Source organism: Physella acuta, unplaced genomic scaffold (assembly GCF_028476545.2).
Source record: "Physella acuta isolate Inbredline_101_S28 unplaced genomic scaffold, ASM2847654v3 ptg000454l, whole genome shotgun sequence".
In the NCBI taxonomy this organism is placed as follows: Eukaryota; Metazoa; Mollusca; class Gastropoda; family Physidae; genus Physella; species Physella acuta.
In genome coordinates this window covers 591,203-652,150 of record NW_026731973.1, presented here as the reverse complement: position 1 = coordinate 652,150, position 60,948 = coordinate 591,203, and the positions used below count along the sequence as shown (strand labels likewise).

Genomic DNA, 60,948 nt, shown 5'->3' with positions numbered 1-60,948 from the left:
AAGTTATAGGCTTTTGAAAAATTCAAAGTAGAAAAAGTACCACTTCCGGTTATCGGAAATCGCTCAAAAGTTGATACGGATCTACGATTTTGATAAAATACTTATATATGAAATTTCATCAACCTAGCTGTAACGGTACTCAAGTTATCGTGTTTACACATACACACACACACACACAGACACACACAGACATACGGACAAGATTGCAAAATTATGTTTTTCCGTATCAGTGAGATGTAAAACGTCGAGATTTGTAAAAATCTCGATTTTTTTGCACGATTACAACACTTTCTCTATACTTCGTAAACTAGTAATATCTAGATTTATAGGCCTAGGCCTATTTGAATTGAATTTTTTGTTTTAATATGTTTTTATATTATAATTTAATGGACTTTCCTTCTGGGTAACGTGGTCTTGCCTCAGTTTGTATCTTACTAGATCTAGAATAGATCTAAAGGCTGTAACTATAAACACCACCAATGCTCGCTATCTCTCCTTTGTTACAGCTCCAATATTTTCAATACTTTTAAAAATTTTTAATTTCTTTGAATTTATTAACACTGTACTATGAAACATCTAGATCTATTCTAGATCTGCACACAAATCATGATAGAATTAAAGGAAAACAATTTATTTAAATGTTTCTTGCTTGAAAGACTATCACTGAAAGTCAGTGATAGTGAAAGAGTAGTGATAGCTTTCAACATGATTTACTATAGCCCATTCACATTGGGCTGCCACAGAAAGCTCCCTACTTAACATTGTATTAAAGCTATATACATAAGTAAATAATAAATAAAAAGGCTAGGGTTAGTATTGATTCAATATTTTTCCCACGTTTTCTTTAACTTGCTTTCTCTGTTTTTCTTTCCAATCAAATCTTGCGATCGAAATTTCTGGCACTTCCCAGTTAGCTAGCGCGCTGAAATTTTCAGGGAAGCTTTCTTTTGGATGACCATAGAATATTCAATTGTTATTATTACTAAATTGATCAATGGAAACATTTTATTGAGCATTTTAGACCGCTATATAATCTATATATATAATTCTCCTCTGCGAGCCATTAGAAAAAAAACGAGCGACGCGTAGCTCGCCTCTCTCTTGCCGCGCGCAGTGAAGCGAACGATCCCACGTCGCGACAGGCTTAGGGGCAGATAATTTAGTTTGAACCGACTTTAAACATACAGGAGGTAACTATTACCACTGGTGGCCAGTTTGGGGGAGACGATATGGTCGAGTGGTTGGGCACACGATTGCTATCCCACTCGACACGGGTTCAAATCTATGTGTTCTAGTCAGTAACGTATTCACACAACGTGTTTTTTACGAGTTGTCTTTTTACGAGTTGTCTTTTTACGAGTTGTCTTCGTTTACCCAAAAAAAAGTGAAAAGATAAAATCGATAGCAAGATTTTAATGCAAACAAACAGACAAAGACTAAAAAGTAGAAAATAATAATCATTAAAAAAGTTTTTAAAAACCCACGTTTTCTGATTGAACTAAAAAGTAGAAAATAAATGCTATACATCACAATAATGCAAGCGATCACTCTACTATAAGCGATCAAAAACGTGGGGCGCCGTAATTTTCTTACAGTTTCTAATACTGCTGACTCTCTACAAGCTCCCTAATAAAAGTCAATAGTATTATCTAATCAATAGTAATATAACTTTTACTTCGGCGCCCCACGTTTTTGATCGCTTATAGTAGAGTGATCGCTTGCATTATTGTGATGTATAGCATTTATTTTCTACTTTTTAGTTCAATCAGAAAACGTGGGTTTTTAAAAACTTTTTTAATGATTATTATTATGTTGATCTAATCTATTTACTATTCAAAGTGTCTATTTCAAGACAATTGTTGAACTTGAAATAGCCGTATTAAGGCTATTCACCATCATGACTGTTTTATTTTATAATGTTAAAAAACCCCCCAAATGTTCATGAAGCAGTGTGGTCGAATGAGCATGATAGTGTGGGTTTGAACACATCAAATGCTTTTTTTTTTATTGATGGCATGTGATGTAGACCACCTGCTGTCCAAATTGTATTTTTTTGCAACTGTTAACGAAAGGGTTTTATATTTTCAATTTTTTTTCTGTTTATGACATGATTGCTGACATATTTGCAGATAGAAAGTACTGGTAGATTAGTATAGATTTAGTTAGAGTGTATAATTGATCACTGAGACTAAGACCTACGTAATATGCAGCAGATACATTCAAAATTGCACTGCTCTCTTTAAATTCCCCAGTCACAATAAATGCTTTTGGTATCGTAAAATATTAGGCCCATTCCCAGTCGTATAGAGCAAAAATGACAGCTCACTGTGAATAGCCTTAGGTACTATTCCTAGTCTGGTTGAAATAATCCAAATAGTGCTATTCCTAACCAGCTGGGAATAGCCTTGGCCTTTACTATTTAGTCTCTAACTTTAAAAAAATTGCTACATGCAATAGTTGAATGTAAATAATTGAATTACAGAATCTTTTTTTTTCGCAAGCATGTTCCAAGCAAACAATGACATTGGAAAAGTCACTAAATGTAGACTATATTTTGTGGCAGCAACATTTTTTAAATAACTTATATGCCTAGAAGAATCATCTATGGTCGATAAATGGGGAACTAATGAGAAGATATGTTTGATTTTTTTTCTCAATTGTTTTTGCACCTAAAAAGCCTTGTTATAAAGCACAAAAAAGACATGACCGGTGCCCATGCAAATATATTTTTAGGAATTACTGGATAATTTTTTTTACATACACAAATAATGTATTAAATGGAAATACTTATAGCCATGAACAATTGAGAAAATGCATTGTAATAGATTGAGTTAATTGTGAGGTCAAGGGAACTCACTCTCTGTATTAGTATTATATTTATATTGTTATCTTGAGTGATGTCCCTTACATGTTGTTATCTATAAATAGTTCTCTCTCGCCACTTCCTCTCTCTCTTTGCATGATGGCGTCAGTACATAATAAAGACTGTTAACAACCAACGCGGCTTCTCGTCAGTCATTACAATCTACCTCATTTGGCGACGAAGGATAAACATCTACTAGAAAGAGCACCTACTTACGCAAAAAAGAGGTTTGCTAGAGCTTATTAGCTAATTATTTCTAGAATTATGGCGCTGTATGGCCAAATAAAAGAATTTGATGCGAATGATGAAATCATTCAAGATTACCTAGAGAGGTTAAGCTTTTACCTAGAAGCTAACGACGTGACGATAGAAGCCAAAAAGAGAGCTGTTTTGTTAACAGTCATAGGGCCTCAACAATTTAGGCTACTAAAAGACTTATGCGCACCAGCTAGTCTAAATACCAAGAGCTTTAACGAGCTGAGCAAATTGCTAACAGACCACCATGCGCCTACCCCATCAAAGTTTCTATGTCGAGCTAGATTTGACAGTAGGACTCGTCAACCAAACGAGTCAATATCAGAATATGTTGCTGCTTTACGTCATTTAAGTGAATTTTGTGAATTCGGAGACACGCTGTCTGACAGACTATGTGAAAAGTTTGTGACAGGTGTAAACAGACCTGATATTCAAAGAAAGTTGCTGCTCGAGTCAGATCTAAAATTAGAAAAAGCAATACAACTAGCAACTTCGTTCCAGCAGTCATCTGATGCGGCGAGATCTTTAGCACCTTCAGAGATCCATGCAGTAAACAGCAGGTTAGTCAACAAACACCAACCCCATCAGAGCATTTCAACTTATGCTAAACAGCCTGCTCGTTCAAATCCTAGATCTAAATCTAGTAATAATTATCAAAAATGTCATCGATGCAAAGGTCCCCATGCATCTCATCGGTGCAAGTTCAAGTCTGCAACTTGTTATAAGTGCAGTAAGCAAGGTCACATTGCCAAGGCCTGCTTTGCAAAGTCTTCGTCTGTTGCTAAATCTAGCCAGTCAAGACAGTACCGCAACCAAAGGCAGCACTATGTTAACTCTCACCAAGACTACCTAACCCAACCAATGAACCACTCTACCTGTGAAAATGCTCAAACTGATTCGCAGCCGGATTTCAACCTGTTCTCTGTGAAATCAATAAGTCATGCTCCCATCAATGTACCAGTTTATATCAACGGTAAGAGCATCAGCTTCCAACTTGACACTGGAGCATCTCTAACAGTCATAACAAAGAAAGATTTTGACGCTGCCACAGGAGGATCAGTGCCTCTACAGCCATGTCACAAGTGTCTAACAACATACACTGGTGACAATGTTCCGGTAATAGGAGAGTGTATGGTTCATGTAAATTATAATGGTCAAAGTTTTAAACTTCCTCTTCTTGTGGTTGAAGGAAATGGACCGCCATTACTAGGTAGGAACTGGTTAAGTGATCTTAAGTTAAATTGGGAGAGTATTTGTTCATTGAAGAATGTAAAAGAATCTAGTCTTACTTCACTAGATAAAGTTATATCTGAAAATAAATGTGTTTTTGGTAACTCAGGTTTACTAAATGATAGAACAGTGAAGTTAAGCATTAAAGATACAAATCCAAGATACTGCAAAGCTAGAGTTCCACCTTATGCAATGAGGAACAAAATTGAAAATGAGCTAAGTAGATTGGAATCTAATGGCATTATAAAGAAGGTAGACTATTCCGATTGGGCAACGCCCATTGTGCCAGTGTTAAAGAAGGATGGTTCTATAAGAATTTGTGGAGATTATAAAACTACACTGAATAAGCAAATAGAGCTAAATAGGTACCCTATACCTAACATTGAGGAAATTTCTTTGAATTTGGCAGGAGGAGACAAATTCACTGAATTAGACTTTAGTCATGCTTACACTCAACTAGAACTGCATCCAGATTCAAAAGTCTATACGACAATAAATACACATAAAGGTCTCTACCAATATGAAAGACTATGTTTTGGCATATCATCCAGCCCTGGAATTTTCCAAGCTGTCATGGACAGTATTTTTAAGGACATTCCAAATGTTTGTGTGTACTTTGACAATGTGTACATAACTGGTAAGAATGACACTGAACATCTTAAAACACTTGATAAAGTCTTGAAAATTGTTGGTGAAAAAGGTTTAAAGATAAACAAAGATAAATGTCAATTCATGTTGACAGAAATTAGTTTTCTTGGTTATATATTGAGCAAGCAAGGTATCAGACCTCAACCTGAGAAAACAAAAGCCATTAAAGAAGCACCCAAACCTGAAAATACCCAACAACTAAGAGCTTTTTTGGGCTTGATAAATTACTATGCAAAGTTCATAGGAAATCTGTCTGGTAAACTATCACCACTGTACAAGCTGCTACAGAAAAATGCAACTTGGCACTGGGGTAAACAACAAGAAGCTGCTTTTAATACAGCAAAAGAGGCTTTGTCTGCTGACACCTTACTAACTCACTATGACCCAGGGAAAAGACTTATATTAACATGTGATGCTTCACCAGATGGTGTAGGAGCAGTCTTGTCCCACATGGATGAGAAGGGTGACAGACCCATTGCTTTTGCCAGTAGATCTTTGAACCAGGCTGAGAAAAATTATTCTCAGTTAGATAGGGAAGGCTTAGGCATCATTTTTGGTGTTAAGAAATTTCATAAGTTTCTGTTTGGTAGGAAGTTCACCATCTTTACAGATCATAAACCATTGCTAGGTTTATTTGGAGAAAACAAAACCCTACCTGAGCATGCCTCACCAAGAATTCAAAGATGGGCTATCACACTAACTGCATACAATTATGAATTGAAATACAAACCTGGATCTGAGAATAGTGCAGATAGTCTGAGTAGATTACCTTTAAAAAACCAGAGCCTGAGCTATGTACCAGATGTATTTGTTCTCTTCACTATCATGGATAACTCCAATATAAATGTGAATGATATTAAAGGAGAAACACAAAAAGATGAGTGCTTAATAAAAGTATATGAGCACTGTATGAATGGTTGGCCTGAAGAGTCTGTGAATGATGACTTAAGGCCATATTAAATAAGAAATAAAAACCTTTGTGAAGATAATATAAAAGATGGAGAAGATGCAGTCCATTATCAGTCAGAGTTGCCTAAACAAAGTATTTGTAACTTAATAAATGATTATGGTGATATGGCAATTTCAAATGCTTTTAAAGAGAATACATTAGTAAGAAGGAATGTGATCATCAAACAACTTTGCTAACATCATTGGCACTTACAGAAAATAAAAGGGTAACATCAAAAGAAAAAAAAGATTTTTGCCATTTAATACACCCACTTCAAATACTGGATCACAGTTGCAAAGTGATATTGTCCAGGATATTACTTTAAACAGTATTTTTGGTTACCAGGAAAGCACTATCAGATTACCTGAGAAAATTGATCAATCAAAGAAATCTATGTCAGTCAAGGATCTGAATAACAGCATAATACTTTCAGATGCCAATTCAAAAATAGTTCCATTAGATCATGACAAACATTCATTGAAAGAGAATTTGGTGTTAATGAGAATGTGTATCTAAGAAACTATGGGAGAAGGGAAAAATGGATACCAGGTCAAATTGTTCAATGTACAGGACCTGTGCCTTATAAAGTTAAAAATAACTTGTGCAGATAATAAGTGTGAATCTGTCAATCCCACCAAGTCTGATCAGTTGACACCAACTCAGTTTGTTCCACAACCAAGTTCTGTTGATATGAGTGAACCAAGTTGTCTGGAGTCAGAAAATGTAAATTCTGGAGTTAATGATTTAAATCCTAGACCTCCTGAGATAGAGAATCCAGATGGTCAGAATCTTGAGTCACCAAATCAGAAGCCACTGAGAAGGTCAAGCAGGACAATCAAAGTCCCAAATAAGTTAGACCTATGATTCTAAAGGTCAAAAGGACTTTGACATTATTGTTTTGTATTTTGATTATGTTGTGGCATATTGTGCATTGTTTGTAAGGATGTAATCTACCATAATGTTCATGTTACAATATAATTGGTGATTTTAGGATACTATCAATTGTTCTATTGAGAGATGTGTTATTGTGTTCTAAGGGTAAAGGGATGTAATAGATTGAGTTAATTGTGAGGTCAAGGGAACTCACTCTCTGTATTAGTATTATATTTATATTGTTATCTTGAGTGATGTCCCTTACATGTTGTTATCTATAAATAGTTCTCTCTCGCCACTTCCTCTCTCTCTTTGCATGATGGCGTCAGTACATAATAAAGACTGTTAACAACCAACGCGGCTTCTCGTCAGTCATTACAATCTACCTCATGCATCATTCTTATATCCTCTCACATCTTGTGGTTATACTATGCTTCTATTCGTAGGCTTACATATTTTTAGAATTTTTAAAATTGAAGTGTATATTTTAGAATTTTCAAGAGAAGTTTGTTTAATTTTATATATTATCATTATTATTACAAATTATTTCGAGCACTGCATGGTAGAATCGCTTTTGTGAAGAAATATCAAGTATGGGTTTTTGCACTTGAAACCTGTTTTGAGTTGTTTTTTTCTTAGTGCTAATGGTGTTAATATTTTATTTCTTTATTGCATTATATCTTAATTAAGTTTATTGTTAAGGGTTGGGCTAAGGGTTAATTGCTAGGGTAAAATGTAAGGGCTAGAAACAGTCTAAGAAAATAATTTTTTTTTTCAATACAAATATTAAGAATTTTAGCTGAATTAATATAAATAAGTATATTTTGACATATAAAATGTGTCATTGTTTTTCATCTGCCAATTAAGTCTTATGTTTAAAGAAATATGCAATATCTTCTCTCATTCTTTCATAGAAATAAACACAGTTCTTATTTCCTGTCAACCAAGTGACAATATATATAACCTTGACTGGATGTGATAGGATCTAAGCTTATTTGGTAATTCCTCAATCGTTAGCCAAAATAAGCAGTACTGGATTACAAATTTGTGTTTTTCAAGAATATTCAAAGAATATTAATATGCAGCCCTAATCTAATAATAGCCTTGTCATTACTGGCAATCTATTTTTAGATCCCATAAGACTGAGTGAAAAGATTAACAGACCTTCTGTCATTAATTTTGCCTTTTTACAAGCTTTTATTTAACTCACTTCCTCTGTCGTCAGTCCAGACGGAAACGCATGAGTGAAAATTCGGACAGTTCTACTTGACCGACACGATTCACAGTTGGCACGTGGGTCAAGACATGAAGACAATGCAATCTGAAACTAAATTTGACTTAATTGGATGCCTAATTGATTTTTTATGAATTAATTAAAATTTGGACCGAATTAGTAGGCATGTCTAGCCAACCACACCACACGCGTCATCAATAGCTGCGCCATCACGACCACGTAATGGCTGCGTTCAAAAACCATTGCGCGCCTACTGAACGTGATATTCAGTAGGCGCGCAATGGTTTTTAGTCATGTAACTCTATTGTAGATAAAACATGTAAAGTACTGAAAAAAAAATTCATAAAAAACGTTTTAATAACAAGCTTTTATGTAATGATGCACTAAAAAGTAGAAAATAAATTATAGACTACTATTTAAATAACTATAAAGAAAAGCGTGGGTGTCTTCCATAACATTAGTAAAGGTATCCAATAGATACTAAAGTGACCCACGCTTTTCTTTATAGTTATTTAAATAGTAGTCTATAATTTATTTTCTACTTTTTAGTGCATCATTACATAAAAGCTTGTTATTAAAACGTTTTTTATGAATTTTTTTACAAGCTTTTATTTAACTCACTTCCTCTGTCTGTCGTAAGTCTGTCTAGACGGAAACGCAGGAGTGAAAATTCGGACAGTTCTACTTGACCGACACGATTCACAGTTGGCACATGGGTCAAGACATGAAGACAATGCAATCTGAAACTAAATTTGACTTAATTGGATGCCTAATTGATTTTTTATGAATTAATTAAAATTTGGACCGAATTAGTAGGCATGTCTAGCCAACCACACCACACGCGTCATCAATAGCTGCGCCATCACGACCACGTAATGGCTGCGTTCAAAAACCATTGCGCGCCTACTGAACGTGATATTCAGAAGGCGCGCAATGGTTTTTAGTCATGTAACTCTATTGTAGATAAAACATGTAAAGTACTGAAAAAAAAATTCATAAAAAGCGTTTTAATAACAAGCTTTTATGTAATGATGCACTAAAAAGTAGAAAATAAATTATAGACTACTATTTAAATAACTATAAAGAAAAGCGTGGGTGTCTTCCTTAACATTAGTAAAGGTATCCAATAGATACTAAAGTGACCCACGCTTTTCTTTATAGTTATTTAAATAGTAGTCTATAATTTATTTTCTACTTTTTAGTGCATCATTACATAAAAGCTTGTTATTAAAACGTTTTTTATGAATTTTTTTTTTAATAATTATACTTTATTCTGGCTTTATAATCACCACTTTTCACTTTAACATTTATAACAATTTTTAATCTTCAGTTGATTTATCGAAAGCAGTCAAGAATGGAAGAGGGAACAGAATATTTAGCTGGAGGAGTCCACTTTCAAAACCTAAGTCCAATTTTTTTTAAAAAATTGAGTCATCCCCCTTGGCTCTTCTATTATGAATCTACCCACAGTTTTTTTTTTTTTTTTTTTTTTTTTTTTTGACAATCAAAACCTACTTAGTTCGCTAATTTCCTTAGTTAAAAATAGGCCTACGATCCACTTGCAAAACCTGCTAAGTTTCCTCAACTTTCACTTTCAATCCCTACTAAGTAACTAGCCAATGGCAGCAGTTTTTAATTGAAGGATAGAGCCAATCACAATTTAGATTGCTTATAGGCGACTTCCTTCCTTGTACATCATTCATTCTTTCAAAATGGCTGAACACGATGCGAGTTTCGTTGTAATTGGTGAAAATGCCAATAGATCCCCCATCAAAGCTTCAAACAGAAAACAGATTCAAATTCAGAGGTAAGCCATCTTATATTTTTTCAATGTTATTAATAATCTACTCTATTTCCTCTGTTTAACTTAATCTAGATCTAATCACTAATTAGTAAATTACTCTAGAATTAGGTACTTGGATTACATCTCGTTTTACCCCGCGCGGCGAGTTTTTCGTCCCCGTTACCCAGACGCCGAGAATTTGCGGCGACGCGAGTGCTATAGTTTCGTAATTTTTATCGCTCGGTGTTATCGCCCGATCAATTTTCGTGCGATTATCGATTTTTCGTAAAAAAATGGACATTTTGCGTTTTTGTTGTTTTTTTAATTTTGTTCATGGATTATTCAAGATGGAGTATTTCAGTGAAAATAAGGTAAGTTTAATTTACTCCCTACTGTTTATTTTTATAAAAAGGGGAAAATTTATTGCATAATTTGAATTCTACACCACTTTTCTCTATTGTTTCAAAAAATCAAGTTGTTTGAACATAGCGCACAAAAGTTATATGCTGCGCAGTTTTGTTACCTCTATAGAAAATACGTTTGTTTACAATACGAAAGCGAAAGTGGCAAGGGAGGTAATAGAAATAAATAGCGGCGAGCGATGTTTTGCCGCCGGTGATAGTGGCGAACCATGTTTTTCCGCCGGCGATAGTGGCGAACGATGTTTTGCCGCCGGCAATAGTGGCGAACGATGTTTTGCCGCCGGCGATAGTGGCGAACGATGTTTTGCCGCCGGCGATAGTGGCGAGCGATGTTTTGCCGCCGGCGATAGTGGCAAACGCTGCTTTGATATTGAAGGTAGTGGAGTAGAGGGGGGGGGGAGGGGAAGGTCTGGTGCGGTATTAGCAATAAACATTCAATATTTAGTGTCTTCAGAAAAGCCATTTTATTTATTTTGATGTGAAAGCAAATAATGTACTGTTTACTTTTCCAGATAGAACCTACACTTCAAAAAACCAGCACATCTCTACGATATGATGAGCAGTTATATGGCCTAATGAGGGAACACTGTAAAGAGGAATTAAAACTATTTCAATAAATGTGTTCATCTTTTATTTAGATAAATTAAGTAATATTTTTTTAAATAACTTAAATAAATTTTGAAGCAGTACATTGAAAGTTTAGTGATATGAACTAGTTCTATATCTTTTTAAAACCAACCAGTCCAATGTTGAACTTCTTCTGAAATGTAAAGTACTAATGAATAGACAGAACACATCTTTTTTAATTAAACTATATTTATAAGTAGACTTACAAGTTAATTACATTTATACAAATAAAAGACCTTACATTTCTAATAGATCTAATTTGCCATCATTTTTTTTACATATATTAGTTCAGTTTTTCAATGATGTCAGGTGCGTCGATGACTCAGCGTTTTACCTTTTTACCATATTTTACCTATTTGTCAACTATTTAGATAGAACCATCTAACACACTTATTTCAGAGCTTCACTCTGGTTAGTTTTTAGCTTTAGATTCAAATAGTTTGGACATAAGCTGATATTGTATGAACAAATTTAGTATTTAAAAATAGGGGGTGTACCCTGTTCCACCCCTTATTTTTTGTTAAACAGATAGATTTAAACACATATTTTGATTACTTCTGTTTAAGAATAGAGTTATCTTGAGCTAGACAAATTTTGAGACTTAAGTGCTTAATAACTCAAATTTGCCATTATGTTGCATGTCACATCAACAAGACTTCGGTTTTGCGAAATTGTATAATTTATCAGCTTTGTAGCAGTTAAAACAAAAATCTTTTCAGTTATGAATATTAATTTGATTGTAATAACTGACACATCCATAGCTCATCATTCTCAGCAAGTTTGAGCTTAATTTTCTGAATAGTTAAAATTTTAACAGAGATTGTATGAATGCACTGTATATGAAAAATTAGGGGGGGTACCCTGTTCTACTTCTGTTTTTTGTTTTACTCTGCCCATAAATTTCTAATTTTATTGTTTATTATGCTTCCATATATAATAAATAAAGATATTGCAAAGTTATAACAAATTTGACCATATGGTTTACAAGCTAGGACAATTTTAGTAAACGCTTAAAAAAACTCTATCACAGAAATTGAAAAAATCCTATGTTAAAAAAATCACATTTTTTAATACGAAAAAAAATCATAACTATTTAACCGTTTGAGCTACATCAAAAAGGAAAACTGTTCTGTTATTGTAATTTTCTGCTCCTTTTAACTGTAGTAGTTGTTTCCTTAAAAAAACAATTTTAAAAATTTATCCTAGTACCTACTCTAGAATTCTAGAAGATTAGTAATAAAGGTAATCTATCGTTTTGGGTACGTAAAATCGCCCGCGGCTTCTAATGTTCGAAAAAGTTACCTCATTGTCAAGGCTTTAATAGAGGTATATTTTGATATATTTGTGTCAAATATTATAGATAAATGAATAATAAACCTAAATCAATAGCTAAATAATACTAAATATATCAATATAGGCAAGAAATTAACTTTAAACAGCAGTATTTACGAGCAGGATTTCCTATGTATTACTATATAAACTGCAGCCATTTGTAAAATAGAGTTGCCTTCCCCTGAATCTTGCGCTATACGTTAACAAAGAAAGAACTTAAACAAGATGGCTGCTATAGTAAATGAGCATTGTTGCATCTGTTGGAAACATCGCTAGTCTTCATTTATTATTGAAAAGTTTTTAATTCAATTGTTTGAAAGCAGGTACATAAATGAAACAAGGAAACATTTTTGTATTTTTCAAAACATAAATCCTCCTCAAAATGTGAAATAATTATTAAAATTTAAGGAGTCACCCTTCTTTCACATTACTAGTCGCGGGAGATTTTACGTACCCAAAACGATAGATTACCGTAATAAATACTAATCTAAGAGTAAGATTAGGCATTTCGATGTCTGCCAATTTGTTTAATCTGGCCACATCCGAACTTTTTCATGCCAACTTTTGTAATTTCGGCCATTTTCCCCCCAAGTGCTTAGTTATCACGAGAGAATCGGTAAATTGATGTGATGTATTCGATAAGTCGGTAATCTATCGTTTTAGGACGTAAAATCGCCCGCGACTAGTAATTTGAAAAACAGGTGACTCCCTTACATTTTAGTCAATCTCCTTACCAAGACTGGAAGTCAGAACCTGACCCTGAAATGTCATGCTCTTTTTGTTTTCGCATTTTAAGTGTTTTTTTTGGAAGGGGGGGGGGTTCCTATATACAAAAAAGGAAAAAACTGCTAATCTCGCAATATCTCATCATTATTTTAATGTGAAATGCTAAGGAAATGGATACTATGGCATAAATGCCAGAATAGTTTGCGAGATATGTAGTTATAATTAATACAAGCATGTCTTGTGGAGCACTCTCAAGAGAAACTGAACTGCAACAAAAAACGACCGACCACCAGGCAACAGCGCTCGACAGATCCTAGATAAATATATATTTGAGATATTTACCATGATTAATTACAATAGAAATACCATGCCTCTGCTATTTTTAGTAACATGACGTCATTGTTACGGTAGTTGTCAGATAAAAACAACTAATTTTTGTTTTTTGCGGAATGCACCGTTAAGTCTAATATTTTAATTATAATTTATAATTCAGTTGTAGCATGTGCAGAAATTGTGGGCATTATTATTGTATTAAAAATTAAAGTATTAGTAATTTTATAGGCCTAAGTATATTGATTTTTTTTCTTCACTTACAAGCCAAGTAGGCCGACTGCACTGTTAGTTTCATTGAACATAATTCGTGATCGGTCGTTAACCTTGTAAATATTAATACTTCGTGGCCTACCCGACTGTATAATTTATATGAAATTATATGTATTTTTTAATTAGGCCTTAGTATTGTATTTTAAACAATGCTCATTCCGAGCCTTTTTGTGCTAGATCTAATTAGGCCTACTGGCAATTTTTTTAAATTTTAGACTTGATCAACCTCGTTAATGCTGTTGTGTTGTAAAATGTACGCAGTAACTCAATTACTACGTAGAATGATATCAATAAATGAAGTAGTATTTATTTCCTTATAGTTTTAGCAATCTTTTGATACAAAATGTCTAATATTTTATTTTCCAATACATCATGGTGTGTGCCAGAGTAAACAGAACGGTGCTGTAGGTGACCTAGAATCTCCAAGTTCGAATCCGACGTAAATCAGTTGTGCTTTATTTTATTGTTTCACATAGGAAATGCCACAGGCGGTTTTATTTTCTTTCTTTTTTAAAAATATTTTTTTTATCGAAATAATATTTTATAAAATAATTATTCAAGATTTTCCAAACATCATCGCTCGCGAGATCGACTGCTTACATTTTCTTGTCTGCGGGAGAAACGTGTTGACACGGTCGAGGGTTCACCGTGAGTTCAGCAGGCCCACTATAGCATACGTCACAGCATTAATGATTGCTGTTAGAGATCGTCGGTGGGCAATCCCACCCCTCCCCTCATAAACCAAGCAAATTGTAAAACAACTAAGGGTCATTTTAAGTTCACGCAAGCTTACAGGACTGTAGATATACTACGAATAGCTGGTAAAACAAAAGAAAAAAGAAAACTTCGCCTAACCTAATGCTACTACAGAAGAGAATATTAATTATAGAGTATTTTATTTTAAAGTTTAAAAAAAAAGTTGATTTATCATCTTACCTAATACTGTATTGTCTTTACAGTAAGCCTAGATCTAGATTTCTGTCAGATCTATTTTTAGTTTTGGATATTAATTTTATTATCATCTTCATGGGTATTGATCGTCAATTCATCATGGAAGGCCTAATGTCTTGAATTGTACATAGAATTTATAATAAATATGTCTGATATTTCCTTAATAAACATAATAATTATAAAGTTTTATTTCTAACAAGATGTTTTGGTTTTTTTTTTTGGTAACTAAAATACCCAATGGTGTGGTAATTGCTATGACGTCATGCTACGAATGGAAAACACAAACCAACGTAACTTTTTGACCTCTTTTGATGGCAAAAAAGAGTTTCGCATTTTAAGAAGTTAATTGGTCATTTTGTTTTTGTTTGTTTTCTCGGCCCCTAATTAAGCTAGACCATTAAATTTGGTCTTAAATTAACCAGTAAGTGATATGGTTTGAAATGATATATGATACGTGACAAAAAATTTAAATTGAAGAATTGAATAAGAAAATCTATTACATTTTAATAATTATTTCACATTTTGATGAGGATTTATGTTTTGAAAAATACAAAAATGTTTCCTTGTTTCATTTATGTACCTGTTTTTAAACAATTGTATTAAAACTTTTCAGTAATAAATGAACACCAGCGATGTTTCCAACAGATGCAACCATGCTCATTTACTATAGCAGCCATCTTGTTAAAGTTTTATTTTTATAGCGCAAGATTCACTTTATTTTACAAATGGCTGCTGTTTATATAGCAAATATTGCTTGCAGACACTGCTGTTTAAAGTTAATTTCTGGCCTATATTGATATATTTAGCCATTGATTTAGGTTTATTATTCAATTATCTATAATATTTGACACAAATATATATCACAATATACTTCTATTACAGCCTTGACAATGAGGTAACGTTTTTGTACATTAATAGCCGCGGGCGATTTTACGTACCCAAAACGATAGATTACAGGGCTGTTTTTATATTCTATGCTTCTATGGAAAACTAATTAATTACGTTTTAACATATCGATCCCAATTTTATCGAGCTATCTTAGCGAGCAAGTCTCTTTTAACACAGTACCCGACCTCTTTCATTGAGTATTAATTTTAGCAAGAAAGTAAAGTTTAAAGAGTTAGACATTAGTTTTAAAGAGCAGCCTAACCATTTTCAAGAACAAAAATAACACTTGAGTTCTTTCAATTGGAACATGCTTAAAAAAGCATTGGTAAATCTTGGGGGGGTCCCGCGGACACAATTTTGTACCAGGGCGATAGGGGACCGCGAGGTTACCTATTATTGATAGAACAAAATTTCGGCATTTAAAAATGATAATATGTTCAGGAAACTAGTAAATAAGTAATGCCAAACTATTTTGATGGATGGAATTATTGGTTTTATGGTCTTTTTAGCTCTTTGTAACCAGTTATGGCTTCTTGCGTGAAGTGATTTGGATCTACGCAATTTTAATGACGGCCGAGTTGAAATTTCATGACGGCCCATACTCCATACAGGGCTGCCTACTTGTACGGTTTTGCCCGTAACTTTACGATTTTGACACCCAGGTTACGGAATTACGATTATGCTGCAAAATTACGGTTTTGATTTCAGTAGAGATAAAAATCGACTTTAATGTAAAAAAAGAAAATTTCTGGTGGTAACTTTACTTTATGTTCCCGTCTGAGTTTTATATTTTAATTTAGCTAGTTATATTTCAGTATTTCAGCGTGTTATCCGGTTCTAAGGTTCTAGCTTCCGTAACAACCCCCCTCCCCCTTCCCGCTCTTGTCATGGCTGGCGGCAATCGTGTTTATATTGTGAACTATTGACCCTGCGAGTGTTGTGTGTTACCTCATGAGCCGGTGTTGTCCGGAGAGAAAAAAATGGGCGTGGCCTAAATCATTGAAAGTCTGGTCGCGCATTCTGGCGAGACATATTTGCTGAGGCGGTATTACGGCTAAATGCCTAAATAGCGAGATATCGAGGCATTTCGTTTGAGATGTGCGAAAAGACAAGATTTTACTAAACAACGAGATCTACGCTCGCCTAGATCAATTACGGATTATATTTTTAAAATTGTTCTTTTCTTCTAGATATTACATTGATAAAATGTAGATTAAAAAAAAATATTCAAGAAATATGCTAATTCTAAACATCGTCACCAGTCGGCCGCTTAAGTTTTCTTGTTCGCGGGAGAAAAAATCCTGACACACACACAGTCGCGGGGGTCACTGAGTTCACATTGGTTTAGATATCCGTAGTGTTGGCCTATATTGGCCCTATATCATACGTCATACTACTCATTGCAAGAACAATTCCTATTTGAAATTTTCCATTGTCGCCTTACATTCTGAATTTATCGGCGTTTTTTTAAAAAAAAACTAATTATTAGTCCATAAAATAAAAAGTAGCACGAGTCGCCGACTGTCATCATTACGCTGATGAGCTTTACGATCGTATAATATGGGTCTTATTTACATATAGTATTTAAAAAATGTGTAAAAATACAGAAAGTTACGGAAAACCTATGCTCTTGTTACGGGGAAAATTTTTTTGGGGTAGGCAGCCCTGCTATAGCAGCCATCTTGTTTAAGTTCTTTTTTTGTAAACTTATTGCGCGAGATTCAGGTATTGATATATTTAGCCATTGATTTTGGTTTATTATTCACGTATCTTAACTATCTATAATATTTGACACAAATATTTCACAATATACTTCTATTAAAGCCTTGACCATGAGGTAACTTTTTTGTACATTACTAGCCGCGGCCGATTTTACGTACCTAAAACGATAGATTACCTTTATTTTTTAATATTATTTTATGAATGATTAGAAATGTTAGGCGTATGCTTACGGTAGGACTACCTACTCATAGTAACTAAGGTTGGGGTTTGGGTTAAAAACAGGGTTAGCACTGACATCAGCAAGCAATGTATGTATTTAGAAAACTACCAGTAGGCCGCTCGATTCAATGCTTCAATTCATTTTCGTGGCATCTAAATCTAATGGCTCATGCACTTACAAAAATGGCAACCAGTTTCGCATTCACTAAACGGTAGAGGGATAAAACTATTGATTACGAGGCTATCGTTAATTTTAGAAAACGGAACTATCCGTTTCTATTTTAGTCTGTTATTTAAGAATTGTCAGGTGTACTTTTGACCTAATTTTTTTGTTTTTCTTGCAAGTGAAAACAGCTCTATGTATTCTTGTCTTTTAAATCAAATAACTCTGAAATATTGCTTCAATCATAAACCAGCTTACGTGAATCATAAACTTTAAAGTATTAATTTAACACACATTACAATTAACTGGTAGAATCTAGTAATTTATGGGGTTTATGAGATGTGTTCGTGGGTAATGATCACCCCTAAAGAATGCCATTTTATTATAATCTTTTTTGTTGAAAATGAGGCGCGAGAAAATGTGTGCTGCTGAATAATCCAATCATTTGAGTAGATTTATGTCTGTTTTTTATCATCGAAAAATAGAATGTTTACGCTTTCTTTATTATTGATATTTTTTTTTATTTTTTAAACTAAAATTATTAATTATTAGTTAGGTTGCATATTTTGTAACTTGGTATACTTACCCTTTATTAATTTTCAAAAGCATAGCATTCTGATTGTGTATAAATTATAAATAATAAATATAGTCATAAAACACAGAAATATAAAGTTCCAATTGCCATGTGCCACACCCGGGTCACACCCCCTCAAAAAACTCATTTACAACAAATTTACAACAGTAATTAAAATTAATTTTCAAATTTTTATTACTTATTTGGGTAAGATTAAGCACATTTTTACTACTAATTAAAAAAAAAACATCAGTAAATTCTGTTTTAATGAAGGTCACAGGTCAAGTATTTTATCCTTCAGTCAAGTTCAGTGGAGGGTGCCACAGGCTGACCTGACTGGAATTTTTTTCAGTAATAATGTCTTAGTACAGAAAGTTAAAATATTGTTAAATTGGCTTAGTTTACTAGTGTGCTAGCTACTATTGATACTTTTTTTATTTAAAAAAATCATTTTGAAATTTTCATCAAAATGCCTACTACCAGTAACCTAACACCCTCTTTTTAAAGAAGATTCTATTATCGGATACTGGTTTTAAATTTTCCCTTCATTCAATTAGATCTGATTTTATTAATAAACTATTATCTAGTAATCTAGTAATATCTAGATTTATAGGCCTAGGCTTATTTCAATTGAATTTTTTGTTTTAATATGTTTTTATATTATAATTAAATGGACTTTCCATTGTGTCACGTGGTCATGCCTAAGTTTGTAACTTGCTAGATCAAGAATAGATCTAGCGGCTGTAACTATAAACAACGCTGATGCTTGCTGTCTCTCCTTTGTTACAGCTCCAATATTTTAAATACTTTTACAAAATTTTAATTTCTATGAATTTATTAATACTGTACATCTAGATCTGCACACAAATCATGCTAAAATTAAAGGAGAACAATTTATTTATGAATGGTTTTTAAATGTTTATTGCTTGAAAGACTAGTGATAGCTTTCAACATGATTTCCTATTTTACCCATTCATATTGGGCTGCCACAGAAAGCTCCTTCCTCAACATTGTATTAAAGATATATACATAAGTAAATAATAAATTAAAAGGCTAGGGTTAGTATTGATTCAATATTTTTATGTTGATCTAGTCTATTTACTATTCAAAGTCTATTTTCAGTCAACTGTTGAACTGGGAATAGCCGTATTAAGGCTATTCACAGTCGTGACAGTTTTTTTTATACATCTGTAAAAAACGCCCAAATTTTCATGAAGCTGTGTGGTCGAGTGGACATGGAAAAATTGCACTGCTCTCGTAATCTATACTTCATTCCCCAGTCACAATAAATGCTTTTGTTGTCGCCAAATATTAGGCCTCTTCCCAGTTGTGTTTGGTAAAAATGACAGCTGACTGTGAATAGTCATGGATGCTATTCCTAGTCTGCTGAAAATAACCGAAATAGTGCTTTTCCCAACAGGTGGGAATAGCCTTGGCCATTATTATTTAGTCTCTTACTTGAAAAACAATTGCTACATTCAATGTTCCAAGAAGACAATGACATTGGAAAAATCACTAAATGTAGACTATACTTTGTGGCAGCAACATTTTTTTAATAACTTACTTTATCTATGGTCGATAAACGGGGAACTAATGAGAAGATATGTAATTTTTTTTGCTCAATTGTTTGTGCATCTAAAAAGCCTTGTTATAAAGCACAAAAAGACAAACAGATCGCATGACCGTTTGCCATGCAAGTATATTTTTAGGAATTACTATTATTTTTTTAGATACTTGAATAATGTATTATATGAAAATACTTATTTTATAGCCACGAACAATAAATGCATCATTTATATATCCTCTCACCTCTTGTGGTTATATTTTGCTTCTATTTGTAGGTTACATATTTTTAGAGTTTTTTAATGGAGGCGAGCGAGTTGACGAGATTCCTTCCATAATGTTGTTGACATGGAATAAAAACGTGCTTTTTAGATTTAGACCGTAAAAAAAAATAAAAAATAAAAACTTAAGCCTAAAATTTAGAAATTTTATATTTTTAGAATAAATGCTATAAAGGTTGCAAATCCAGAGAACTTGAAAATAATTTGTTGAGTTTAAGGCTACATTTCTATTTATTTTCATCAAGCCTAAGTTATAACCGGATGTTTCACTTTCATAAGACAAATATTGATTGGCTGTACAGTAACTTAGTGATCGATAACTATTTGTTTACAAAACTTTGCAGATCAAGTTTTTAAATAACAATGCAAATTAAAAACCCCATAACCTAGTTTTCTATTTTTAGCTTACAATGTGTACAATAAAATCTATGGGGGCCATTGTTTATGTCGCCCTTACACGTAAAAACCAAATTGTTTTTGCTTTTTTTTAAATTTTTATTTAGTTACCGAAAATATTATAAACATCAAATACATCCAATCTTTAGTAAAGTCCGAAAAAAACCAGACAGGCAGTATTTTATAACCATATTAATTGTAACTACGCTGTGCATGATTTTTAAATTAATTTATACACCTCTCAAATACCTTTGAGACTTTTCTCGCTGGTGTCCATTGAAGTGTATGTTTTAGAATTTTCAAGAGAGGTTTATTTAATTTAATATATTATTATTTTACTAATTATTTCGAGTACTGCATGGTAGAATCACTAGTGTGAAGAAATATCAAGTATATTTTTAGGAATTACTATTTTTTTTAGATACTTGAATAATGTATTATATGGTATACTTAAATACTTATTTTATAGCCACGAACAATAGAGAAAATGCATCATGCATATATCCTCTCACCTCTTGTGGTTATATTTTGCTTCTTTGTAGGTTACATATTTTTAGAGTTTTTTAATTGAAGTGTATTTTATAGCCACGAACTATAGAGAAAATGCATCATGCATATATCCTCTCACCTCTTGTGGTTATATTTTGCTTCTATTTGTAGGTTACATATTTTTAGAGTTTTTTAATTGAAGTGTATGTTTTAGAATTTTCAAGAGAGGTTTATTTAATTTAATATATTATTATTTTACTAATTATTTCGAGTACTGCATGGTAGAATCACTAGTGTGAAGAAATATCAAGTATATTTTTAGGAATTACTATTATTTTTTTTAGATACTTGAATTATGTATTATATGGTATACTTAAATACTTATTTTATAGCCACGAACAATAGAGAAAATGCATCATGCATATATCCTCTCACCTCTTGTGGTTATATTTTGCTTCTATATGTTTTTTAATTGAAGTGTATACTTTAAAATTTTCAAGAGAGGTTTATTTAATTTAATATTATCTATATACTACTAAAACTCAAGTTTGTTTACATGTTTGAATATTTATATGTTTGTATGTTTGTCTGATTGACTATTGTGAATAGATTTACTCTATGTAAAGAGCTGTAAAATAGTATGTAGGTAGAGAATAATTTTTTATTGCAGACAGACTGTTAATCACACATTTATTTAAAGACGTTAATTAATTTATTGATTTATTCATAGGTAGATTAACCACATTTATTTGAAAGTTTTAGAACAATGGTTTAACTTTGACTGAATAGTGATGTTTGATAACTCATTTTTTTGTTTGTTTGTTTTTCTGATTTGTTATTGGTGAGAATCTGCATTATATGTAGAGCTGTAAAATAGGATTTTGGGTGGTAAATATTGTTCCTTCTTAAACACACTGTTAATTACAAATTAATTTAAAGCCGTTAATTAATTTATTGATTTATTCATATGTAGATTAACCACATTGATTTTAAAAGATTAGAAAAACTACTAGACTCTACGGAACAGTAACTTTTTTTGTTTACTTTTTAGTACGATAAAATGGCGTCTATCAAAGAAGATTGTGTTCCCATTCCAAAGTTTAATGCGTTCTAAAGCTAATTTTCTGTCAGCTATAACTTTATCAATACGTCCGTTTGCTGTATTTATTACGTTCCAACACTTAAAATCAATTTTCAACTGTCTTTTTCATTTAGTTTTACGATAAATTTCTCTAGATCTACAGATCAGCTGTCGAAGGAAGAACATGTTATGAAATCTAGATTCTAGATCTAGGTCACTAGACTTTACGTAAATTCTAGATCTAGACTTAATGCAAATTCTACACCTAGAATCTATTTCAAGCCTTATTTTATATAAATCTTTGTTTAGCTGTAATGGACATCTAATTCGAGAATACATCGGAATTATCTATCTAGGTTCTAGAGCTAGATATAGTAGGAATACTCGCTTTTTGAGAAAGTTATTTATAGATCTAAAAATATGTGGCCAAGCAAGTTATTTCTAGATCTAGAATCAATTGGATAGATAAAAATACAATCCATTTTATAATCATAATACATTTTTAGTACTTAAATACTTGTTATAAATCTTTGTGATTTATCTATCTAGATCTAGAATCTAGCTAGAAGAGGTCTAATGATTAGATCTAGATCTAGAGTTTCTAGATCTAGATCTAGCAAGAGTTACGCACATACTAGACTTAAGCAAACAAGTCGAAGAATCTAGATAATTCTATCTAGATTAGATCTAGATAATTTCAGACCTTCATTATTTTATATAATATTTTTGTTTGGCTAATTTAAGATAAAATTTAAGTTGAAAGTTACTACTACTAGACTTAGATCTAGATCTATGAGCCTAAATCAAGTTGCATAAGGAGACTCAAAGTATTAAAGTATAGTATAAAAAATCATTTGAGGCGACACGAGTTAAATAGCTAAGTTGTTAGTGTAATCGGCTTGCATGCGGGCGGCACAGGTTCTAGACCAATAGGTCAATGTCAAATTTTTTTTTTTTCACTTTTTATTTTATTTTTTAGATGGGAATGACATCAGTATATGAAGGGGTAGTCCAAAATCGGTGTTTTTAAAGGATAAAAAACATATTTTTGAATGTGGGGTCTGTTTTTTTGTGGCTATAAGTGACACTACAGTAGCATTGCGAGGGGGGGGGGGGGGGGGGCGCCAGGGAGGGACATATGTCCCCGGGCGCCGACCATAGGGGGCACCAAAATGGGTTAGAAAAAAAAAATTGAAAGGTTCAGCGGGGTGCAAATCGAAAGTTTGAGCGGGTTGGGTGCAAATTGAAATCTTGAGGGGGGGGGGGGGGGGGATGAACATCAAAAGTTTGAGGGGGGGGTTGCAAATCAAAATTTTGCGGGGGGGGGGGGATTCGAATTGAAAAGTTTGTCCCCGGGTGCCGGGAAGGGTCGCTACGCCTCTGAGTGACAGCCGTGATGTTTTTTATAAATGACCCCCGAAACCCACAGTTATCCAACAGATGACGGGTAGTCTAGTTATTACTAATTATTTCGAGCACTGCATGGTAGAATCACTAGTGTGAAGAAATAACAAGCATGAGTTTTTCACTTAAAACCTGTATTGAGTTTTTTTGTTATTAGTGCTAATGACATTAATATTTTATTTCTTTAATGCATTATATCTTAATTAAGTTTAGAGTCAAGCGTTGAGATTAGGGTTAATGGCTAGGTTAAAAGGTAAGGGCTAGAAATAGTCTAAGAAAATAATATTAATTTACTTTTCAATACACATATTTAATTAAGAATTTTAGCTAAATGAAATAAGTATCTTTTGACAATAAAATGTGTCTTATGTTCGAAGAAATATGCAATATCTTATCTCATATTTTCAAAGAAATAAACTGTTCTTATTTCCTGCCAACCAAGTGACAACAATATATATATAAGCTCGAATGGATGTGAGAGGATCTAAGCAAATTTGGTAATTTCTCAATCGTTAGCCAAAATAAGCAGTACTGGATTAGAAATTTGTGTTTTTAAAGAATATTAATATGCAGTCCTAATCTAATGATAGCCTTGGAATTACTGACAATCTATTTTTAGATCATATCAGACTGAGTGAAAAGATTTAACAGACCTTCTGCGATTAATTTTGTCATTTTATTAATAATACTTTATTCTGACTTTATAATTACTACTTTTCAATTTAACATTTATAACATTTTTATTCATCAGTTGATTTATAAAAAAGCAGTCAAGAATGGAAGAGGAAACAGAGCATTTAGCTGCAATGTTATCTATTGTAGATGAACAGTCACACAAATTGACAGAATTTTTAAACTCTGAAGATTTAAAACCAGATCTATCAACAATATTTTCATCTTCTAAAGACATAAAAACAGAATTTACATTTTCATCTATGGTTGATGCAAAACCCAACTTGACATTCACAGCTTCTCAAGATTTTAAACCCTATACTACAACAGAGTTTTCATCTTCTAAAGACACAGAAACAGAATTTTCAAGTTTTTTATCTTTTGATAACTTTACACCCAACAAAACATTTATAGGCTTGCAAGATGTTAAACCTGATGTTACAACTGAGTTTTTAACTTGTAAAGATAAAAAGCCTGTATCATCATTATCATCATCTGAAGATAACAAATCAGAAGTCACAACTTTATCAAGTAGTAAAGATTCAAAACCAGATTTATTGACAGGATTTTTACATTTTGAGGATAAACAACAAAAAGGGCTTGAACTTCAAGTTGAAGAAAATCTCCAATTTTCTAGACACAAAAGATATCAGATTGTTTCTAGTCAAAAATACAAAAGGTTTTCTCAAAGTTCTAACTTAAAAAAACATAAACCAGGTCAAGAAGGAAATGAGCAAGTTGAATATGATGGTGACCATGAGAATCTCTCTCAAAGTTGTAATTTCAGTAACAATAAAAAAGTCCTCTCAGGAGATAAGCCATACTTATGTGATGTTTGTAATAAAAGGTTCTCTCATCGATGGAAATTATATATACATCTGAAAATGCATTCAGGAGATAAGCCATATAAATGTGATGTTTGTCATAAAAGGTATACTCAAAGTTCTGGTTTAAGTACACACAAAAGAATTCATACAGGAGTAAAGCCATATGAATGTGATGTTTGTCAGAAAAGGTTTTCTCAAAGTTCTACTTTAAGAACACATAAACAGGTTCATTCAGGAGGTAAGTCATATGAATGTGATGTTTGTTATAAAAAGTTTTCTCATAATTCTAGTTTAAAAACACATAAAAAGGTTCATTCAGGAGAAAGGCCACTTGAATGTGATGTTTGTCATAAAAGGTTTTCTCAAAGTTCTAATTTAAAAAAACATAAAAAGGTTCATTCAGGAGAAAAATCATATGAATGTGATGTTTGTCATAAAAGGTTTTCTCAAAATTCTACTTTAAGAGCACATGAAAAGGTTCATTCAGGAGAAAGGCCACATGAATGTGATGTTTGTCATAAAAAGTTTTTTCTACGTTCTAATTTATTAAGTCATAAAAAGGTTCATTCAGGAGAAAGGCCACATGAATGTGATGTCTGTCATAAAAGGTTTTCTCAAAGTTCTACTTTAAGAACACATGAAAAGATTCATTCAGGAGAAAGGCCACATGAATGTGATGTATGTCATAAAAGGTTTTCTCAAATGTCTTATTTAAAAAAACATAAAAAGGTTCATTCAGGAGAAAGGCCGCATGAATGTGATGTTTGTCATAAAAGGTTTTCTCAAAGTTATAATTTAAAAAAACATAAAAAGGTTCATTCAGGAGAAAGGCCACATGAATGTGATGTATGTCATAAAAGGTTTTCTCAAATGTCTTATTTAAAAAAACATAAAAAGGTTCATTCAGGAGAAAGGTCACATGAATGTGATGTTTGACATCCAAGGTTTTCTCAAATTTCTTGTTCATCTTCACACACAAAAAATTCATTAAAAAAAAAGTTGTCTCAGAAGAATAATTTGTTATGAAACATGTGTTGTTGAATGTTATAAGCCATATGTATGTATGAAATATTTTCTTAAAGCTCTTACTTATGTGCTCTTGAAAAAGTCATTCAAGAGACAAGCCACATTAATCTGGTATTTGTCAGAGATTTTCTCAAAGTTTATTCAGGAGATAAGCCACATGAATGTTGATGTTTGTCACAAAAGATTATGTCAATTATCTAATTTAAATACTCATAAAATTCATTCTAGAGGTAAGCCAGGAAATTCATCATTACTAAAAACCAAGTTAATGTCATTTTTAACATAAATAATTAATACTAGAGCAAATTATTATTTAATATCTTGTTATAATTTTTTCTCTTCACATAACTTTAACTAGTGGTCATCCAATAGTGCACCATTGTTTATTAATTTTAACGAGCAGACCCGCTGCGTATCATACGCCGCTATTTAGTTGTTGTTTTTTTCTACTTTTCAGTAATTTATAATTTGTGAAAATATTTGCTTAAAATCACTAAACCCCCCCCCCCCCCCCCCCCCCCCCCCCACGTGAAAGCAGCCTCCTCTTAGTTACCTCCTCTAAGTTTAAAATCGTTTCAAACTAAATTATCTGCTCCTAATAGCCGTCACCAAATCCGTCTCTATGATTGTAAAATGTAAACAGCGTGACCACAGCTCACCAGACAATGTGGGGGTGGGGTGGGGGGTGGTAGTGATAATGATAGAGAGAAAGAGAGGGGACTGCAAGGAGGCGCTTGCAGCTTGTTTTCTAACTGATCCCAGAAGAGAATTATATATATAGATATTTGTTTTATGTAAAGGTTCTTTTGTCAAAGAGTATACCATGTCAATTATTATACATACTCTATAAAGAAATTTTATTCTATTATGTAAGCTGCATGTGTACAATTTTTTCTTTATGTAGGCTACTTCTTTTTGTGTTATTTGTAAATGTGTATATTAGGAGAGGTAAGCTATAACTTTAGAAACCGAGGGTTTTCTTTTTATACTGGCATGGTTTTGTTCAGGCCACAGTTAATTTGCCTATTCTTTTCACATTATATAAAATTGACATTGCATATTCATAGGGATAAGGAAGTGAGCTAATTATGCTCAAACCAATTACACACATTATTAACAATAACAGAAGCTAACTAAAATAAAACACAAAGTTCAATTCATTTATTTACATTTACTAGATGTTTACAATATATATAGGCCCTACTGTTACACAATTCTCATTCATAACTTTACACATTTACAGTACTCACAAACAGCTCAGTCAGACATACATCAACATGACAGAATATCAGGTTGACAGTTAAAAAAACCTTCATTAGACATCAGGCCAGCAGTCACAGTGGCATCTAGCCAACAGGTACAGTGACATCAAAACTTCTGAGCAGACAAAATATTTTTTTGTAAACACTTTTTCGTCTTTTGCTAAATGTCTTTAATCATTATATTGAGAGGTATAGAATCTCAAATCAATTAATAGCATAAAGATGTATAAACAAGATGCTCATTATTGTTCCATTGACAAATGCTTGCTTTGTTCTTAAGTTTTCTTTCTGATCTGTAAAATGATGCAATTCACTTTCTATACAAACTTATTTGGTGAAAATAAATTTAAAACTTCTACTTTAATTGTTTGACATTATTTTATTCATCCCATTTAAGAATCCCTCCTCCTTCCTCCGCTTATTTACATGTCTTATGGAACTAACCTCAAGTTTCAAGTTGGTCCAACCATTGCTAAGGCTTATGGTCACTTCCTTACTTTTGCTTGATGAATGTTTTTTTTATTCAATTAAATTAAATGCATTTAGGCATATAAGCCTATAGATGTTATCATTCTGCACTCCTTCTCAATATAAACTTTATGCCATACCTCAGACACCTCTACATGCAATGTGTTTAAAAATAGTACAGAATAATTTTCTTCTCATATTCACATATGCTATAGAATTTAGAGATTAACCACACATAACAATTTTATAAATAAACATTTAAATTTTTTAAAACAGCATAAAAATTATCAATTTGAAGAAAAGAAAGACTTAGGCTGCAATTGTTACATTTTGGTATCTTAGTTTCAACATACCGTGTTTATTGGTTAATTATTATTTAATTTTGTATTGTTTACTGTTTAAAAAACAAACCTTGTAGGGCCTAGTAAAAATTCGAATGTAGTGATTCATTAGAAATTATAACATGAAAAGTTTTAAAAATAAAATAGCTAAACTGTTTTTTTATTGTTATTGTATTTCTATCAACACTTCCTGTATGTATAAATTCCAATGAGACCAATGTGTTTTGAATGCTGGGGTATGTTTTTCTCTCTTGTGATGCTACAAAGCCTGTACATGCCAGGTATGTGATGGTCAATGTCAGACAACTTATGCTTGTTAGGGAAACATTTCAAATTTCGAACACTTTTTTACTTTTTTTTAAACCAACAATAAGTTAAATAAAAAAAATTAAAAAATGAATGACTTTGAGATATTCTGCATGTTAACGGTATAGATTAGTGTTTGGTACCGTATAGATATAATAGTGATAATTAGTAAAATGCTGGTATTCAACCGGTAAGAGGGTCTGTGCCACTTCTTTACCGGGAATATAGATTCTAGTATAGTTTTACTAGAGGTAATATCATTAAGGTCTGATGACTAAGGGTCAATTCAATGTCCAAAGTTTACAGCCTTATTAGAATAATAATGGGTTTTACCAGGTCCGATGACCTCTTGTCTTTGGCAAGGACTTACGGCCGGTGAATAAAATAAAATAGCAGGTCCGATGACTACGGGTCAACTCAATGCCCGCAGTTTACGGCCTGTAGTAAAATAGAATGAGGCTGTGTATAATATAATATCTACTGCTCCGTGGCTGATACACGTGCAGGATAAAAGTAGTACAAAATGTAACTGGAATGTCTACTCAGCTGCCACGTGGAATTACGTCACAGGCAGGAATAGTTTAGGTCAAATAAGTATTCAGATGCCCTGTGTGCTAAGACACGGACAGTGTAAAGTTTTTTTACGTAAATCAGGTAAGTTATCGACTGTCACATGGACTAAGCCACGAACAGGGTAACTGTAAAGTGTTTAAGTAATAATAAATAACAGCAAGATAATATATGTGGTATTTATTGAAACTAGTTATTACAATGATATTCAACTATGCATATAAAAATTGGTAAAGTAAAAATAAGAAATAAAGTACAACCAAACCAAAATAAAAAAAACACGTGGAGGTCGGGCCGACGAACCTAACGCCGTGTGCGACACCACCAGCTGAGCTTAGTGCTGGAAGAGTGCGTGATTTCTTTGTTGCATCCCCTTTTATGCATTAAAACATTGGCGGTGTGTCAAGTGGACAATCTAGCCAACTAGAGGAGCCTGTGAGGGGGACGAAAGATAGGAATGTACGGTGTTGTAGAGAGGGGGGGGGGGAGTAATAGAGCAGGTAGAGGGTGGTGTATTGAATAAAGTGGAGCTAGGCCTAAACGGTTTAACCGTCACACTGCAGTCTTGAGTTTTCACAAAAGATGGTTCTGTCATAAATTTATATAAACAGATTATACAAATAGTGCACAATCCAGACTATTACTATTATGTAAGTTTATACCATTACTTTTTGTAACAACACTTAGTTTGCTTTATAATAGCATGAAAGTCCGATGACTAGGCTACACTCTATGTGGGTAGTATTCAGACTAAAACAATTTATTACAACCAGGTGATATGAACACTCAACAAGGGGTTTGGGCCGGCAAATAAAACAGGTCTAATGACTACGAGACAATTCAATGGCGTCAGTTTTTGGCCTGTAGTTAAATAGTGTTTAAATATTGTTAAAACGTATTGATATTTATTTATTTTTTTTAAAAGTTTAATGAAAAAGAACTAGAGTCTATTTAAATATACTTAAAAGAAGCTTAAACATATTGATCACACATTTAATGAATTATAAATGGCTACAAAGTGATAAGGTAAAAACAAAGTAGCAAATATTTTTCTTTAAACCTAGCAACCATAGGGTATATAAATTATAGTTCTTATGTTTTTTGACCTGGTCAGATGTAGAGATGCACTACATGCAGCTGCCTTTACTTTATATCATATACTCACAAGTCCGAACAAGGATCCGAACTCGAGCCGTACTGACTAGCAGCATAACGCTCAACCAAACAACCACGCCATCACAAAATAGCACGGTGAATATAAATTAACAATTTAAAAATACAAAACCCAAGTAGGTATCAATAGAAAGCCTATGTAGCGCAGTTGCCAATCAAGTAAAAGAAAGCATTCGTTTATTACCGGCTATTTTACGGCCTTAGCGAAGGATCTGTAGCATATGACATTCAGACACAGCGATTGGCCCTTATTGCAACTACGATTGGCCAGATCAGAGGTCGTTGGGTGAACCATGGTATGTAGTTAACCAAAGGTGGGGGAAATAATAGGACATGTAGCTGATGGGGGTCGTAGGTAAGATGGCGGTAACATTAGTTCTACCCTAAAAATAGCAAATATACGTTTTGTGTCTGACCAACAGATTTTCCATACGGTCTAGTCATCTATAGAGGTGCATGCAAAAAATTAGACAGATATACAGAGGTTAAGTACCCTAAAGTTTGTGTTGAAATTACCCTGTTTTTCACATAAACCCCATAGATTATATGGTCAGAGTTTTTTTTTTATTAAAACTAAAAAATTGTCAGGCCTAAACTAATGGACCTCTCCACATTTATGAAGAGAGTTCATAAAAGTTGCAAAATTTTTACATATTGTTCTTGTTGATGTATTAAATTGTAGATATTTTAGGGGGTAAAATGTTTTGAAAAATAATTTTATTTTTCTGCTCATATCTATTTTTTTTTCTCTCTTTTTTACCCATCCATTTAAATTTATGCAGAACAGACTGGGAAAATCAGCCATGTCTATACAAAGTGCACTTGTGGTTAAACAGGAATCAAATGACCAAGCAATACAATTTATGGATTTAAAATCAGATGTAACATTGGCAATTTCAACTTTAGAAGATGTGAAACCAAATTTAACATTGATTTCAACTTCAAATGTTATCAAACAAAATATATCATCACAATCTTCTCCTTTTGAAGACAAGTCAAATAAAATAGTTGCATTTTCAACTTCAGATCAACAATCAGTTGAAACATTTTCTTATTCTAAAGATATGAAACCAAATGTTTCAACAGAATTTTTAAGGTGTGATGTTATGAAAAAGGATATCTTAACATTTTCATCAATTAAGGGTGAAAACAAAAATAGCTTAGATGTTAAAAGACAGCTTGAATATTTACCAGATTCAGATGTTTTTATTGAAAATTTAAGTTTTAAAATCAGATCTTCATCATGATTTGCCAGAACTTAAGGAAATGCATAAAGAAGTTATTGATAATTTTCCAACAATTTATGAGCTCATGGATAAGGGACTGAAGACATATAAGTGTGATATGAGTTGTCAAAGATTTACTAATTTTCATCATATTACACAACATATGAAAACTCACACAAGAAAGAATTCATATGGGTATAATTTTCATCAGCAGCAAGGTGCTATGAATAGTCATGTAAAACAGCTTAAGAAAATAAACAAGAAGTTTTCTCTGCATAAATTACATTCTAAAGACAGTTGCAATGAATGTGATGTGTGTCATAAAAAGTTTGCTCATAAGGCTAGTTTATATGCACATAATGTCATTCACTCTGGACTTAGGCCATATGAATGTGATGTGTGTCTTAAAAGTTTTAGATAGAAAAGTCAGTTAGTAAGGCACACAAATATTCATTCAGGTCTCAGACCATACGAATGTGGTGTGTGTTACAAGAAGTTTGCTGGGAAGTTTGGTTTATAAATACACAAAAATATTCACTATGGACTTAAGCATGAATGTGGCATTTGCCATAAAATGTTTAGTCAGAAAAGTTATTTATCTGTACATGAAAAGATTCATTCAGGAGACATGAATGTGATGTGTGTCATAAAAAGTTCAGTCTGAAGAGAACTTTATCTGACCATAAAAATACGCATTCTAATCTCAAGCCCTATGAATGTGATGTTTGTCAGAAAAGTTTCAATCAGAAATCTAATTTATCTCAACATAAAAATATTAATTTAGGTGTGAGACCTCATGAATGTGATGTGTGTTATAAGAAGTTTGCTAGGAAGTGTGATTTACCTTAACACAAAATTATTCACTATAGATACAAACCCTAAGCATGTGATATGTGTCATGAAAAATTTAGTAGTAAGCGTAGTATGTCTAACCATTTAAATTCTCATTTAGAAATTGTACCACATGATTGTGTCATAAAAAGTATACTCGGAAAGATACATTATTGGAACATAAAAAGATCCATTCTGCGCTAAAGCTACATGAATGTGATATTTGTCATAAAAAGTATACTGGGAGCGATACATTATTGGAACATACAAAGATTCATTGAGGCAATCCACATGAATGCGATGTGTGTTATAAAATGTTTTCTTGGAAATCTTCTCTATCTCAACATCAGGAGTCTCATTCAGGAAATTAGCCACCTGAATTTGATGTTGGTCATAAAATTCTTGTTCACAAGGACCACTAATCTTTATGATAAAATGATGAATTTTGCACTGAGGTCACAATGTGGATACAGAAAATATGACTTTGAATTTGATGTTAGTCATAAAAAATAATTCTCATTATCATTAAATGTTGCAAACATGAAATAAACGATAGCAACATTTCATAGGCCTACATGAATAACATTTGTAATGCAACATTACTTCTGACGAACGAATTTGACAGCGTATTAAAATAAATTTGAGCGATATTAATAAATATTAATCAATTCATTTTCGGAAAGCAACAGCAATAAGATGACACAAAAGAATTAGTTTAGCCGGTACATAAAATACAATAGACGTGGGCCCAAACCTAACCCCCTGTCTATATCTTATCGAGATTTCAAGCGCACCAATAGGTGTGTTTATCTGCGCTCTTTAGTTTTTCTTTATTAAGGCAGGAATACAACTACACCGGGCTATGTCCAAACTAGTACAATTGAGATGTTGTGGACATGGAGATAAATGGAAATACTTGTTTCCTTATCAGTTATATAGTTAATTATTCTATGCTAGTTAGGGATTGGCTATGAGTGAGGCGGCAAGACTTTGGTGTTTATTTTAAGATTGATGCTGCTGTAACGTTTACCTATCTATCAGCCAGATAGATGGTGAACGTCCCCGGATTCTTTTTTCGGGGTTATATGCAAATGACTTACAGCCTAAATGGATGAACACTAACTCGACAGCACACTAGGGCTCGAATTCGATGTCTAGGGAAAACTAGTGATACTATTGAAATTAACACTCATCCAATCTGCATACAACCTTTAATAAGCGAACACAGTTGTGGCAGAACACAAGGTTAAACTAGATAAAATATTTAATTTATAAAATATCAAAACCCAACTTACAAAGTGTAAGAAAAAACACTATCACAGATTTCAACACTGCCTAAAAATAGCCACAGGCCACACAACACTGCTATAGCTTCAAGAATCACTTGGCGACAAGTAATATTATACTAGAAGACTAAATCAACTTAAGAAAGCCTAACACACACAGGACTTAAGTTCTCTCACGTTCAAATGGTCAGAATCTATTGCCGGACAATATGGACGGCCTGGTCTTAATAGACTGTTTGATCAAGGTAGACTGCCTGATCAAGGTAAACTGCCACGTGTGGCGAGTGTGCGGTGCAATTAAAGACTTCTGCAACAGGGGAGATTATCCTCAACTCATGTAGCCATTGGTTGGGATAGTCATCTGATCAGAATCATTCAATCAGATCTTAATGGAAAATTTCTACGTCTTAGACACCTTAATAAGACAGTGGAAAAACCCCAGGAGTTGCACCATCACTCCCTATAAGGTATTATACAATGTCAAAATAAAAATGGAACCTGACTCGACCTAAGTAGGTCACATCCCCTCCCTTTTTGGAAGTGACAGATAGGTTCCACAAAAACATACATAAGGAACCAATCTGGCAATGAAATAAAAAAAATGTTTTACAAATGTAGTCAATCAAAATCTTAATACCAGATGAAAATATCCATGAACATAGAAGGGAAGTAACTCAAACTTTTACAATTGGTGAAAGGGAAGTAACCCTTCAAAAAGTAATTATACATCAAAATCCCTCAGAAAAGGGTATTACAATATTTCCATGTGGATATTAAAAGTGGTAAACCCGCCAGGGTAAGACCTTTATTTCAATGACTAGCTACAATATCAACTAAAGCATATGAGACATTTATTATAAAAGATTACATATAATCAAAAACCACCTTTAATTAAGGTTCACCTGAAAATAAACAAAATATTCAATAGAATTGGAATTTTGAAAAAATCAAAACTCATACCACTCATTTTCATGTGAGTGTCACCCAATTTAAAACTAGTGTATGGTCCCAATGAACCACAAAACATGTCACATGATCAATGTGTGCAATAAGATTTTACATCTTTGACAAACAATCAGCCACAACATTATCACTACCCTTAATGTGTGAAATTTCCAGATTAAAATTTTGGAAATATAAACACCATCTCAATATTCTTTGATTTGTCTGTCCTAACTTAGAGGTAAATTTCAGGGGATCATGGTCAGAAAACACTCTGACTGGATTAGTTGAAGAAGAGACATAGACTTCAAAATGTTGTAATGATAAAACCAAAGCTAAAGCTTCTTTTTCAATAGTAGAGTAATTCTTTTGGTTCTCATTTAACTTCCTGGAAAAAAAAGCAATGGGATGGTCAATTCCCATGTTGTCTTCTTGAAATAGGACTGAGCCAATGGCTAAGTTGCTAGCATCAATGGCAAGTTTAAAGGGCTTGCTGAAATCTGGGGCAGCCATAACAGGAGCATTAGATAAAAATGACTTAATGGTTAAAAAAGCTTCTTGACATTTATTTGACCATTCAAACTCAACACCCTTTTTCAATAATGCAGTAAGAGGTTCAGCAACAGCTGAAAAGTTTTGACAGAACCGCCTATAGTAACCAGCCATCCCAAGGAACTTTTTGATTTCTTTACAATTTTTGGGAGGTGGTAACTTTACAATAGCATCTACTTTAGCTTCAATGGGCCGAACTTGGTTCGTTCCCACTTGATAACCCAAATAGGTAATTGAAGCTTTACAGAAATCACTTTTATGCAAGTTTACAGTAAAATTCACTTCAGACAATTTTCTAAAAAGGTTAGTCAACTGAACAATATGTTCTTCAAAGGTATTAGAAAATACAACTATATCATCTATGTAGGCCTCACATTGGTCTATGTCAGCAATGACAGAGTTAATGACCCTCTGGAAAGTCTGACCAGCATTTCGCATACCAAAGGGCATACGTTTGTATCTATAAAAACCATTAGGGGTTACAAAAGCAGATATTTCTTTTGCACGGTCAGATAAGGGGATTTGCCAGTATCCTGAAAGTAAATCAATTTTGGAAATTATCTTAGCTTGACCAACTTTATCAATAACGTCTTCTATTCGAGGTAATGGATAGGAATCAGCTTTGGTGAGCGCATTTACCTTCCTAAAGTCGGTCACAAACCTGAAAGATCCACCGTCTTTCGGTACTAGGAGACATGGGGAACTCCAGTTGCTGAAACTGGGCTCAAAGATATCATTCTTGAGCATATAATCAATTTCATCTTTTATCAAAGCAGTTTTTTCCGGATTAACTCTATAGGGGTGTTGTTTGATGGGTTTTGCGTCACCTACGTCTACATCATGAGGTGGAACCTTCGCTTCTTTGGGGACATCCCCAAAAATAGAGGGAAATGTCTCAAATAACTGAGACAATCTATGGCTTTCCTCTGTGGACAAATGCATAAGGTGGACATTCAAATTATCTAAAAAGGAAGAATTTACCAATTTTGGGGGTTTCAATTTATCATGTATCACATCATCAGAAACATTTGAACATACAGGTAAAGTAATTTTAGCTGTGGAATGAAAATTGTTACAATTATCATAATACTTTTTCAGTGAGTTAACATGATACACTGTCTGTTTCTTTCTTCTGTCGGGCGTATTGACAACATAGTTCAAATCACTTAATTTTGAATGCACAGTAAAGGGTCCACAATATCTCAAGGATAACGCATTGTTCAGATTAGGCACTAGCACAAGAACCTTGTCGCCTGGATTGAATGTTCGTTTACAAGAACTCTTATCATACAGTCCTTTCATTCTCACTTGGGCCTTTCTTAAGTTCTTGTGAGCCATTTCGCACACAGCTTTCAGTCGAACGTGAAAATCGTCAAAGTTTTCCACTGGATGATCACTGGTACCTGTCCAACGTTCGTGTATCGCTTCAGGGGACCACGGACAGAATGTCCAAACACAAGTTGAAAAGGCGAGTAGCCTAAAGAGTCCTGGACACAGTCCCTCGCGGCGAAAATAATCCAAGGAACAGACTCATCCCATTGGGTGTTACTATTAGCGAATGTTCTTAGCATGGTTTTGAGGGTTTGGTGGAACCTCTCAAGTACGCCTTGAGACTGAGGGTGGTAGGCTGAACTGGTGATGTGGGAAACGCCTAGCTTGGCTAGTGCTTCCTGAAAATGGTGACTGGTGAAGTTGCTGCCTTGATCTGTTTGAACAATTCTAGGTAATCCAAAGGTAGTGAAGAACCGGGTCATGGCTCTGACTACAGTCTTTGCCTTAATGTTCCGTAAGGGAATCGCCTCGGGAAAACGGGTACTTGAACACATAAAGGTAAGTAGGTACTCGTTGCCCGCCTTGGTTTTAGGCAAGGGACCTACACAGTCCATGACGATTTTAGAAAAGGGTTCTTCTAATACAGGAATCGGACTCAAAGGGGCCTTAGGAATTGTCTGGTTTGGCTTTCCGGCCAACTGACAGTTCGTGCAACTTTTACAGTAACGCGACACATCATTTCTCATTTTGGGCCAAAAGAACAGTTCTTTGATCTTCGCCGTCGTTTTAGAGACTCCTGGGTGCGCTGACATTGGATGGTCATGTGCCAGTTTCAGTATTTCATGCCGATAAGGTGGAGGGACCCACAGCTGGTTTTTACCCAACCATGGATCGGCTGGTGAGGCATTCACTGGTATAGCGCGACGAAAGAAGAGGCCGTTCTCGGAGAAATATTCTCCATCGTCAGATGAGAGAGATTTTTCGACCATTGCCTTGAGTTCCGCGTCGACTTGTTGAGCTTTAATGATGTCTTCCTGAGATATCCTCAGGGGTAAGCCCAGGCTTGTGTTTTCTGGAAGCATAGACTCCAGTTTGGGACTCGAATTTCTTGACGATGATGGTAGGTGTGGTTCAGACGTTGTGTCAGCCAATTGTTTGGTTTGGCTTCTTATCACCGCACATGCAGGATACAGTTCATTATCATTATCTGGAACTGTTGACAAAGGGTCTGAAACCGTACAGGGGTATACTTTGCTTCCCGCAAGGTCATTCCCTAGAAGTAGGTGTACTCCTGGGACAGGAATACTATCTATCACACCTAAAATGACTTCACCTTCGACGAGATGATGTTTCAGGGCAAACTTGTGTAGAGGGACGACAGTAGATTTTGTCCCCACTCCCTGGATAATGGAAATATTTCCGGTGTTCGTCTCTGGTGTAATGTCCATTGAACTTTTCAAAAGAAGTGATTGTGACGCTCCTGTGTCTCTTAGGACGGTGATATTCCGCTGAGACAACGGATCACCTGGTTTGCTAATGATGGCTTCGGCAATAAAAGATGAAAAGTCAACTTTTCTCGATCCCTCGAGATCGGTAGACTCGGAAGAAACTGGATGGTGGCGTGAACAGTCAAAATGTGACTGCACATAATGTGTGGAGACTTGACTACCTTCTTGCGGACACTTAGGGTTAGAGTCCTTTAGAATTCTAGAGTTCATAGTTGAACTGGCTGCTTGAGGGGATAGAGCATAGTGCGCAGAAGTACGCACCACCTCTCTGTTATATTGACGACGTTTGTAACAGTCCTTGACATGATGACCAGGTCTTTTGCAGAACTAGCATACTGCTCGACGATTGAGAGTTGATCTTGATTTCTCTCTGGACTGTGATGCCTTCACGTGTTGGCCAACAGGAGGATTGCTGCCAAAAAGGGGAAGCACGGGGTTGAGGCGGTTTCCTGACACTGGTGGTTTCTTATGCACCAACATATATGTGTCAGCCGACTCAGCAGCCTTCTGGATGTCAATTATCTTGTTATCCAGTATGTGTAGTCGTATCTCTTCAGGCAGGGCCGTTAGGAATTCTTCCCTTAGGATAAGTGACCTGAGTTTCTCAAACTCAGAAACTTCCTCAGAGTGTAGCCACCTTGAGAATACTTTCTCCTTTTCAAAGAGAAATTCCACATATGATTGAGTGGGTAACTTGCGGAGTGTTCGGAATTTTATCCGATAGGCCTCGGGCGTCAGTGCGTAGGCCTTCAAAATGGCAGTCTTGACCAAACTATAGTTATTTTGAACGTCGTGAGAGAGTGCCTGGTATGTTTTTGCAGCTTTCCCAGTAAGGACCGAGCTCAATAAAGCAGTAATGGAAGTTTCGGGCCATTCACATGTCTTCGCTAAACTCTCAAATGAGTTAAAGAAAACGACCAAATCTGTTTCATCAAACTTAGGAACTAATTTCCCAAATTTGGCAATCACTTGCCCCACCGACAACTTTTTTGGATCTACCAGAGAAGTAACATCACTAACTTGACCAAACTCTAATTCCAACCTCCTCTTATCTAAAGCAATTTTAGCCTCTAACTCCTTTTCTTTTAAAGCCTTCTCTAAAGCAATTCTAGCTTCTAATTCTATCTTCTCTAGAGGTTTCTCCTCGCGGAGTAACACACCTGCCAACAAACTTTCATCAAATACCCCTTCATTAATAAAATGAACAACAATTTTATCTCTCAACACCTCTGACTTCTGCGTAACAGAATAATCCAATTTCAATTCCTTAACAACACTAATCAAAACTTTTCTACTCAACTTCTCGACCTCCTCAAAAGTGGGATTAGCCAAAAAAGACTCCATAACACTAACTTTCAAAACACAACAAGCCTAGATTTTCTAACTTAACACTGAGCGTTGGGCCGTGTACTTGACCTCTTATCGTGACACGTCTGGCTATTGACCTAGATACCTCTTGCGCGCGCTGTAAGAACACGGCGCACTGGATAGAAAAACCACTAAATCAAACTAAACTTAGTGTTTAACTGATATAACCCACAACTGGAACGACAGATTAAATCCCGGACGAGCCCCCACTTTGTAACGTTTACCTATCTATCAGCCAGATAGATGGTGAACGTCCCCGGATTCTTTTTTCGGGGTTATATGCAAATGACTTACAGCCTAAATGGATGAACACTAACTCGACAGCACACTAGGGCTCGAATTCGATGTCTAGGGAAAACTAGTGATACTATTGAAATTAACACTCATCCAATCTGCATACAACCTTTAATAAGCGAACACAGTTGTGGCAGAACACAAGGTTAAACTAGATAAAATATTTAATTTATAAAATATCAAAACCCAACTTACAAAGTGTAAGAAAAAACACTATCACAGATTTCAACACTGCCTAAAAATAGCCACAGGCCACACAACACTGCTATAGCTTCAAGAATCACTTGGCGACAAGTAATATTATACTAGAAGACTAAATCAACTTAAGAAAGCCTAACACACACAGGACTTAAGTTCTCTCACGTTCAAATGGTCAGAATCTATTGCCGGACAATATGGACGGCCTGGTCTTAATAGACTGTTTGATCAAGGTAGACTGCCTGATCAAGGTAAACTGCCACGTGTGGCGAGTGTGCGGTGCAATTAAAGACTTCTGCAACAGGGGAGATTATCCTCAACTCATGTAGCCATTGGTTGGGATAGTCATCTGATCAGAATCATTCAATCAGATCTTAATGGAAAATTTCTACGTCTTAGACACCTTAATAAGACAGTGGAAAAACCCCAGGAGTTGCACCATCACTCCCTATAAGGTATTATACAATGTCAAAATAAAATGGAACCTGACTCGACCTAAGTAGGTCACACTGCAACAAAATGTTTAGAAACCGCTGGGTCAGAAATGTCTATATAGTGGCCCAGCATTCGACTGTCGTGATGGTACGTCGTGTGATTTCTTTTTCAATACAATTAATAGCTTAATCCTATAACGAGAAAAATAAACAAAAACAATCAGACAAATAAAGACAAAATAGATTGACATAGGCCAGCGTCTTAACTGCAAGATCTGTAATTAATGCCAAGTCTAACAATTCTAGTCTAGCACCGGTAAAACTACAAGAACACTATCATAAGCTACATTGATATGGAAAATAAACAACGCTCGTTGAATTCCTGGAGAAGCCGTGTGAGAAAGGCAACAGCAGAAGTCGCATTGATTTTCAGTAAATATTCTTTATAATGTTTTGTCTTTGTGTGATAATCATATGTTGGTGGTTTTGTTTTGAACACAGTTATGTTGATGCAAGGTTTATTGTGTGCACCTTGAAAATATATACGTATGTTTGAGTTTAAAAAAATAGTTACAATTAAAAATGTTTAAAAACCATTGTCTTGTGTGTTAGGAAAGGTACATGTGTTTATGTTGACGATACATTAACCTACTTCAAAGTAGTAAGTTAAAGGGAAGTAATAAGCAAATGTTTTTCCAACAGAAGATATATTAAAAATAATTCTATTTAAAAATACGCTTCACACTGTTTATTATCACATTGTTGTAAAATTGTATTACATTTTAATTAATAAACCTGATACTTGTTTAAATGTATTTTATAATTTACAAACGGTTTATACTTTTTTATAGATTAATTATGTAACCTATAGTTTTCTTACACAGTGGCTCTTATATATAACAAACATTCAAATTGCTCACCGCTCAGATACTTTCTGTATGTTTAGCAAAAAATATTTATTCTCGGTTTAAAAAAAAGATCTGTTTAAAGTTTGAAGTTTCTATAAAAAAAAATAATATACCTTAATGTAGACCGCATTACAAATGATAAATATGGCAACTAATCATTTTAACTGAAACAAAACCCGAGTATAACGACTAACCACAACCACACTAGAGGTAACGATTGACCACAACCACACTAGAGGTAACGACTGACCACAACCACACTAGAGGTAACGACTGACCACAACCACACTAGAGGTAATGACTGACCACAACCACACTAGAGGTAACGACTGACCACAACCACACTAGAGGTAACGACTTACCACAACCACACTAGAGGTAACGACTTACCACATCAATCTAACTACTACTACCACTCGACTTCTCCCTACACACTCCCCTGGCCAACACTAACACTATCTACATTTACGCTGTCTACACTTCATGGTGTCACCTCCACCCGCTTTTTATAATTGTTGATTTCTACTTAAAAGACTATTTAACTTTGATTATTTATCTATTGAGCTGGCAAGAAAACTTTTTCTTCTGTAAATTAAGCAATTTTTTACCTTGGTGTCACCCCCTAAATGGTGTCACCCGGTGCGACCCACACCTCCCGCTTCGCTCACGCTATGCCTCTGTGTGCAATTATGGTTCTCATGTGCATTCGTATTATGCTACGTACAGACTGTTACAAATAGTCTATGGCTAGTATTACAAAGGGTTTACTGATATTAAGTGAAATAAAAAGTGTTGTCGACATTTTATTTGTACGTGAGCGTTCAATGCACGTCTACTAGTTGCGAACTAAAATGAGGTGTACACAAAAAATACGGTATTTTATAAATGCTTATAGTAAGAGAAAATCACTAAACAAAATATATATTCATTAAAAATATTTTTAATTTTCACGTTACTTGACTTTGGCTTTTCTTTTTAATTTTAAAATCATTTAATAAAAACATAGCTGTTTATTTCCCTTAGGTTAAATACGTTGCATATTAGTATAGACCATTCAGTTCTTAACTATTATCAAGGCCCTCGACCCTCATTACCTTATACGCGTTTTGAAAACCCCTCTTACATAACATAGAAATATATTTGTTGACAATTTAAACTTCGTATTTTCTTTATGGGGATTTTTTTTTCAAAGCAGCAGGTACATCATTTTAAATGTATTTAATGTAGCTCTAATTTAGGCGCCAAAATCTGACAGTGCTGCCATTGGTACTTTCAAGTAGAAATAATGCTGTTAACGGCTGAACAAAGTATTATGATGTTATCGTTAGTATTCACTACCACAAAACAAATAGCAGTAAAATACGAAAACGTTCTCTTCTTAGAAGAATCGAAGGTTAGTGAGTGTTGTTATTCATAAAATACATACATCATGGCATTAGTTGCAGTGGTGTAATCAATATAGGACCACTTAATGGATACGCGACAAGGCATCTGCAACCAGGTTATGACGACTTTTAATGTGTTTAAAGCACAAGTCGAAGTTTTGAAGATACAATGCCCATCTTACTAACCTGGGATTTTTATGTCCAAACTTTTTCATGAAAGTTAAGGGATTGTGGTCAGGATCCAAATGGAATGGATCATCCCATTGCCTATTTCTCACAAAAATTAAATGCTGGCCAACGCAACTACTCAACTATTGAGAAAGAGGCACAAGCCTTAGTACTTGTTTTTTTTTTTACCTGTTTGTGGTTGTTTGTTTTATGTGTTGCGCTACACATCGGATCACCAGAAAGGCGTGTCCGTGTCTTCGCAAAAGACAGAAATAGTTTTAAAGTCATATTAGTATTCATATGCCAGTGCGCTAGGGCACGTACAGGGTAAAGTCTAAGTTAATCAATTATGTAATCTAAGTCACAAACAGGGTAACAATGTTAAGTATGTAAGTAATAATGCAGAACAGCAATAATATATAGTATATATCAAACTACTTGATACAACGATAGTAAAATATCACCAAAAAAATGACACAGTAAAATATAAATGAGATTTATTAAAACTGCTTGATACAATTATAATAAAAGAACATGAATAACAAAAATAGTAAAGCAAAATTAAAGAAACAACGAAATAAAATCACAACCAGAGCACGTGTGGTTCGGGTTGACCGCCCCATATGTGCGGGTGACAAACACAGTTAACTCGCATTTTCAGATTTGAAAATAAATTTTAATTAGATGTTTTGTTGTATGTATAAGTATACTATCTTAGATACATAAACGTGCATTGAAAAAGAAGAATTAATATTGTAAAACCGTACAAGCCTCCCAAAAAAAAAAGAAAAAAAAAAGTAACTTCACATTTATACTACTTAAAAAACTAAGGGGAAAAAAACAATAACAGTATTACCAAGTATAGCTAAAAATGCAGATGTGGCAAAAAAAAAAAAGGAAGGACTTCTGAAATAGCTTGATGAGCTAAAAAATGAACTGCAGACACTTGGTGTAGATGCAGCTAAAATAGCTAAGATCTACACAGTGCGCAAATCAGTTGCTTGTGTCCTAACTTTCATCAACCAGACACAGAAGGAAAACCTACGTAAATTCTACCGTAAGAAGACTCACAAACCCAAGGACCTGGGACAAAAGATGACCAGGGCAATGAGACGTGCACTCACACCTTATGAACTCACCTGCAAGAGTAAAAAGGAGTCACGAAAACAGGGTTTAATCCAATTAGAAAATATGCCGTAAAGAATTAAAGTTGTATGATTTGAAATTTAAAAAAAAAGAAAGGGAAGTAGCACACATACTGATTTTGAATACAACACCCGTTGCACGAAATACTAAGTCAAATGAAAATGTTAAAATAACATGTCAAACTTGTAAACAAAATGTAAAGAACTGAGAAACATATTTATTTAGATTGTATATTTGTACAAAACGCAAAGCAATCTTTTGCGAAAATATTAAAAACCACCAATCAAACAGCCATAACAAATAAAGCAATCACACTTAACTTAACTAACACGACCAGACAAAGAACACTACGGACATTTTTAGTCTATCTGTGTAGTTTATTATGAAAGAGAAATTAAAGTTTACTAGATTCTATGTTGCTTTCATTTTCATCGTATTGTAAACCAAGGGAAGTAATAACATAATTTACCAAACTTTGTCTTAAAAAAGGCATAATATAATTTAAAAATTATATGAAAAATTTATGAGAATTAGATCTAATAACTACCAGTAGCGTAGCGAGGGGGGGGGGGTACATATGTCCCCGGGCGCCGACCTTAGGGGGGGGGGGGGGGGCGCCAAATTGAAAGTTTGAGGGGGGGTGCAAATGAAAAGTTCGAGGGGGGGGTGCAAATCGAAAGTTTGAGGAGGGGGGGGGGGGGTGCAAATGAAAAGTTCGAGGGGGGGGGGGGTGCAAATCGAAAATTTGCTCCCAAGGGGACGCCAAATTGAAAGTATGTCCCCGGGCGCCGGGAAGGGTCGATACGCCTCTGATAACTACAAAACAATGATGACGAAAACTATGTGAATGTTGTTTTTTTATTGTAGATTTTTAAATTGCTAAGGAATCAAAAATTTAAATGTTACCCAATATCTGCATTGAAAACTTAATTCTTTGACATGTTTGCGAGCAGGATTTGCTATCTAAAAAGCGGCCATTGGTAAGTTAGAGTGGCTTCCCCTGAATCTTGCGTTATAAGTTTACAATAATTAAAAAAAAATAAACAAGATGGCTGCTATAGCAAATGAGCATGGTTGCATCTGTTGTAAACATCGCTAGTCTTCATTTATTACTGAAAAGTTTTAATTCAATTGTTTGAAAACAGGTACATAAATGAAACAAGGAAACATTTTTGTATTTTTCAAAACATAGATCTAAATCCTCCTCAAAATGTGAAATAATAATAATTAGATTAGGCCTATTAAAATTTAAGGAGTCACCTGTTTTTCGTAGTTATAGTTATAGATTTTAATTAGATCTTCTAGGTCTAGATCTAGTCGCGGGCGATTTTTATCATTTTACGTACATAAAACGATAGATTACAGTTTACAGTAATTTTATTATTAGAAATGTTAGGCGTATCGCGTATGGGCGTATGGTAGATCTAGATCTAGATCTAGGATTAACTACTCATAGTAACTGGGGTTGGGGTTAGGGCTTAGGGTTAAGGACAGGGTGGGTTAGCATTGACATCAGTCAGCAATAACTATCAGAAACCTAGCACCCCCTTTTTAAAGAAGATTCTATTATCGGACACTGGTATATAAATTCCTCCTAGGCCTATTTAAATTGAATTTTTACACAATTTCAATTTCTCTGAATTTATTAACACTATACTTAGCCATACTATAATAAAACATCTAGATCTAGATCTATTCTAGATCTGCACACAAATCATGATAAAATTAAAGGAAAAAATTTATTTAAATGTTTCTTGCTTGAAAGACTATCACTGACAGTCAGTGATAGTGAAAGAGTAGTGATAGCTTTTAACATGATTTCCTATTTTGCCCATTCACATTGGGTTGCCACCGAAAGCTCCCTCCTTAACATTGTATTAAAGCTAAATACATAAGTAAATAATAAGTTAAAAGGCTAGGGTAAGTATTGATTCAATATTTTTATGTTAATCTAGTCTATTTACTATTCAAAGTGTCTATTTCCAGTCAATAAGGCTATTTACAGTTGTGACTGTTTTGTTTTATACATATAATGTTAAAAAGCCCAAATGTTGATGAAGCAGTGTGGTCAAGTGGATATTTGGGTGGTTACTATGCCAGATAGTGTGGGCTGAACCCATCAAATGCTTTTTTATTGATGGCATGTGATGTAGACCACCTGTTGTCCAAATTGTATTTTTTGCAATTGTTTTTTTTTTCTGTTTGTGACATGATTGCTGACATATTTACAGATAGAAATCCCTGATTGATTAGTATAGATTTAGTTAGAATTTATGATTGATCTCTGAGACTAAGACCAACGCACTATGCAGCAGATATGAACCAAAGGCTAAACTAATAATAATTATTTTTTTTATAAAACAATAACACATAATCGATACTTCATTCCCTAGTCACCATAAATGCTTTTGTTATCGTAAAATATTAGGCCTATTCCCAGTTGTATATAGCAAAAATGACAGCTAACTGTGAATAGCTGTGGGTGCTATTCCTAGTCTGCTGGAAATAAACCAAATAGTGCTATTCTCAACCAGGTGGGAATAGCCTTAGCCGTTACTATTTAGTCTCTAACTTGAAAAACAAATGCTACATGCAATAGTTTAATGTAAATAATTGAATTACAGAATCATTTTTTTTTGCAAACATGTTCAAAGCAGACAATGACATTGGAAGAGTTACTAAATGTAGACTATATTTTGTGGCAGTAACATTTTTTTAATAACTTACAAGCCTAGAAGAATTATCTAAGGTCGATAAATGGGGAAATAATGAGAAGATACATTTAATTTTCTTTTCTTAGTTGTTTGTGCACCCAAAAATCTGTATTATAAAGCGTAAAAAAGACACACAGATCACATGACTAGTGGCGTTGCAAATGTAAGCTTAGGAATTACTGGATTTTTTAAAATAAACATGAATAATGTATTATATGGAAATACTTATGGCTACCAACAATAGAGAAAATGCATCATTCTTATATCCTCTCACATCTTGTGGTTATATTTTGCTTCTTCTATTTGTAGGCTTACATATTTTTAGAATTTGTTTAACTGAAGTGTATATTTTAGAATTTTCAAGAGAGGTTTGTTTAATTTTATATATTATTATTATTATTACAAATTATTTCTTGCACTGCATGGTAGAATCTCTAGTGCGAAGAAATATTAAGTATTGGTTTTGCACTTGAAACCTCTTATAATTGAGGTTTTTTTTTGTTCTTAGTGCTAATGACATTAATATTATTTCTTTAATGCATTATATCTTACATAAGTTTAGGGTCAAGGGTTGGGTTAAGGGATAATGGGTAGGGTAAAAAGTCTAAGAAAATAATATTAATTTTTTTTTTTCAATACAAATCTATATATATAATTCTCTTCTTGGAGACGTTAGAAAACAAGCTGTAAGTGCGCCTTGCAGTCCCTTCTCTTCCTCTCTAGGAAGTCTGGTGTGCTGTGGTTCACGCTAAATGTTTAAAATCAGAGAGCCGGGTTTAGTGTCGGCTATTAGGGCAGGTAGCTAAGAGGAGGCTGCTTTCACGGGGGGGGGGGGGGGGGGGGGGGGGGTAGGGTTTGGGGGAAAGGAGGGGGGTGTATCGTCCTTAACGGCTTACTGATAGTTTTTTAAAGCAAATATTTTCAGTGACAGCAGTGGTACTGTCGAATTCACAAATTATGAATTACTGAAAAGTAGAAAATAAAACAACTAAATAGCGGCATATGATAAGCCGTGGGTCAGCTCGTATTAACAATTTTAGCTGAATTAATGAAATAAGTATCTTTTGACATATAAAATGTGTCATTGTTTTTCATCTGCCAATTAAGTCTTATGTTTGAAGAAATATGCAATATCTTCTCTCATTCTTTCAAAGAAATAAACACTGTTCTTATTTCCTGCCAACCAAGTGACAATATATATAACCCAGGGGCCGCCAGACCCCGCAATGCAGGGGGGCCCACGCCATTTAGGGGCCCATGGCCGATCATATTACATTTTTTAGAGTTACAAAAAAAAAAAAAATTTTCTTGCATTTTTGACCTGACGGTAAAAGTTTTTGTAAATAACAAACAGATCTACTACAGCAGTGATGATATACAGTAGCTAACACATGCTGTTGCGTAAAAAAATACATAGATTCTCTGCCTGGGCTGTAGTGTGAACGATAGGCAAACGTTCAAAATACTTCATGACTTATTTCCCTTTTTGAAATGGTCAAATAGCGGTGCTCATAAGCTCCTTTTAATATATTTGTACTAATCAAATTAAAAAGCAATTACTTCTCTTAATTATTATTTTTTAAAAAAAATACATACCAAAGATTGACATAGTATTAAAAGGAAATATATTTAAAACAAATAATACAAATACAAAAAAAACATAAAAATAAACATAACGCTTTATATTCTTTTGACCGGCTAACGAATAGAGGGTACGCAGTAGTACATCAAACATATTGAATAAACTAGTACTAAATGTAAAAAAAAAAATTCAAAACAGACTAATGCACTCACACACATGACTTGTTGTCATTTGTTTGAATTAAAAAAAAACAACATTTTTTTCAAAACCCGTTCAGGCCAGAAATGAATATCCAATGTTTGTATTCTGTGTTTGTATATAGACATATATATATATATATATATATATATATATATATATATATATATATATATATATATATATATATATAAGGGATGGGACGGAGTGGTCTAGCGGTAGAGAGGTGGACTGCTAACCCGTAAGTCTCGAGTTCAAATACGGGTACAAGTCAGTAGACCATTCCTGAGTCCACCCAACTCTGATGGGTACCTAACTAACGTTAGGAAAAGTAAAGGCAGCTGGGCATAGTGCTGACCACACTATCTCTTCATATGCCAAGGTCACAGAAACACTTGCCCCATAGACCGTTAGGTTTGAAAGGGAAACTTTACTTGACTATATAGGAGGGCCCAGAAATTTTTTTGCAGGGTGGGCCTTTTTTTCTAGTTCCGCCACTGATATAACCTCGACTGGATGTGAAAGGATCGAAGCAAATTTGGTAATTCCTCAATCGTTAGCCAAAATAAGCAGTACTGGATTACTAATTTGTGTTTTTTAAGAATATTTAAAGAATATTAATATGCAGTCCTAATCTAATGATAGCCTTGGCATTACTGGCGATCTATTTTTAGATCACATCAGACAGTGTGAAAAGATTAACAGACCTTCTGCCATTAATTTTGCCATTTTAACAATAATACTTTATTCTGACTTTATAATCACCACTTTTTAATTTAACATTTATAACATTTTTAATCATCAGTTGATTTATAAAAAAAACAGTCAAGAATGGAAGAGGAAACAGAACATTTAGCTGCAATGTTATCTATTGTAGATGAACAGTCACACAAATTAACAGAATTTTTAAACTCTGAAGATTTGAAACCAGATCTATCAACAATATTTTCATCTTCTAAAGACATAAAAACAGAATTTAAAACATTTTCATCTATGGTTAATGCAAAACCCAACATGACATTCTCAGCTTCTCAAGATGATAAACCCTATACTACAACAGAATTTTCATCTTCTAATGACACAGAAACAGAATTTTTAAGTTTTTCATCTTTTGATAAATTTCCACCCAACAAATCATTTATAAGCTTGCAAGATGTTAAACCTGATGTTACAACTGAGTTTTTAATTTGTAAAGATAAAAAGCCTGCTGTATCAACATTATCAACATCTGAAGATAACAAATTAGAAGTCACAACTTTATCAACTTGTGAAGATTCAAAACCAGATTTATTGACAGGATTTTTATTTTTTGAGGATAAACAACAAAAAGGGCTTGAACTTCAAGTTGAAGAAAATCTCCAGTTTTCTAGAGACAAAAGATACCAGATTGTTCCTAGTCACAAACACAAATGGTTTTCTCAAAGTTCTAACTTAAAAAAACATGAAACAGGTCAAGAAGAAAATGAGCAAGTTGAATATGATGGTGACCATGAGAATCTTTCTCAAAGTTGTAATTTCAGTAAAAATAAAAAAGAGCACTCAAGAGATAAGCTATACATATGTAATGTTTGTAATAAAAGGTTCTCTTATCATAGTAGATTATATACTCATGTGAAAATGCATATTGTAGATAAGCCACATGAATGTGATGTTTGTCATAAAAAGTTTGGTCTGAAGAGAAATTTATTACAACACAAAAATGTTCATTCAGGAGATAAGCCATATAAATGTGATGTTTGTCATAAAAGGTTTTCTCGAAATTTTCATTTAAGAACACATAAAAAGGTTCATTCAGGAGAAAGGCCACATGAATGTGATGTTTGTCAGAAAAGGTTTGCATATAACTCTAATTTAAAAACACATAAAAGGGTTCATTCAGGAGATAAGCCACATGAATGTGATGTTTGTTATAAAAGGTTTTCTCAAAGTTCTAATTTAAGAACACATAAAAAGGTTCATTCGGGAGAAAGGCTACATGAATGTAATGTTTGTCATAAAAAGTTTAGTAATAAATCAAATTTATCAACTCACAAAAATGTTCATTCAGAAGATAAGGCATATGAATGTGATGTTTGTCAGAAAAGGTTTGCATATAATTCTAATTTAAAAACACATAAAAGGGTTCATTTAGGAGATAAGCCACATGAATGTGATGTTTGTTATAAAAGGTTTTCTCAAAGTTCTAATTTAAGAACACATAAAAAGGTTCATTCGGGAGAAAGGCTACATGAATGTAATGTTTGTCATAAAAAGTTTAGTAATAAATCAAACTTATCAACTCACAAAAATGTTCATTCAGAAGATAAGGCATATGAATGTGATGTTTGTCAGAAAAGATTTGCATATAATTCTAATTTAAAAACACATAAAAGGGTTCATTTAGGAGATAAGCCTTATGAATGTGATGTTTGTTATAAAAGGTTTTCTCAAAGTTCTAATTTAAGAACACATAAAAAGGATCATTCGGGAGAAAGGCCACAAGAATGTAATATTTGATATGTAATATTTGTCACAAAAAGTTGACTCAGAAGAATAATAATTTGTTATGACATAAAAGTGTTTTTACAGGTTATAAGCCATTTGTCTGTATGAAAGATTTTCTCAAAGTTCTTATTTAAGTGCACTTGAAAAAGTCATTCAAGAGACAAGCCACATTAATCTGGTATTTGTCAGAGATTTTTTCAAAGTTCATTCAGGAGATAAACCACATGAATGTTGATGTTTGTCACAAAATTTTTTTGTTAAATATTTAATTTAAATAGTCATAAAAAATTGATTCTAGAGGTAAGCCAGGAAATTCATCATGACTAAAAACCAATTTAATGTCATTTTTAACATAAATAATTAATACTAGAGCAAATTATTATTGAATATCTTGTTATACATTTTTTTCTTCACATAACTTTAACTAGAGGTCATCCAATAGTGGGCCATAGTTTATTAATTTTAATATTTGTATTATAAAAAGGTTGTTTTGTCAAAGAGTATACCATGTCAATTATTATACATACTCTAAAAAAAATATTGTATTCTGACTGTAAAAGGAAATAGCATTCTATTATGTCAGCTGCATGTGTACACTTTTTTTCTTTATGTAACCTACTTTTTTGGTGTTATTTTTGTTGAAAGTAAGTTAAGCTATCGCTTTAGAAACCTAGGGTTTTCTTTTTATACCGGCATGGTTTTGTTCAGGTCACACAGTTAATTTGCCTGTTCTTTTCACATTATATAAAATTGACAATGCACATTCATTGAGACAAGGAAGTGAATTAATTATACTCAAACCAATTACACTCATTATTAACAATAACAGAAGCTAACTAACATAAAACACAAAGTTCAATCAATTAATTTACATTTAATAGATGTTTACAATATATAAAGCCCCTACGTAACAATTCTCATTCATAACTTTACACATTTACACTATTCACAAACAGCTCATGACAATATTAGGTTGATAGGCCTACAGTGACTTCTGAGCAGACAATCTTTTTTTAATAAACACTTTTTCATCTTTTGCTAAATGACCTTAATCATTATATTGAGTGGTATAGAATCTTAAATCATATGATCAAACTCTACTGTCTGCAATGTATAACTCACACAGACCATATGTAAAAACTGACTACCCCCAAAAAATTTTTCCCTAATGTTTTTGTCCTTGAAATGTATTTCCTGTCATCGCTAATGCAGAAATTATTGTAAATTGAATTGAGATTGAAATTTATATGGTAATTTAGTACTTGGATAAATTAAATTTCTACTAGGTACCAAGTTCGGATCCAGTTAAAATTTTACAATTAATAGCATAAAGAATCTAACAGCAACAAGAATCTAATATTCCAGTGAATAGTGCTTGCTTTGTACTTAAGTTTTTGTTCTGATCAGTAAAATGATGCAATTAACTTCCTATACAAACTTATTTAGTGAAAAATAAATTTAAAACTTTTACTTCCATTGTTTGACATTATTTTATTCATCCCATTTAGGAACCCCTCCTCCTTCCTCCCCCCTCATTTACATGTCTTATGGAACTAACCTCAAGTTTCAATTTGGTCCAACCATTTCTAAGGCTTATGGTCACTTCCTTACTTTTGCTAGATTAATGTTTTTGTATTCAATTAAATAAAATGCATTTGTAACATTTTATAAATGCCTATAGATTTTATCATTCTGCACTCCTTCTCCATATGAACTTTATGCCAAACCGCAGACACCTCTTAACATGCAATGTGTTTAAAAAAGAGTACAAAATAATTTTCTTCACATTCATATAGGCTATAGAATTTAGATATTAACCACACATAACAATTTTATGAATAAATATTTAAATTTTTTAAAACAGCATACAAATTATCAATTTGTAGAAAAGAAAGACTTACGCTGCAGATTTTACATTTTGGAATCTTAGTTTCAACATAATGTGATTATTGGTTAATTGTTATTTCATTTTGTATTCTTTGCTATTTAAAAAACAAACACTAGAGCCTAATGAAAATTATAATGTAGTGAATTATTAGAAATTGTAACATGAAAATTTGATAAAATAAAATAGCTAAATTGTTTTTTTTATTGTTATTGTATTTCTATCAACACTTTCTGTATGTATAAATTCCAATGAGGCCAATGTGTTTTGAATGCTGGGGTATGTTTTTCTCTCTTGTGATGCTCCACAGCCTGTACGTGCCAGGTATGTGAAGGTCAGTGTCAGACAACTTATGTTTGCTAGGGAAACATTTCAAACACCTGTTTTACCATTTTTTTTTTACCAACAACAAAGTAAAATAAAATAAAAATAAAAAATGAATGACTAACCTGCAGTCTTGAGTTGTTTTCTAAAAAAAAATGATGGTTGTGTCATAAATTTATATAGCCAGACTACAAAAAGTGCACAATCCCAATTATCTCTATACTACTAAAACTCAAGTTCCTTTACATGTTTGAATATTTATTTGTTTGTCTGATTTGCTACTGGAGAGAATCTGCAAATATGTGTAGTGCTGTAAAATAGTATGTTGGTAGAGAACAATTTTTCTTTTCAGACAGACTGTTAATCACAAATTTATTGAAAGACGTTAATTAATTAATTGATTTATTCATAGGTAGATTAACCACATTAATTTTAAAATTTTCAAACAACGGCTTTACTTTGACTGAATAGTTACGTCAGATGATTTGTCTACTTTTTATTACAATAAAATGGCGGCTTCCATCATAGACTTTGTGGCCCATTCAAAATTTAACGCGTTCTAAATCTAATTTTCTGTCGGCTATAACTTTAACAATACGTCCGTTTGCTGTCTTTGTTACGTTCCAACACTTACATAAATTTCCAACTGTCTTTTTCATTTAGTTTTACAATAAATTTCTCTAGCTCTACAATCTGTCCACTGAAAGTTATTTTATAGATCTAAATATCAGGTGGCCAAAAAAGTTATTTATAGATCTAGACCTAGGATCTAGGTCAAACCAAAGATTAATTAGATTAAAATACAAACCATTTTAAAATCATAATACATTTTTTAGTCCTTAAATACTTGATATAAATCTTTGTGATTTATCTATCTAGAATTAGATCTATCTAGAATAGGTCTAATCCAGATCTAGCAAGAGTTACGCAAAAACTGACTTTGATCTAGAAGAACTAAAGAAAATAACAAATAAACACATTAAGGATCAGTACCCCAGCAATACCTGGATTAGAGTTTTCACAGATGGCTCAGCTGAAGATGCCACAAAAAATGGCGGGGCTGGCGTCCTTATTGAATGGCCAAGCGGAGAAAGCCTGGAAAAGGCAATAGCCACAGGCAGCCTATCCGACAATTTTGGGGCAGAAAAAGAAGCTATAGAGCATGCAGCAAACCTCCTGTCAGAACACCCCGAATCACCGAATAGTCAGATTGTATTTCTTACAGATGCCAAATCAGTCCTGCAATCCCTAAAAAATCCAGAGTCCTATATTCAAACACTTATGACAGCACTAGAGAGGCTAAAAAATACCTGCAGTAGAATTGTGCTGCAGTGGATCCCGGGCCACTGCCAGATCCAGGGTAACAAGATCGCAGACCAGCCGGCAAAAATTGGGGGAAAGAAACCACAACCGGAAATTTCGCTACACCCAAAAGAAATAAAAAGAATAATAAAAAACAAACAAACGCAAATGTGGTCTGTCACACACCCTCACTACAATAAAGATGACGGCTATTATAATCTGACACGAAAACAACAATACAAAATCTTTCGAATTAGAACAGGCCACAACAGACTAAATCAACACATGCACAGAAAACTGAAGGTTGGGTGTGGCGAAATGTGCCCTTGTGGCAAGGCCCCGGAAAATACGCAGCACGTACTTCAGGAATGTACTTTGTATAGCCAGGCACGAGTCAGACACTGGCCCCAGCCCACCCCACTCAAGGAAAAATTTTATCGGGCACCTGCCAAACTGGAGACCACAGTCCGGTTTGTCCACGAAGTTGGACTTGTTGTCTGAATCCTCCACCATATTTCACAATTAAGAACGAAGAAGAAGAAGAAGAGTTACACAAACGTCACATTTATCGGACACTAGCGAGAAACACAGATGCAAATGTTTATGTTAAATGGTTATTTATGGTGAAACAATTGTTGACTTTGTTAACTGTTGACTTTGGGGTGTTAAGTAGTATTTATAAATATTTAATTATGACCTTGACCTATATTTATGCAGATTGTTACACACATGTCACATTTATTGGACTCTAGCGAGAAACACAGATGCAAATATTTATGTTAAATGATTATTTAGGGTGAAACAATTGTTGACTTTAACTGTTGATTTTGGGGTGTTAAGTAGTATTTATAGATATTTAATAATGACCTTGAGCTATATTTTCTTATATATTATTGTATTAAAAAATTGCAAATATTGAAAAACTTACACTTACTGAAGTATTTAATACCATTGAATACACATTAATTTAGTATTGCTGTAAATTTACTAGCGCGTGATATGAAAATTATAACAAACCAGAATAATAACAATGGCCACGATTTAGGTGAAATGTTTCAGTCATGGGGGTTGGTTAACTCTCTTCGTATAATTGCTCGGCTTCTTCTCGCGTTGAACCCAATAAGATGTTGGGTCTATTGTTATTGATTGTGCAGAAAAAAGTGAGGAGGGGGTGGCAGTTGTCATTTAGCAACTCGGGAAATAAAGATGATTTATATTTTTTTTTCTTACTTTTAAAATATATGCAGAAGGCTATTTAGAAAAAAGAAATTTTAGCCAAAATACATTGAAAAAATATGGGATAAAACGGTTTATTTCAGTGTGTTAGCACCGCGACAAGTGGTCCTCCGTTAAATAATTTCCCTACCTGAGCTCCAGTCTAATACACTTCAAATAATAAGCTAAGCTAAGGGGCCAGTTTGAGGTAATATTTTACTTGGGGATCTTTTAATCGAGTTGCCTCTTGTCGGCCCTATGTGTTTTGTTGATCAGGACATTTATGTCGGAAAGTTGTGTCATTGTTGCCTAGGAACCATACTCTTTAGCGCGGATTTAAATTTAACATCAGTTATGTCATTTTTACTTAGACCTTTAAAGGTCCAGCTTCACATAGGACATAATTACTCTCTACAAACACAGTTCGAAACTTTTAGAAACGGGCGCAGAAACGAAATAAATTATATTTTTTTCAACTCATTATTTTTTTTATAATCTCAAAACGATTGGTAAGTTAAATTTTTTATGTAATTTGTTAAAATAGACAAGACGGGTAACTATGTCAGCCATTTCTTCTAGTAATATTTTAGTACTGCCCCCTGTTGATATTTGGTGAACTACTGAACAGATTGTTAAATGGCCTTTTGTCATCTGGACACCAACCAGAGTGGAGCAAAATAAACACTACGGATATTTTTAGTCTATCTGTGATTCTTTGTGTTGTTTATCATCTAACAAATAGCATTGCACCTCTCTCACCCCCTTCCAAACTAAACATTAAAATAAAAACAGGTAATTTTATAGTTTGGTGACATAATTCCAGGTTTTTGTTAAATCTAATAATTTAATCTTTTATGAAAGAGAAATCAAAGTTTACTATGTTGCTTTCATTTACATAAAGTTATTAACAAAGGGAAGTAATAAATAGAATTTACCAAACTTTGTATTAAGCAAAAAAGGTATGTAATAATTTAAAAGTTCAATGAAAAATTTATGAGAGCTAATAATTCCAAAATACGCATGGCAAAAACTATGTGAACGTTATTTTTGTTGTAGATTTTTAAATACCTAAAGAATAAAAACTTTAAATTGTAACCAGTAACTGAATTGAAAACTTAATTTTTTGACTTCCAAATTGTCTGCTTACTCAACAATTCCATCCCAGTTTTAAAAAAATTCATAAAAAAAGTTTTAATAACAAGCTTTTATGTAATAATGCACTAAAAAGTAGAAAATAAATTATAGACTACTATTTAAATAACTATAAAGAAAAGCGTGGGTCACTTTAGTATCTATTGGATACCTTTACTAATGTTAAGGAAGACACCCACGCTTTTCTTTATAGTTATTTAAATAGTAGTCTACAATTTATTTTCTACTTTTTAGTGCATTATTACATAAAAGCTTGTTATTAAAACGTTTTTTATGAATTTTTTTTCAGTACTTTACATGTTTTATTTACAATAGAGTTACCTGACTAAAAACCATTGCGCGCCTACTGAACGTGATGGCGCAGCTATTGAACGTACCGTGAAGGCGCAGCTATTGAACGTGATGACGCGTGTGGTGTGGTTGGCTAGACATGCCTACTAATTCGGTCAAAATTTTAATTAATTCATACAAAATTAATTAGGCACCCAATCAAGTCAAATTTAATTTCAGATTGCATTGTCTTCATGTCTTGACCCACGTGTCAAATGTGAATCGTATCGATCAAGTAGAAGTTTCCGAATTTTAACTTCTGCGTTTCGATCTAGACTGACGACAGACTTGCGACGACAGAGGAAGTGAGTTAAATAAAAGCTTGTAAAAAAATTAAAAATTTTGAGGATTGTATAGATATTTATGTTTGCAAGGAAAGAATGTTTGCTTTAATGTGTCTCATTGTAATAACATTCCTTTTCCGATTGCTTAAAATTTGTATCATTTTCATTCTCGGTAATCCCAAAATTAATTCAGCTCTACTTAAAAACCTAAATTCCACCCCGTACCCCCCCCCCCCTCAGCCCACCACGTTGAGGAAAAAAATTCCTTGAATCATCATTTAATTACACATTTACATTTTCAGGTTTTTTTATTTTTTTAATTTTTTTTTATTTAGACGTTTTGTATTAGATCTATGTATAAGTAAGCCATCTTAAATGAATGAAAGTAGGCTACAAGTAAGAAATAAATATTATTATTGTAAATCTGTATCAGTCCTCACAGCCGACGATGTAATACTAGAGCGAACACACGACTGACGGGATAACTCTTATATTTTAAAGCCTAATAAACATTTCATTCATAATCTTCTATTCTGTTAAAAAAATGTAAGTGAATATCTTCAAACTAATTTATTATGAATTTTCAAAATGTAGATCCGTTAAAAAAACTAGTTGCAATGTACCAAAATTCCACTAAATTGTTTGTTTTTAACCGATGAACGTGTTTTATCTAAGCATTGTGTATATTTTTTAAGGCAGAGATACAAAAGTACCTGGCTCTATCCAAACTAATGCAGTATATATCAAGGAAAATAGAGCAAATGGATGGCATGCAAACTAAATGGACATCTTATATTGTTTTCTTTTCAATTTAATTATAAAGTGATATTGTGTATATAAAGTGGAGATGGGCGTTGTTTGAGGCGTAAAGATGTTTGTGTTTTTTGTTTTGTTTTTTATAGCTTAGCTTAGCCCTAAAATAAACAACAACAAAAGTTTATAAGTTTATTTTTAAATATTTTATATATATATTTTTTTTGGTCAGAAGCCGAAATGTTTTGTTTTGTGTTTTATAACTTAGCTTATTCCTAAAACAAACAATAGCAAAAGTTTATTTTTAAATATTGTATATATATTTTGTTTTTGTCAGAAGCCGAAATGGATTCGTATCACAAACATCTAGCTTATCCTGTATTAACCGGAGACACGGTTATACTGTAAAATAAAAATTCAGTTATGAAGTTAAATTTAAATGTTTAATATTCACACATTCATTTAAATAAGTAGATATCGAATTTACCTGATCAAAAACACTACATGTAAAAAAAAAGTTTGTTTTAATAAAACAGTGTATGTTCACATGTTAGAGTAACAACGATATCATTATAATCATGTGTTCAGCCCAGTGGCGTAGGCAGGGGGGGGTTAGGGGGGGTCATAACCCCCCCATAGACCCCTCGGTATATATAAAAAGTATAAGGGGGGGGGCGTGCAAATCGAAAGTTTGAGGGGGGGTGCAAATCGAAAGTTTGAGGGGGGGGGGGGGGTGCAAATCGAAAGTTTGAGGGGGGGTGCAAATCAAAATTTTGAGGGGGGGGGGGTGCAAATCGAAAGTTTGTCCCCGGGTAAAAATTGGACCCCCCCCTTGAGACGATCCTGGCTACGCCACTGGTTCAGCCGTTAACAGCATTATTTCTACTTAAAGCGTATTAACGGCAACACTTTCAATTTTCGGCGCCTAATTTGGAGCTACATTTTAAATGATATACCTGCTACTTTGGAACAAAAATTCCCATACAGAAAATACGAAGTTTAAATTATCAACAAATATATTTTTATGTTATACAAGAAGGGTTTTAAAAACGCGAATATAGTTATAAGAACTGAATGGTCTATACCAATATGTAAAGTATTTAACTTAAGGGAAACAAACAACTATTGTTTTATTTTTTATTTTTTAATGTTAAAATTAAAAGAAAAGCCAAAGTCAAATAATGTGAAAATTAAAATGATACATTTTTAATGAATATATATTTTTTGTTTAGTGATTTTCTCTTACTATAAGCATTTATAAAATACCGTATTTGTTTTTGTTCACCTCCGTTTAGTTCGCAACTAGTAGACGTACATTGAAGACCCACGTACAAACACAATGTCAATGCACTTTTTATTCCACTTAGTATCAGTATACCCGATGTAATACTAGCCATAGACTATTTGAAACAGTCTGTACGTAGCATAATACGAATGCCCACAATAACAATAATTGCACCCAGAGCCGTAGCGAGAGCGGTGCGGCGGGGGGTGTCGCACCGGGTGACACCATTTAGGGGATGACACCGTCCGAAGAGCCTGGTACGTCGGACTCCCAAGTCCCCTACATGATAGCGAGCCAGGGGAGGAGAGGTGCAAGACTGCCGTGAACCAAGAGGGGTTTGCTCTCGACCCTAACCAGATATCTTGACTTGAAGTTGTGGCCTTCACGTGGTTTCGGATGTGTACCACTAGTCGGACCAAGCTCATGACCCCCCCTAGTGGGTGCGGGATGGCTAGTGGTAGCCAACAGCAGCTAGAGGTTTTTGATCTGGCCGAGTAGAACTGCTGTATGCGTTCGGCTCTTCCGAAGAGTGTGGAACGTCGGACTCCCAAGTCCCCCACATAATAGCGTGGGGGAGGAGAGATGCAAGACTGCCGGGAACCAAAAGAGTCAGATCCTTTGACTTTAAGCTTCGGCCTTAACGGGGCTTCGGAAAAAGGTCACTGGTCCGACCAAACTCATGTCCCCCTAGTGGGTGCGGAATGGCCGGTGGCAGATAACAGCAGCTAGAGGGTTTTGATCTGGCGGAATGCCCCCCACGATCAAGCTGGGTACCAGGCGGTAGGACGACGTCCCGCGTCTGGTGGGTGGGGAAGGAAAGCCCGGTGAGAGCCCACGGAAGTAGCGACCGAGGTGTGGGAAACTCTCTCGGGGTTTGCCACACTGAGGCCTGCCTGGCTAATGGAAGTCAACCTTCTGAGCCGGTTTTCGTATAAGAAAGAAAGAAAGAAAGGGGGTGACACCAAGGCAAAAAAGGCAAAATTTACAAAAGAAAAATGTTTTTTTTCGCCAGTTCAATTACTAAATAATCAAAGTTAAATAGTCTTTTAAGTAGAATTCAACAATTATAACAAGCGGGTGGAGGTGACACCATGAAGTGTAGGCAGCGTAAATGTAGATAGTGTTAGTGTTGGCCAGGGGAGTGTGTAGGGAGAAGTCGAGTGGTAGCTGTAGTTAGATTGATGTGTACATAACGAACATTGTAGTTTTACCTTGGATTGGACATGGCGTGTTTGTTGTCGTCACAAAAATGTGCTAGGCTACATTTTAAAGAAGACGATAACACGACACGATCACCGGAGTGGATGTGTGTTACAGTAAACATTAAGCCGTACCAACATACACAATCAGAATCCCACAAAACCCTCACAACATACTTGCTAACTCAAAAAGAATAACTTGTTATTCGGTATTTTATAATTTGATTAAACTATATATCAAGTAAAAGATACGTTTCAGTATATCTGAAGTGACATGAAACTTTAATAATACGATCATTTACTCATTTATGAAGTTTCGTCTACGCAACTATAACAGTCCTCAAGTTATTGTGTTACGACGGACTTTGAGTAAAACTTCAATTCTGATTGCCGTAAACCATTCAAAAGTTGAAAGCCGTAATCCATTCAAAACTTGAAAGAAACCTGCGCATTCAACAATGTAGTGTACCTAACTCTAGCGGTACTTTAGTTTTCGGCTGTTAACAGACCTCAAGTAGAAAAACATATTTAAAAATTTTCTAATGAATACAATGTGGTCAAAATAACTGAAACGGCGCATTATCAATCAGAACAAGCTTCCCTCAAATCCAGTTGTAGTCGGAATGACTTATTTCATAGTACACAGTATCATAACATTAAAACGAAACACTTTACCTTAATGCACGCTGAGTTTAATTGTTTTAAAAATAATGGGCCGATACTTATTTGCAATATGTTTAACCTAAGGGAAATAATTAGCTACTACTTTCCCAAATAAATTTAAAAATAAATAGAAACACAA

The 60,948-nt window shown here is 33.9% G+C and overlaps 3 protein-coding genes across 6 annotated transcripts; all 3 read left to right on the top strand.

Moving 5' to 3' along the window:
- The first annotated feature begins 9,651 nt into the window (after positions 1-9,651).
- On the top strand, positions 9,652-28,234 carry LOC131943406 (zinc finger protein 253). 3 transcript variants are annotated; one of them, XM_059303508.1, is made up of 3 exons: positions 9,652-9,859; positions 23,687-23,773; positions 24,028-26,264. In XM_059303508.1, exon 3 carries the CDS (start codon positions 24,053-24,055, stop codon positions 25,709-25,711), a length of 1,659 nt encoding a protein of 552 aa, XP_059159491.1. In that variant the 5' UTR covers positions 9,652-9,859; positions 23,687-23,773; positions 24,028-24,052; the 3' UTR covers positions 25,712-26,264. The 3 variants fall into 3 exon arrangements, with proteins under 3 accessions (XP_059159491.1, XP_059159490.1, XP_059159493.1); XM_059303510.1 differs by lacking the exon at positions 23,687-23,773 and adding an exon at positions 27,045-28,234 and having other exon boundaries at positions 9,655-9,859; positions 24,028-25,013; XM_059303507.1 differs by lacking the exon at positions 23,687-23,773 and having other exon boundaries at positions 9,653-9,859; positions 24,028-26,263.
- Positions 28,235-42,375: 14,141 nt separating this feature from the next.
- Positions 42,376-43,493, top strand: LOC131943395 (large ribosomal subunit protein uL29-like). Its single transcript, XM_059303494.1, has 2 exons — positions 42,376-42,462; positions 43,236-43,493. Exons 1-2 carry the CDS (start codon positions 42,376-42,378, stop codon positions 43,491-43,493), a joined length of 345 nt encoding a protein of 114 aa, XP_059159477.1.
- Positions 43,494-44,491: 998 nt separating this feature from the next.
- LOC131943405 (zinc finger protein 883-like) lies at positions 44,492-51,469 on the top strand. 2 transcript variants are annotated; one of them, XM_059303505.1, is made up of 2 exons: positions 44,492-44,584; positions 48,739-51,469. In XM_059303505.1, exon 2 carries the CDS (start codon positions 48,765-48,767, stop codon positions 50,427-50,429), a length of 1,665 nt encoding a protein of 554 aa, XP_059159488.1. In that variant the 5' UTR covers positions 44,492-44,584; positions 48,739-48,764; the 3' UTR covers positions 50,430-51,469. The 2 variants fall into 2 exon arrangements, with proteins under 2 accessions (XP_059159488.1, XP_059159489.1); XM_059303506.1 differs by lacking the exon at positions 44,492-44,584 and adding an exon at positions 45,335-45,359.
- Positions 51,470-60,948: the final 9,479 nt, after the last annotated feature.

What these genes read in the sequence shown, in the direction of transcription:
- LOC131943406 (XM_059303508.1), top strand. Translation starts at nt 24,053, where the DNA reads ATGGAAGAGGAAACAGAGCATTTAGCTGCAATGTTATCTATTGTAGAT.
- LOC131943395 (XM_059303494.1), top strand. Translation starts at nt 42,376, where the DNA reads ATGGATCATCCCATTGCCTATTTCTCACAAAAATTAAATGCTGGCCAA. An exon ending in AGAAAGAGGCACAAGCCTTA is followed by an intron (nt 42,463 to 43,235) that starts GTACTTGTTTTT and finishes AATGAACTGCAG; the next exon opens with ACACTTGGTGTAGATGCAGC.
- LOC131943405 (XM_059303505.1), top strand. Translation starts at nt 48,765, where the DNA reads ATGGAAGAGGAAACAGAACATTTAGCTGCAATGTTATCTATTGTAGAT.